The following is a 72,089-nucleotide window of genomic DNA, read 5'->3' on the forward strand; positions in this document are numbered from 1 at the left end:
AATGCGCCTTTTATGGGCCCAAATATCCAAATCTGGACCAATCTGGGCCAAATTGAAGAAGAATGTCGAAGTGCCTTACGCGGTTCACTGTCCCAAATTTCAGCAAAATCGAATAATAAATGTAATTGTATGGGCCTAAGACCCCAAATCGGCGAATCGGTCTATATGTCAGCTATATCCAAAACTGGACCGATCTGTGTTAAATTGAAGAAGGATATCGAAGAGCCTTACGCGGTTCACTGCCCCAAATTTCAGCAAAATCGAATAATAATTGTAATGTTATGGGCCTAAGACCCCAAATCGGCGAATCGGTCTATATGTCAGCTTTATCCAAATCTGGACCGATCTGTGTTAAATTGAAGAAAGATGTCGCAGAACCTAATACAGCTCACTGTGTTAAATTTCTGCAAAATCTAGTTATAAATGTGTTTTTATTGTCGAGAGATCGGTAGGTATAGCAGCTATATCCAAATATAGCCTGATCTTAGCCATCCTTTGTACGAATGTCGAAGGGTCTTACGCTATTCATTTTGCCTGAGTTCAGCAAGATTGGTTTATAAATTCGCCTTTTATGGACCTAAAACTTTAAATTCTTAAATCGGCATATATGGCAGCTATACCCAAACCTGGATGTATATGGGCCGTATTGAACAGGGGTGTCGAGGAGCCTCGCACATCTAGCTATACCAAATTTCTGCAAAGTTCGCCTATTATAGATCCAAGACCTTAAATCTAGAGATCGGTCTATACCAAAGGCCTGCGTAAAAATATTAATTGATGACTGTTTTTTCTGAACTCGTGAACACTGAACCCACATTATGTTGTATTTTAAGACTACTGAAGAGCGAGACACTGAAGATAGCGCAAAACGAAGAAGTTGGTGTTGATAAGATAATCTTGAAAACCAACCACCATTCAGTAAATGGGAGTATTTTTATCTCGAATTCATAGCCACTGCAGTGAGTAATGAGAAATGACTCCCAGTATATGAAAAAGTCTCGCTGTCATTTTCAATATATGAAATGATCACACAAATCGTTTGCAAATCAAGCAAACCGTTTGCTTTCTCATATAAAAATACTAGGCGTGTGTGTTTGTGTGTGTTTACCCCATGCTCTTGCCAAATCAACCACGTTCCTTTCGTACGAATTTCGCACTACGAAAGCAGATGACAAGAAAAATAGTACTTTATCAGAAGCAAAATGTACCCGAAATCTGAATCAATTTTTTTACCCTCCACCATAGGATGGGGGGTATACTAATTTCGTCATTCTGTTTGCAACTACTCAAAATATTCGTCTAAGGCTCATAAAGTATATATATTCTTGATCATCATTTTGAGTCGATCTAGCCATGTCCTTCCGTCTGCTCGTCGAAGGCACGACATATAAACCGATCTTGGGTCTTGACTTCTTGGGTCTCTAGAGGGCGCAATTCTGGCCCGATTTGACTGAAGTTTTGCACGTGGTGTTTTGGTATCACTTCAAACAACTGCGCTTAGTATGGCGCAAATCGGTTCATAACCGATCTGGGATCTTGATTTCTTGAGCCTCTAGAGGGCGCAATTCTCATCCGATTTGGCTGAAATTATGCATGCAATGTTTTGTTATGACTTCCAATAAATGTGCTTAGTATGGCGCAAATCGGTTCATAACCTGTTATAGCTGCCATATAAACCGATCTGGGATCTTGATTTCTTGAGCCTCTAGAGGGCGCAATTCTCATCCGATTTGACTGTAACTTTGCACATGGTGTTTTGGTGTCACTTCCACTTCCACTGTGCCAAGTAGGGTTTAAATCGGATAATAAACTGATATAGCTGCCATATAAACCCATCTGGGATCTTGACTTCTTGAACCTCTAGAGGGCGCAGTTATTATCCGATTTGGATGAAATTTTAAACATCGGCTTCTCCCATGACTTTCAACATACATGTTAAGTATGGTCTGAATCGATCTGAACGTTGATACCAAAACACAAAGTGCAAAATTTCAGTCAAATTGGTCGAGAATTGCGCCCTCCAAAAGCTCAAGAAGTCAAGACGCAAGATCGGTTTATATGGCAGCTATATCAAAACATGGACCGATATGGCCCATTTACAACTCCAACCGACCTACACTAATAAAAAGTAATTGTGCAAAAATTCAAGCGTCTAGCTTTGCTCCTTCAGAAGTTAGCGTGCTTTCGACAGACAGACGGACGGCCGGACATGGCTAGATCGACATAAAATGTCATGACGATCAAGAATATATATACTTTGTGGGGTCTTAGACGCATATTTCGAGTTGTTACAAATAGAATGACGAAGTTAGTATATCCCCATCCCCATGGAGGGTATAAAAATGACCTCTTTCCCTATTGCAGAAAATCTTGTATTAAATTAATCTAAGTGACGTAATATGCGTTGCAGTGATTGAGGTGGCCTATCTGTGTGATGAAAATAATTATATGGGGCTTCATTGGATATTTCAAAAGTGCAAATGAAGGCAATGTCATTGAATGTGCTCAAAGAAATCTAGAAAGCTCTCGCGTACTTCAACAACCTTTTCGTATTCGGACGAGACAACCTGACAATGTAGTTCCAGCAAAGCAACATCCCACCCAACCTCTCGCCGAGTCAGTGGGTCGGCACGATAGGCGTTTTTTCGGTCGACGTATTTTGTCGTGTCTGCGTGTGTACGTGATGTGGCGAACCACAATTTTCCTTTAATTATTACATAATGAGCGCGGCAATGATACTTCGCCAACGACGCAGCATTGAATCAAATTGAATTTATATTTCATTTTCATTTTGCGTTTGCATTTCCTTCACATGGAAGCAGCACCGGCGGCAAGCGGCACAGCGTCGTGATAGTGTAGCAAGCAAGAAAATGTCAAAAATTGTTGGGTGGGAAAACGTTGGGTTAAATCTTTAATAAGAAAATCCTTTTTTGTAAAAATTAAACTGCATGTGACAAGGCTCATGTTACTTTCGTGGTATAAACAAACCCATGGTGAAAAAGACCTGCTGTGTTCTTTTCAACTCGTAAAGTTTTTGTCTCTTCAATGAAACTTAAAAAAAAATCACCGCAGTAATGTGCGTTTTGACATTGCACAACTCAGCTGAAGAGACTTTTCATTAAAAATATCTGTGCACATAATTATTATATTTTTGGGGAATTGCTCCAGGCTAACAAACATAACGAAATTTTTCTTTAAATGCTATAAAACATATTTAACTATTGGGTTGCCCAGTAAAAGTAATTGCGGATTTTTTAAAAGAAAGTAAATGAATTTTTAATTAAACTTAGAATGAACTTTAATCAAATATACTTTTTTTACACTTTTTTTCTAAAACAAGCAAAAAGTTGCAGCTGATAGCTGACAGAAGAAAGAATGCAATTACAGAGTCACAAGCTGAGAAAAAAATTGTCAACGCCGACTATATGAAAAATCCGCAATTACTTTTTGGGCAACCCAATACTTTCTACACATTTTGGCAAGGATAAAGCCATGGTCTATGATAAGATTTCTTGAACAACCTGCTTGAAAAATAACAAGTAAAAAGGCGTTAAGTTCGGCCGGGCCGAACTTTGGATACCCACCACCTCGGGTATATATGTAAACCACCTTTTATCAAAATTCGGTGAAAATTGCATACCTTATGCCCCATAGCAGCTATATAAATACATGTTCCGATTTAGACCAAATACTAATAAGTAAAAGTTATTGTTCAATTGTATATAAGAAAATATTGGCCTTTTTAGAAGTTATATCTAAAAATAAACCGATCTGAACTATAAACGACACGGATGTCGAAGAGCATAATATAAATCAGTGTGTCAAATTTCAGTGCAATCGGAGTAAAAATGTGCCTTTTATGGGGCCAAGACTTTAAATAAAGAGATCGGTCTATATGGCAGCTATATGCAAATCTTGATCGATCTAACACTTTGTCCCAAATTTCGGCAACATCGGACAATAAATGCGTTTTTTATTGGCTCCAAAACCTAAAACCGAGAGATCGGTCTATGTGGCAGCTATATCCAAATCTGGACCGATCTAAGCTCACTGTCCCAAATTTCCGCAAAATCGGATAATAAATGTGGCTTTTGTGGGCCTAAGACCCTAAATTGGAGGATCGGTCTATATGGCAGCTATATCCAAATCTAAACCGATCTGAGCCATATTGACGGACGATGTCGAAGGGCCTAAGACAACTCACTGCCCCAAATTTCAGCAAAATCGGATAATAAATGTGGCTTTTATGGGCCTAAGACCCTATATCGGAGGATAGGTCTATATGGATGCTATATCCAAATCTGGACCGATCTTAGCCAAGTTGACGGAGAATGTTGAAGGGCCTAACACAACTCACTGTCCCAAATTTCCGCAAAATCGGATAATAAATGTGGCTTTTATGGGCCTATGACCCTAAATTGGAGGATCGGTCTATATGGCAGCTATATCCAAATCCGGACCGATCTAAGCCATATTGACGGAGGATGTCGAAGGGCCTAAGCCAACTCACTGTCCCAAATTTCAGCAAAATCGGATAATAAATGTGGCTTTTATGGGCCTAGACCCTATATTGGAGGATCGGTCTATATGACAGCTATATCCAAATCTGAACCGATCTGAGCCAAATTAACGAATAATATCGAAGAACCTAACGCTACTCACTGTCCCAAATTTCAGCAAAATCGGATAATAAATGTGAATTTTATTGGTCTAAGACCCTAAATCGGTGGATCGGTCTATATGGGGGCTATATCAAGATATAGTCCCATATAGTCCATCTTCGAACTTAACCTGCGTATGGACAAAAAAAGAATCTGTGCAAAGTTTTAGCTCAATATCTCTATTTTTGAAGACTGTAGCGTGATTTCAAGAGACAGACGGACAGACGGACGGACATGTCTAGATCGTCTAAGATTTTTACGCTGATCAAGAATATATGTACCTTATAGGGTCGGAAATGGATATTTCGATGTTTTGCAAACGAAATGACAAAATGAATATGCCCCCCTCCTTCGGTGGTGGGTATAACAAGTAAAATGTTTATATGTTTGGATAAGAATCTCTTGTTTTAGTTGCTCAAGAAGTCAAATCGAGAGATTCGTTAATATGGGTGTAGCTCCCTTATTATTGAATCTGATTATTAGCCGAATTTGATCATACTTAGCGTGTATATAGGATGATATCGGAACAAACACTATGCTCAAAATACTTCATTAAGTCTTATACCAATAATACGAGGTGTTACAAATGTAACTAAGTAAGTATACACTAACATGTGGGTGGGTATACTAATCTTGCGAACCACTGTTAGACAATCAAAAAGGAAAATTTCGCAAAAAATATCCTACCCCAGTTTTGGCTGAGACTAACGAAGCAGCTTTTGTTTCGAGTTTACTGCTCGAAAAGTCAAGACTCAAGGAAATGGCAACAATGGACGAGAGCGTTGGTTTTATTCCCAACGTGGCAGCTGCTGATGGCAGACTCATTGTTTGTTGGTTGCTGATTTTGCTTGCCTTTGTTCTTGTTGTTCTGTGCCTCAAATTGGGTGTCAATATTGCTGTTGCTGTAGCAATATTTTAGTTCAAAGTTTACCAATAATGATGTTGTTCTTGACAACATTTGCAGCATTTACAAGAGCAATAGTTGCCTTCTGTTTAGCCGATGCTGATGCAGCGAATTAAGTTGCTTCATTTGCTATTTATTTGCGAGATGGATTCTTTGAATCGCATTAATCATACGAAGGAAATTTATGACTGTTTTTCAATTTTTTTTTCTTTTTGAAGGTTAGAAAGTCAAATAAATTCTTAGATAATAATCAATAAATTTTTTTGCAAAAGTTTACCAATATTCATGTTGAAAAAGTTTTTTTTTTTACCAAAACAAGCGAGAGTTTAACAAGGTCAGATATGCAAGGTATAATGAATGAATTTCTTTGCAACTTGACTTGATATAAATCATTTTAGTTTAAATTGAAAGTGTAGGAGAGACAGACCTTATTTGTTGTATGTCATACACCAATACTGTCATGCTCTTACTCATACTGGAGGAAGTATTGCTTTCAAGCCAAATTATAAAGCTTAATGATTCAATTGTTTCAATGTTACTCATTACTTACCGCAATGGTAGGTGCGTTGTTCTTACATTGAGATTTCAAATAAAGAGTAATTTTTTAAGAGCTATAGGTAAGTTTTCAAAAAAAAAAAAAAAAAAAAAAAATAAAATAAACATAAAATTCAGAAAAAAGTATGAAATCTTAATTTGAATCTATAGTAGGATCCATATAAATAAAAGTTTGAAGATTATTTCATGCAAATGTTGACCGAACCTGCGCCTCAAATGGTTTTGACATACTCTTTCCAACATTTCGGCCGGTATCTCACGAATAAATGCTTCAATATTGTCTTCCAATGCGTCAATTGAATCAGACTTGCCTGTATAGATTTGAGCTTTAACTCGCCTCTCAATAAGTCCATTGCTACGCGTGCTGTGTAGCATTTGGCACCGTCTTGTTGAAACCACATGTCATGCAAGTCAAGCTCTTGCATTTTGGGCAAAAAAAAGTTGGATATAATCTCACGATAGCGCTCACAATTCACAGTTACGTTACGATTCGCATCATCTTTGAAGAAGTACGGTCCAATGATGCCACCAGCCCATAAACCGCATCAAACTGTGGGTTTTTATACCTTACTCAACCACTGTGGTACAGGGTATTATGGATTTGTGCGTTTATTTGCAACGCTAAGAAGGAGAAGAGATAGACCCATTGATAAGTATACCGATCGACTCAGAATCACTTTCAGATTCGATTTAGCCATGTCCGTCTGTCCGTCTGAGAGTCCATGTATTCTTGTAATTAAAGTGCAGGTCGTATTTGTTGTCCGATTGTCACGAAATTTTCCACATGTCACTTATTTGGCCCAAGGACAAACGCTATTGATTTTGAGGATCGGTCTATATATCTTTCATCCGGTATGGCTTTTTAAGGCTGTAGAAGCCACAATTTGCATCCGATCTTAACAAAATTTGGCATTGGGTATTTTATTTAAGGTTTACATATGAGCACAAAATTTCCATAAATATCGGATCAGACTTAGATATAGCTCTCATATATATCTTTCATCCGATATGGAATTTAAGGCTGTAGAAGCCACAGTTTTAATCCGATCTTTAAAATATTTTGCGCGAGTTGTCTTATTTGAAGTCTTATATGTGTGAAAAATTTTGTGAAAATCGGTCCATATTTAGATATAGCTCCCATATATATCTTTCATCCGATATGGCCGTTTAAGGCTGTAGAAGCCACAATTTTTTACCGATCTTTGGGGTGGGGTGTTTCATTTGACGTCTCCATATGCGTGCAAAATTTCATAAAAATCGGTCCAGATTTAGATATAGCTTCCATATATATCGTCCGATTTGCACTTAAATGGCCGTTGTAGCTACAATTTTCAAACCGATCTGCACAAAATTTGGCACAGACTATTTGATTACTGATCTTAACATATCTGGAAAATTTTATCAAAATCGATTGAGATTAAGATGTAGCTCCCATATATATCTTTCATCCGATTTGAACTATTAAGGCTGTAGAAGCCACAATTTTGGTCCGATCTTCACCAAATCTGGGGTGGAGTCGTTTTTGTAAAGTCTCAAAGTATGTGCAAAATTTCATAAAAATCAGTTCAGATTTAGATATAGCTCCCATATATATCTTTCAACGTCTTATGCAACGATTTTGCATAAGACGTTTAAATTGACGTTCCAATACGTGCGCAAAATTTCATTAAAATCCGTCCTAATTTACTACATGCACGAGGTGGTGTAGGGTATTATATAGTCGGCGAAGCCCGACTTTTGCCTTTGCTTGCTGGTTCTGGATCCATTGGTGGTCCTTGCTGATCTTGACTCCAAAATCAACAATACCGCCTATTTACTTACCCATTGAGCCAAAAATGAGAAAAAATTAGCACTACTGAACGGGCGATGAGCTTTCTTATTAGAGCACGTATTTTGATAAAGAAGATAAATTTCTGTAAAATGATTCATGGTTAAGTTATAGAGCAAACAGGAGATGTTTGTTAAAAAATCATCCTTTACATACATGAACCATAACCGCAACATATCCAAATATGATTCGATTTGATCCATAGGTAAGGTCGAATGGGTAGCCCACGATAGGTGAGAAAGGAAGAGAAGAGACAGAAAATGTGAGACCTCGGACGATATGCAGAGGGTATACAGGAGCAATGGGGAACCAGAGCAAAAAGTGAAACGCCCCTCCCTCACGCAAGCACATACAGGGTGGCTGATGAAAGCCGCTACCAAAAAAAAATGTAATAACTTTTTTTCTATTTAATAATAATAATTTAATAATTAATTTAATTAATTAATTAATTAATTTAATTAATAATAATTTAATAATTAATTTAATAATTTAATTTAACATGAATAAAAGAAAAATGTATTCCATACACCGAAAAAAAAATGTAGCAATATTCATCATTGTAGCAATATTCATCAGCCACCCTGTATGTGCCTTCGCTGTAGTGTCATCAAATCTCAGCAGACCTCCCAGAGGTACTTTCGCAAAATCGCCCAGATCGCAGAAGAACCGCCTCCCCAGAAAGAAAGGCCTGTGTCCCTGCAGTCCCAGCCATGAACATAGCAAGTGCTCGATAGTCTCCTCCTCATTCTTATCAAGACAACTCCTGCAGAAGTCATTGTGCCGTATTTTCATTCGCCACCATGCGACATTATGGCACAGTGTCCGTTTATGACCCATGATAAGGTACTCGCCGACCTCTATCGAAAGCCAGTAACTCCTTCGTCCTCCTCCGATCGATGACAGGCCACAGCATCTAGCAATCTGAAACCAACCGCCTAGTCCCATCTTGCTACCGACGCCGATTTGGCTATCTCTTTTACTGTGTTCGACAAATGTGCTGAATTTCATGCGAATTGACTACACCCAGAGTCGTACCAAATCGAGGTATGTGGCAGATTGTTTGGAGTCCCTGGATAGGCTCCGAACCTACGATATGACGCTGACATGAGTTGCAGGGGGAAAAGAATCCCTCGGGGCGAATCAAATTTGCAACTGTGGGTTATTTTAGGCCTCCCGACATCTGACGTAAATATGTTTCAGATCGGACTATATTTAGATATAGCTGCCATATAGACCGATCTCCCGATAGAGGGTCTGAAGGCCATAAAAGCTTTATCTTTTATCCGATTTCGCAGAAATTGGGAATAGTGTGCAGTTTTTAGCCTCCCAACATCCGACCCAAATATGGTACAGATCGAACTATATTTAGACACAGCTGTCATATAGACCGATCTGCCGTTAAGGGTCTGAAGCCCATAAAAGTTTTATTATTAACCGATTTCCTTGACATTTGAAACAATGAGTAGGTTAAGACCTCCCAACATCTGACCTAAATATGGGTTAGATCGAATAGATATAGATATAGCTGCCATATATACCGATCTGACGATAATAGGACTGAAGCCCATAAAACTTTAGTTATTACATGATTTCGCTGAATTTTTAAACAGTGAGTTTTTCTAAGCCTTACGTTATCCGACCTTCATATGGTTCAGATCGGTTTATAACTGGATATATCTGCTAAAGAGACCAATATTTTTTCTACAAAATTGAATCTTATAGACTCAGAAACGGCTGAACCGATTTTCTTGAAATTTTCACAGATGGTTCATAATGACCCCGTGGTGAAAATAGGGTACTAAATATTTTGATATCTAATTTTCTGAAACGCCAGATCTCGGAGATGGGTGGTGCGATTTAAGCGAAATTTTGTGTGCTCCTATATAGTACCCTAAAAATAAAAATTTGGTATCCAAATTTTGGATGGGGTAACTAGGGGGGCTGTCCCACCCTAAAACCTACCAAACATATATTTTGACCAATCACGACAATATGGGACTCAAATGAAAGGTATTCAGGATGAGAAAACGTATCTGATATCCAATTGTCGGACCAAGTGTTGGGGGACCACCTCAAGCCCCAAAACACCCCTAAATCGGACATATTTGTCGACCATGGCAATATGGGATTCAATTGAAAGGTATTTGGGAGTAGAATACGAATCTGATATTCAAATGTGGGTCCACGTTTCTAGGTTCAACCCCTTCCCCAAAACACCCCCCAAACTGGACTCATCTATTGACCATGGGAATATGGGGCTTCAATAAAAGGTTTTTGAATGCAGAAAACGAATCTGAATCTGGGGGGTAGAGCAAGAATTGATACCCATTTTTGCAACCAATTTTCTGGGGTCTACCCCTTTTCCAAAATACTCCACAAACAGAAATTTTTTAGTGAACATCGCAATATGGGGCTCAAATAAAGGTATTTGGGAGTAGAATACGAAATTGATATCCAAATGTAGGACCATGTATTTCTGGCATCACCCCTTTCCCAAAACACCCCCCCAAAGGGAAAAAAATTTTCGACCATGCCAATATGTGGCTCAAATGAAAGGTATTTGAGATTAGAAAACGAATTTGATAACCTATTTTGGGGCCATGTGTTTGGGGGACTCATCTTGTAAACTTCTCTTAAGCCAATGGCAATATGGGGTTTAAATAAATGGTATTTGAGAGAAGAGCACGATGCTGATATTTTTTCAGGGCAAAGTATCAATTCAGATTCAGTTATAGTTCCCATATATAAGTAGCTCCCGATTGTTAGTTTCAAAGCCATCGCATTTATCAACTGATGTTTTCAATATTTAGCACTACCATTTTTTTTAAACTCCCAAAAATATGTTCGGTTTTTGGTCGTCCGTCCTTAGTTGTTTTTTGATATTTTAAATATTTAAATATAAACCGAGTTCATTGCAATTAATATTTATCAGAATAATAGTGGTGGGGTACCTATGAATAAGCCTTGTGGAATTTGACCGCTTTTCAATTTTTTTATATTTAATATTTGTACTATTTTAATAGAAAATATTTAAGCTTTAAACAAATGGAGATGGTTTCAATGTATCCTTTGTATATTTACCAATTTAAAATAAGTTTAAGTAATCAATGGGGATTATTTGTTTTCATTCACCTTAATCGCCTTTAAATCGGAGTGGACTATTATCATTTAAACATACACAACGAATTTTGTTTAATTGGTTTGTATGTCGGCATGCAAATAAGTTATGTCTGTCATACATATGAGTGTGCAACATTATTTTGGTATTTATTTAATTTTTTGTTTTTTTACTTTTATTCGAATGTTTTCATGTTAATTTTGGCATATATTTGTAAAATGATTTTTTGTTCTGTTGTTGTGGTAGCTTGTTACCGAAAATGTATCACTTCTCTTTGTGATTGCTATCTGATGCATAATTTTCAATTTTCGTTACATGGAAACTCATTCAAAATAAAATCGTTTTGTTATAATTAAAATTTCAAATTGACTGAGCACAGATCAGAATCGGAAAGAGAGTGTGATAAAATTTATGGTATTCCTTTTTATGGCAAAACTCTGCTATAAAAGAACATGCATGTGCACATGAGTTTCGGCGTGTGTGTGTGTGCGAGTGTATGTTTTCATATATCCTTGCACAATTTATTATAGAAATCAAACAGACACGCATATAACAAGAGCCCCCCCACCCCACTCTCCACCTCCTAAAACTGCCTCGACCACATACGCATGCAGCGCACAGAAACCCAATGGAACGGGCTGTTGTTTGGATGATAGATCTTTATCAGGCATTGCCCGTTGCCATAGAAATATGCCGTTGCTACTGCCACTTTCAGCTCAGTTCAGTTTGGCGTGTATGCGGTTCAGTTGACATTGTTGTGCTGTCGCATTTTTGAGGAGCAAACGACTTCGCCGCATTGGCAACTTCATTTGTGGCAGGACCACCAATGCTGTGGTGGAGCGATGTCACAGCAACAGCAACGACCTCTGAAGCTTTCAATGGAATTCTAAAATATGCCGCACTACAGCCAAATTACTGGTACATCGCTTCTTTATTGTGGAGACAATGCTATCAAGAAATCTGCCACCACGAACATGATTCCCCAAAACATATTTTAATATCTTTTTGGTAACATGACGTGGCCCTACTACACACTTCCAACGAATAATTCCTTGGGGTGTTTATTTTTTTTATGAAATACATACGTTTACACATATATGGGCTATTGGACTTTTTCTTCTAGGGTTTCAGTCGCTGTAATGGCTTCTTTTCGCTTTTGTCTTACATCATTTCTTATTAAGGGTCATCACAGCTAATGCGTATATCACTGCATTCCTATTACCGAGAACTGTGTTCATTTATATTTTATAGCAAAAAAATTTATTGCTTTTCTGCAACTTGATTGTGCAATCTGTAGAGTAAATCTTGATAACGTGTTTATTAAGTACGAACGTATTAAGTATGACAATAGGCTGTTATAATCCACAAATATCATGGTGTATAAATGGTATAGATTTATGCCTTGCGAATTTCAACACTGCTGGAAGGTCATTTAAACTTTAATTCAATGAAAAACAAGCTCTACACAGCTACCGGTCTACAACCAGTTACTATTTGGGTTCTAACTGAATGTTGTTTCGGCAGCGAAATCGAATCGGGAAACCATGAACTTCTAAGAGCTAGTTGCCTGCCTAAGGTGAATCTGAGGTCATTGGTTGAACTATGAACTCCGAGAAACAGCAAAAATGTTTGTTGTAACGCAAAAATGTTTGCTAAAAATGGGACATCCGTAATTATACCCTACACCACTACTGAGGTACAGGGTATTATAACTTAGTGAATTAGTTTGTAACACCCAAAAGGAAGAGAGAGAGACCCAATGATAAGTATACCAATCGATCCAGATTCAATTTCTGATTCGATTTAGCTATGTCCGTCTTTTTGTCTGTCTGTCCGTCCGTCTGTCCATGTTAATTTGTATACAAAGTACAGGTCGCAATTTTCATTCGATCGTCTTCGAATTTGGTACAGGCCTGTTTTTCGGCCTAGAGACAAAGCATATTGAAATTGGAAAAAATCGGATCAGATTTGGATATAGCTCCCATATATCTCTTCGTCCGATTTGCAGTAATAAAGCAAAAAAAGGTCATTTGTTAACCGGTTCTCTCGAAATTTGGTAGAAATTTGGAAGGATTTTCTTATGACTATCAAAATTACTGGTGAATTTCATAGAAATCGGTTTAGATTTAGATGTAGCTCTTATTTATATATATCGCCCGAATTTCACTCCTAGAGCCATTGCAAGCGCATTTATTGACTAATCTTTCCAAAATTGTGTACAACACCTTCCTCGATGACTACCACAGTATATGAGAAGTTTACTCGAAATCGGATCAGAATTAGATACAGCTCCCATATATATGTTTTTCAGATTATAGACCTATTTGAATCATAATTGCCGTGGATGTGGACATTCTTGAAATTCTTACCGGAAGTCATTGTACAAAATTTCCACCAGATCGGATAATAATAGCGCCCTCTAGAGGCTGAAGAAGTCAAATCAGAAGGTCCGTTTATATGGGAACTATATCGGGTTATGAACCGATATGGACCATAATTGAAACATATGCTAAAAGTCACAGCCCAAGTTGACGTGCAACTACATTCAGCCAAACACCTTGAAATATTTTATTTCGACCCCACTAAGTGTGTATATTTTGGATATCCTAAGTTAATCTAACCACATCCGTCCATCCGTTCAACAGGTAGTCGAAATGAGGATAATCTTCGAACGAATGAAGCTATTCGCATGTAATTTTCTAAAGAAACTTCTTATTGATGGAGGTCGTTGGCTTTTCCATATATGTCAAATTGGTTCCTGATTGATTTCTATCTACAATAAAACTTTTTCCTAATTTTTATTCCTTTCGAAGGAATAAAACTGGCCGCTTGAAATTTTATACAAATGTTTCTTATAGGAGCAGGTCGGTTGGGATTGTAAATGGGCTATATAGGTCCATGTTTTGATATAGCTGCCATATAAAACGATCTTGATTTCTTGAGCCTCTAGAGGGCGCAATTTTAGTCCGATTTGACTGAAATTTTGCTCGTGGTGTTTTGGTTTCACTTCCAACAACTGTGCTAAGTATGGTTTAAGTCGGTTCATGTTTTGTTATAGCTGACATATAAACTGATCTGGGGTCTTGACTTCTTGAGCTACTAGAGGACGCAATTCTTATCCGATTTAGCTGAAATTTTGGAAATTGAGGTGTTTTGTTACGACTTTCAACAACTGTGCTAAGAAAGGTTTAAATCGGTCCATAACCTGATATAGCTGCCATATAAAACGGTCTGGGGTCTTGACTTCTTGAGCCTCTACTGGGAGCCATTCCTATCCGTTTTGGCTGAAATATTGCATGACGTGCTTTGTTATGATTTCCGAAAACTGTTTTAAGAATGGTTCAAATCGGTCCATAACCTGATATAGCTGCCATATAAACCCATCTGGGGTCTTGACTTCTTGAGACACTAGAGGACGCAGTTATTATCTGTTTTGGCTGAAATTTTGCATGAGGTGTTTTGCTATGACTGTCAACAACTGTGTTAAGAATAGTTCAAATCGGTCCATAACCTGATATAGCTGCCTTATAAACCGATCTAGGGTCTTGACTTCTTGAGCCCTAATGGACGCAATTATTATCCGATTTGGCTGAAATTTTCCGATCTGGAACTTTGACTTCTTGAGTCACTAGAGGGCGCAATTATTATCCAATTTGACTGAAATTTTGTACAGCGGCTTCTCTCATGACCTTTAACATACGTGTTGAAAATTGCAGGAATCGGTTTGTAGCCCCTATAAAGTGCGCAATTCTTACTAGATTTGGCTGAAATTTTACACAATGACTTCTACTATGATCACCAATATTCAGTTCAATTATGGTCCGAAATGAACCATAACTTGGTATTGTTCCAATAACATAGCAATTATTTTCTTTTATCCTTTGTTTGCCTAAAAAGAGATACAGTTGCCAAGAGCTCGACAAACGAGATCCATGGCGGAGGGTATAAAAGATTCGGCCCGGCCGAACTTAGCAAGCTTTTGCTTGTTAAACCCACCACCGAAGGATGGGGGTATATTCATTTTGTCATTCCGTTTGCAACACATCGAAATATCCATTTCCGACCCTATAAGTATATATATTCTTGATCAGCGTAAAAATCTAAGACGATCTAGCCATGTCCGTCCGTCTGTCCGCCTGTCTGTTGAAATCACGCTACAGGCTTTAAAAATAGAGATATTGAGCTGATATTTTGCACAGATTCTTTTTTGTCCATAAGCAGGTTAAGTTCGAAGATGGGATATATTGGACTATATCTTCATATAGCCCCAATATAGACCGATCCCCCGATTTAGGGTCTTAAGCCCATAAAAGCCACATTTAATAATCCGATTTTGCTGAAATTTGGGACAGAGCGTTATGTTAGTCCACCCGACATCCTTCGTCAATTTGGCCCAGATCGGTCCAGATTTCGATACAGCTGCCATATAGACTGATCCGCCAATTTAGGGTCTAAGGCCAACAAAGCCATATTTATAATCCGATTTTGCTGAAATTAGGGACAGAGAGTTATCTTAAGCCACTCGACATCCTTCCTCAATTTGGCCTAGATCGGTCCAGATTTCGATATAGCTGCCATGTAGATCGATCCGCCAATTTAGGGTTAGGACCTTCGACATCCTTCTTCAATTTGGCTCAGATCGGTCCAGATTTGAATATAGCTGCCATATAGACCGATCTCTAGATTTGAGGTTTTGGTTCATTAAAAGTGGCTTGATTTTCCGATGCCGCCAAAACTTCGGACAGTGAGTTGTGTTGGGCCCTTCGACGTTCTTTTCCATTTGTCTAAGATCGGTCCAGATTTGGATATAGTTGTCATATAGACCGATATCTCGGTTAAAGGTTTTGGGGGCCATAAAAGGCGTATTTATAATCCGGTTTCATCGAAATTTGTGTTGTGTTAGGCTCTTCGAGCTTTCTCTGCAACTTGACCCAAAGCGGTCCAGATTTGGATACAGCTGCCATATAGTCTTGGCCCCATAAAAGGCGCATTTATAATCCGATTTCACTGAAATTTGACACCGTGACTTATGTTAGGCTTTTCGACGTCCGTGTCGTATATGGTTCAGATCGGTTTATTGAACAATGATTTGTACTTCCTAGTATTTAGTTCAAATCGGAACATATATCGATATAGCTGCTATGGGGCGAAAGGTGTTTTAGATATATACCCGAGGTGGTGGGTATCCAAAGTTCAGCCCGGCCGAACTTAGCGCCTTTTTATTACTTGTTATACCCTCCACCATAAGATGGGGGGTATACTAATTTCGTCATTCTGTTTGTAACTACTCGAAATATTCGTAAAGTATATATATTCTTGATCGTCGTGACATTTTATGTCGATCTAGCCATGTCCGTCCGCCTGTCCGTCCGTCTGTCAGTCGAAAGCACGCTAACTTCTGAAGGAGTAAAGCTAGCCGCTTGAAATTTCGCACAAATACTTCTTATTAGCGTAGGTCGGTTGGTATTGTAAATGGGCCATATCGGTCCATGTTTTGATATAGCTGTCATATAAACCGATCTTGGGTCTTGACTTTTTGAGCCTCTAGAGGGCGCAATTCTTGTCCGATTGGAATGAAATGATGCGTTTTGTTATAATATCCAACAACTGTGCCAAGTATGGTTCAAATCGGTCCATAACCTCATATAGCTGCCATATAAACCGATCTTGGGTCTTGACTCCTTGAGCCTCTAGAGGTCGCAATTCTTATCCGATTTGAATGAATTTTGGCACGACGTGTTTTGTTATGATATCCAACATTTTTGCCAAGAATGGTTCAAATCGGTCTATAACCTGATACAGCTGTCATATAAACCGATCTTGGGTCTTGACTTCTTGAGCCTCTAGGGGGCGCAATTCTTGTCCGATTTGAATGAATTTTGGCACGACGTGTTTTGTTATGATATCCAACAACTGTGCGAAGTATAGTTCAAATCGGTTTATAACCTGATATAGCTGTCATATAAACCGATCTGGGATCTTGACTTCTTGAGCCTGCAGAGGTCGCAATTTTTATCCGATTTCCCTAAAATTTTGTAGGACGGATTCTCTCATGACCACCATCATACGTGTTTGTTATGGTCTGAATCGGTACAGCCTGGTACAGCTCCCATATAAATCGAACTCTCTATTTTACTTCTTGAGCCCCCAAAGGGCGCAATTCTTATTCGAATTGGATGACATTTTACACCGGTCTTCAATATATAATTTAATTGTGGGCCGTACCGGACCATATCTTGATATCGCTCTAATAGCAGAGCAAATCTTTCCTTATATCCTGTTTTGCCTAAGAAGAGATGCCAGGAAAAGAACTCGACAAATGCGATCCATGGTGGAGGGTATATAAGATTCGGCCCGGCCGAACTTAGCACGCTTTTACTTGTTTTTTTAATTTTTTACAGGTCTTTAGAACAACAGAATATGTTATTCTGTTATAAGACCAATTTGTTTACAAATGTCTGCTAATCCTCAAACTGTATCGATGCGTCAACAAGTACACAGAAAGATTGCAATAAATAGCATATTTTTCTTAAGTTCCCCACATTCATTCATCTTAAAAATGTTTGCACTTTGCCAAAGCCCCCCGTCAAACCAAGCCAATATGGGACAAGAAAAATATTTCGTTCGAATTTCTCAAGTTAACCTTTGATTTGCCAACGAATTGGCAACATTCCGACCCTGATGAAGTCAAGGCAGGCAGGCAGATGTATGTGTTTTGTGTGTGGTCGAAGTGGCTGAAGTGGTAGCTGAACTTTGTATCTCTCGTCGGCAATGATAAATGATATCGACTGTCAGCGGCATTCTTATCCTTCTCGTTTTGCCAATTATGTTGGCACCACAAATAAGCGAATAAATGCCAATGTCATTTATACCGCGAGCAGTGCGTCCTCCTTTGGTGTTGGGCTGTCTTCTGTCTGTTGTTGTCTTTAATAACAGATTTTCACACATGTAATAAATTGTGTATATATTGATTTTAACAACTTTGTAATTTTGGCTAAAAGTCGCTAGCACTGGCACTGGCACTGGCACTGGCACCAGCGGCAGCATTACGACCAGCTGGGGCTGTCAGACAGCAGGATATGTGTTGGCAGTGCAGCGGAGTGGTTGGGGGTGGAAGGGAAAACAGAGCAAGCAAAAGTAAGAAGAAGTGAAATGCAAGTTGAATATGGCCACAAATTGTATACATTTCCAAAAGTAAACATTTTAACAAGAACACCATGAATAAGAATAACATTTATTCACGTGGAAGCTTCATACGAAACTTGCTCCGCACGCTTCTGTTCACACGAAAGAGAAACAGAAACTCAAATTGAAACAACGCCAACAACATGAGAAGCAAAAGCATCTGCAGCAGCAGCAGCAACATCAACAGCAGCACCAGCACCAACTTCATCAACACCAGCAGCATAAATACATTCAATTCACTTAAGCAATCATGACATACAATGTGGGGGGATGGGCAGGATGCGGGGAATGGGGAAAAAGACAGACAAAGTTCTTGTCTTGTTGAGAGCCTCTCTATGGAATTGTTTCAGCATTGGCGCTACGAGTGTGGGGAGTTCAAGTCACAATTCTATGCGTATGCAAGGCAGGATGCAGGAAGCTGCCAAAGCAGGTGAGGGGAGTGGGAGTTGGAGTACAATCGGCATAGACGATTCAAATGTATGAACGACTAAATGAATGAATGAATGAAGCTGTAAGACATATCCCAACGAATAAGGCGAATACGAGCAGAACATTGTGGAAAACAAATACGAAAAAGTTTCTGCTGCCACAAAAAATTTTACGAGGCATTGCTGAATGTTATAACAATTTCTATATCTGGCTAACGTGTAACAAGCCCAATGACAGTGTTGAGTAAGACCATGCACTTTAGTACACTAATTGATACATCTTGAGGGGATAAATTACTTTTGTCAGCACATTACTATTATTTTTGCTCGATAGCTACAAAGCATTGATGGTTCACATAAATGACACTAATAACCATAGAATGTACCTAACAAGCTAACCATGGGGTATATTCACCACTTTAAGTTAGATTTATCAGCTTAATGCGCCATGTATTACTAGAGATTTGTAGTTTCGACTAAAAAATATAAAATCCTTACAGATGCTAGCGGTATTTGAAAAATCAGAATTGTTGTTTATATATGAAGACCGACTAGCTGACCGGGCCCGCTTCGCTTCGCCTTCTTTTATAATATATGGAATAAATTATCCTCTAAATAATTATTTTCGTAAAAGCTCTTTAACTTTTTGTGAAAAATCATGCTACGAAAACCCACCAAACACCCCCACGGTGGTGGTTGGCGGGTTGAGGGGGTGGTGTGGACCCCAAGAAACTTGGTCCCGAAAGTGGGTGTTAATTTTGTGCTCTACTCCCATATGAGTCCCATATTGTCATGGTCGGAAAATATGTTCGATTTAGGGGTGTGTGGGGAATGGGGTGTTCCCAAGACACCTGGCTCTGAAGAAATATCAGCATCGTGCTCTACTCTCAAATATGATTTATTTGAACTCTTGGCCACGAAATTGGATATCAAGACTCGTATTCTACTTCCAAATACATTTCATGTGAGCCAGACACTGCTATAGCCAGTAAATAAGTTCTGTTTGAGGGGTGATTTGGGGAAATGGTCGACCACCAGAAACATGGTCCCGAAAGTAGGTCGTGCTCTGCTCCCAAATACCTTTCATTTGAGCCCCATATTGCCATGATCGGTAAATATGTCCGATTTATGGGCTAAGTGTCTGTGTGATCTCACTGACACTTAGCCCTGAAAAAATATCAACATCGAGCTCTGCTCTCAAATTTCATTTATTTGAACCCCATATTGCCATTGGCCTCTAAATTGGATATCAAATTAGTTTTCCAATCTCAAATAACTTTCATTTAAACCGCTTATTGTAAAAGTCAGCAAATATGTCCGGTTTGGGTCTCTTTAAGACCGTCCTATTTTGGGGTGTAATTGGGGTGTGGTGACCCTTTAGACACTTTTTCCCGAATATTGATAGCAAATTTGTGCTTTGCTTTGCCAAAGATCTTTCATTTGAGACCCATATTGCCATGGTCAGTAAATTAGATATGTTTGGGGGAGTTTTGAAGAATGGATGGACCTGAAACTTGGTCCCACATTTGGATATCAGATTCGTATTCTACTCGCTTTGACTTGAGTCCCATATTGCCATGGTAGGTATATATGTCCGATTTAGGGGTGTTTGGAGGTTGGGTTGCTCCACCTAACACTTGGTCCGACTATTGGATATCAGATACGTTTTCTAAATTTAAATACCTTTGTGGGCGGCTTCCTAGGCACCTCAACCAAAATTCGGATACCAACTTTTTGTTTTTGGGTCACTATAATAAAAATAAAAAATTTCGCTTAAATCGCTCTACCCATCTCCGAGATTTGGCGTTTCTAACAATTAGGGTAAGTGGGAGGGCCAGCCCCCCTTCAGATATTATTAAATGAAGTGCGCTATTTTCACCATGGGATAATTATACCTCATCTGTGAAAATTTCAAGAAATTCGAATAAGCCTTTTTTGGGTCTATGGGGAACACACAAACAAACACAAATTAATTTTATATTTAGACTAGCTGAGTCAGGCCCGCATCGCTGCGCATTCATTTTCACCACGCGAAAAATATGTTTCTTAATCCTACTGTAAAATTTTCACATCATTTTAACTAATAAGATTTTTCTCCAAAATTCTTTTTTTTTAATCAATTTTTTGTATTTATATCTATTTTTTCTATGGTAAAGATTGGCGCTTAATCTACCTAAAACACTGTCTTGGGTGGGAAAGTGACAAAATTATACTGCAAACAACCGCAACGAAATTCATCCTCCCTCCACCATATCGGGCCATATCGGTTCACGTTTTGATATAGCTGCCATATAAACCGATCTGGGATCTTGTCTTCATGAGCCGCTAGAGGGCACAATTCTTATCCGATTTGGCTGCAATTTTGAAATTGTTTTATTGTGACTTCCAACAACTGTGCCGAGTATGATTTCAATCGGTCTACAGGGTGGCTGATGAATATTGCTACAATGATGAATATTGCTACATTTTTTTTTCGGTGTATGGAATACATTTTTCTTTTATTCATGTTAAATTAAATTATTAAATTAATTATTAAATTATTATTAATTAAATTAATTAATTAATTAATTAAATTAATTATTAAATTATTATTATTAAATAGAAAAAAAGTTATTACATTTTTTTTTGGTAGCGGCTTTCATCAGCCACCCTGTATAACCTGATATAGCTACCATATAAACCGATCTTGGGTCTTGACTTCTTGAGCTTCTAGAGGGAGCAATTCTTATCCGATTTGACTGAAATTTTGCACGTGTTGTTTTGGTATCACTTCTTGAGCCTCTAGAGGGCGCAATTCTCGTCCGATTTTGCACGTAATATTTAGACTTCCAACAACTGTGCCAAGTATGATTCAAATCGGTTAATAATTTGGTATAGCTGTCATATAAACCGATCTTGGATCTTGACTTCTTGAGCCAATAGAGCGCGCAATTCTCATCCGATTTGGTTGACATTTTGCATGAGGTGTTTTGTTATGACTTCCAATAACTATGCTAAGTATGGTGCAAATCAGTACATAACCTGATATAGCTGCCAGATAAACCTATTTGGGATCATGACTTTTTGAGCCTTTAGAGGGCGCAATTCTCATCCGATTTGGAAGAAATTTTGTACAACGGCTTCTCTCATGACCTTGAACATTCGTGTCTAATATGGTCTGAATCGATCAATAGCTTGATATAGCTCCCATATAAACCGATCTTCCGATTTTGCTTTTTGAGCCCCTATAAGGCGCAATTCTTATCCGAATGAACTGAAATATTACACAATGACTTCTGCAATGTTCAGCATTCATTTATGGCCCGAATCGGACTATAACTTTATATAGCTCCAATAGTATAACAGTTCTTATTCAATATTCTTTGTTTGTCTAAAAAGAGATACCGCGCATAGAACTCGAAAATGCGATTCATGGTGGGGGGTACATTAGATTCGGCCCGGCCGAACTTAGGACGCTCTTACTTGTTCTTTATTCAAAGGGCGGATAGGTTGTCATAACAAAGATAAATGTTGTATGAATTATTTCAACTACTCTGCCCTCTCCCTGTTCATTTTGGCTTGTCAAACATAGCGCCATCTATGGACTGTTTTCAATTGGATCAACTAAATCCAATTGAAAACAACCAGTAGATGGCGCTATTTTAAATATTATTGCTTCTTGCTTTCATTGGTTCATCATGTGGTGGTTGTCTATAAATGGCTATATGATAAATTGTCATCATTTAGTATTTCTTAAAATCAATCATTTTAAAAGATTTTGTCTAGATTTTGGGCGAGGTGGCGATAGTTCTTACTATTAAACCATGTAATTATTTTGATTAAAAATGTGTTGCCCAGCAGCACCTCGTTTGGTCTTGTTTATCGATAAGCTAAAAATGGCTGCAATCTTTACGTTAAGGTTTGCAAATCCTCCTATCACGATGAACGTCATTATGTTTGGGGTGTGGCGCAGTACATTTATTTGTATCCCCACACATTAATTAAATTACACAAATTGATCGACTGTTTTGGAGTGAGGTGGTCCGCTAGATATATGAACAGAATAACGATATCAGATTCGCAGTACACAACCTTATACCTTTAATTTAACCTCATATTGTCATGATTGGTGTATACAGCCGTTTGGTGAAGGGGGTCTATGTGAGGGTTGTGCGCCACTTGGGCAAAAAATTTAGTGACGCACTCTACTCAAAAAAATCGTTCATTTGATTCCCCATTGTTAAAATAAGCTGTTGGAGGCGATTTTAGGAGGTAAAGCATCACCTAGATTCTTGGGCACAAAGTTTAATGTCAAATTCGTAATCTGCTCTCAAATGCCTTTCATTTGAGTTTTATCAAGCTATGATTGAGTAATATTCCCTTTTGGGAGGTTTATCGGGGTTGGGCGACCCCTTAGCAGTCTGCTCTTGAATACCTTTCATTTGAGTCGTATATTGATATTTCTTATTCTACTCTTCAATATCTTTCTTTTGATACCCATATTGTCTTTATCGGTCCACTTTCGATTTTGTTTGGCGTTTTTGTGGTAATTCCAAATTATATATCCTATACCTGCTGACCATATTCGTAATCTTCTCTCGAATACCTTATACCCCATATTGTCATTATCGTCCAATAAACCTATTTTAGGAGTCAGAGCGGCCCCAATTGAACCCAATTTTTAATATAAAATTCGTACTATACTCTCAAATTCCATTCCGGTCCACTTTTATATTTTGGTGGTAAAATTTTATATAGCCTATAACTCCTTCCGGACCACTACCCACTCTCTGAGAAATTTCAAAGAAATCGGTTTAGCCGTTTTTGAGTCTATACGGAACAAAGCAATTTAAATTTTAATTTATACAATAAATATGTGGATATAGGATATGATTAGGATCATAGTACAGATCAGATCCACTATCTAAAGAAGCCTATAAAGGAAAGATCGGTTTATATAGAACGATTTCGACCTTTTACAACCCATTCCACCTACAAAATTTTAAATTATGTTTCGTAAGCTAACTTTCTTCCGGCAGACAGCAGAACAGCGCCTTTTACAAATCTGCATCCTAAAATGTACCATTTGGCATTGTCTATTAAAGAGTGTAGATTTTCCATCCCAGTGTGGTTGAATATTTGAGATGCAGAATGACTGGTGGAAGATTGCATTGGAAAATCGACAATGTCATGTTGGGGTATATGTAATGAGACACTTTTCATATTTACAATACCGGAAAAAGGAAACGCAACTACCTCAAGATACTCCAAAAGGCACTGGGAAACAATAAAAATAACTTTGTCATGCTAGCTGCTAACATCGAAGCAAAGAAAGCGAAGCCAATGTGGCCACAGAAAGAAGAAGAAGAAGAAAAAAGAATCAGGAATGTGTTTGTTCGTTCATTCGTTCGTTTACATTTGTTAAGCATTAACAATTAAAACTTTCATCAACATTCATGGCCGCAATCAATTTCAATTCTCGCAATTTTTCCAATGTCATCATCAGCAATTTTATGCAGCCACAGCCGCAACATCCGCAAATGCATCAAACTCGACGACGTTGGCGACGACATTGGGGATGACGACAAAGTTTTGCAGCTCGAATAATTTTGCCATTGTGTGTAACTCTGGCGTATAACATTTGGATTGACATTGCCTAGGAAATTATTTATTTCAAAGAAACTTTTGGTACCCTCCCCCCCACCCTCAACGCCACCCACGCTTCTTCATACCATCATCATCACACAATCGTGTACACTTCCAATTGTAGGCACTACAAATTCGCTTTGATTCAGCAAGCCCGGCGAATGGTTCCCTTTTGATATTAAAGAAATTGATTTAACGTTTATTAGGCAATTAGTAACTTGTTTGTGGGCAAACAAGCAACGTTCAAAATTGTGACATCAGTTCTTTTTGTATTTTATTGGTTCGTTTTGAATGAGTGTCTTCAGATTCTTAGAACGAATCATTAATTTTTATGAAAATATTCATCATACGCACGAAATTCAATGTTCAGTGACTCAGTGGTATTAACATTTTTTCAGAACTAATAAAAAAGTGTCCTTAAAAAACAAGGAGCCAATTTTGTCCATCTATGACGCTTAACGCCTGGGTTCGAAACCCGACAGGAACATTGAAACATGCTAGGTTAGTACATACCGAATCTAAGGAACCCACATCGATTATTCTACAAATGGACCATTATTAACTCAGTTTGCACTGACAAATTGTAAGACTTATTTTAAGGATTCGAGTCAAAGATTAGCAAATTTAATTTAAAGATGATAAATTTTCCAACTTTTTGAGAAAACGTTTCTTTTGGCCAAAGAAGTTTTCCTTTATCATTAACTTGATATTTAAATTTTATGTAAAGACATTTAAAGACAAAATACTAAAATGAAGATCAAAATATCGTTGAAAGTTAGGAAATTTTCTTTGGGAAAAGACAACAGTGTACCATAGTTAAACATGCATAATAGCCTTACAAATAGGATGGCCTTTATATGTCAATTTTTATACCCATCACCGTAAGATAGGTGGTACATTTATTTAGTCATTCCGTTTGCAACACATCGATATATCAATTTCCGACCCAACAAAGAATATATATTTCGGATCGTCGTAAAATTCTAAGACGATTTAATGATGTAGGTGTGTCTCCCCGTCTGTCCGTCCGTCTGTTGTAATCACTCTAGAACCTTCAAAAATTGAGATATTGAGCTGAAATTTGGCACAGATACGTTTTTTGATGTACGCTAAGTTCTTAAGTTCTTGAACGGGCCAAATAGGACCATATTTGGATATAGCTGCTATATAGACCGATTTTCCGATAAAGGGTCTAATGCCCATAAAAACTTTATTTTTCATCCGATTTTTCTGAAATTCGCAACAGTGAGTTATTTTAAGCCTCTTGACAACTGACGTAAATATGGATGAGATCGGTCCATATTTAGATATAGCTGCCATATAGACCGATTTTCAGATAAAGTATCTAAGGCCCATAATGAAATTTGGAACAATAAGTAGTTTTAGGCTTCCCGACAATTGACCCAAATATCGTTCAGATCGGACTATATTTAGATATAGCTACCATATAGACCGATCCCCCGATAAGGGGTCTGAAGAATATAAAAGCTTTATTTATTACCTGATTTCACTGAAATTTGCATCAGTGGGCTATTTTAAGCCTCTCGAAATCTGACCTAAATATGGATAAGATCGGATTATATTTAGATATAGCTGCCATGTAGACCGATCGCCCAATAAAGGGTCTGAAGGACATAAAAGCTTAAATTTTTATCCGATTTTCCTGCAATTTGGAATAGTGCGCAGTTTAAAGCTTCCCAATATCTAACCCAAATATGGTGAAGATCGGACTATACTTAAATATAGCTGCCATATAGACCGATCTCCCGATAAAGTGTCTGAAGCCCACAAAAGCTTTATTTATTACCCGATTTCGCTGAAATTTGGAACTGTGCGCAGTTTTAAGCCTCTCAGCATCCAACCTGAATATGGTACAAATCGGACTATATTTAGATACAGCTACCATATAGACCGATCTCCCGATAAAGGGTCTGAAGGCCATAAAAGCTTTAATTTTTAGCCGATTTCGCTGAAATTTAAAACAATGGGTTAATTTTAAGCCTCGTTACATCTGACCCAAATATGGTTCGGATCTGACTGTACTTAAATATAGCGGCCACATAGACCGATCCCCCGATAAGGGCTCTGAAGGCCATAAAAGCTTTATTTTTTGCCTGATTTCGCTGAAATTTGGAATAGTTCGCAGTTTTCGGCCTCTCAACATTCGACCCAAATATGGTACAGATCGGGCTATATTTAGATATAGCTGCCATATTGATCGATCTGCCGATAAAGGGTCTGAAGTCCATAAAAGCTTTATTTTTATCCGATTTCGCAGAAATTTGAAACAATGTGTAGATTTAGGCTACATACCATTATGATGTGTGAGAATTTGCCCCTTCTCCATTCCTGGTGGTAATTTTCTTCCTAAGGTTAATGTTCTCATTAAGGGAGGGATGGCACCTCAGAGAAGGGAGGGATTGCACCTCAGATGGATATTAAATTTGTGCTGCACTTCCAAATCCATTTAATTTGAGCCCCATATTGTCATGGCCGGTAAATATGAACCGTTTAGATTATTTTTGGGACTGGGCCGGCCACCGGCACTTTTTACTGAAAATAATATAAACATCGTTATTCATTCCTAATGGAAATGAAGTTCAGTTTAGGGGGTGCTTTAGGGCGTATTCTAAAACACTTGGCTCCAAAATTGGATGTCAAATGCGTTTTCCACTCTCAAATACCTTTCATTGAGTCCCATATTATCATAATGGGTCAAATATCCCATCTGACGTATCTTTAGGAGGAAAAGCAATACCTAGATTTGAACGCAAATTTTGTTTGCTGAGTACTTGAACCCAAATTTTAATACCATATTTGGTTCTGATGTCCAATACCTATCATTTGATACCCTCATTGTGCCCATCGGACCTCTTTCGGATATGGGTGACGTTTTCGGTGTAAATGGGAGAGGCCTCCACCCGATATCTAAAAATTATATAGCCTAAGTTTCCTTCCAGACAAACCTACAAAATATCTGAAAATTTTAAGAAAATTGGTTCAGCCAAGTATTATATAGCCATAATGGGTCTAATGGCGTTGTTGAGGGGTGGCATGACTCCATATACTTCAATCTGATTTTGTATGCCACATTGGAAATCTACTCCCGAATACCTTTCATTTGATCCCCATATTGAAATGAACGTCCAATATGTCTGTTAGGGAGAGTTTTTGGATTGGAGCGGACCGATGGATGCATAGACTCAAGTTTTAATACCAATACCATATTGGCATTCTACTCTCCAATACCTTTCATTTGATACCTACTTTGTCCCGATCGGTCCACTTTTGATTTTGGATTGTGTTTGTGGCATGAGGGGGAGGGTCCGTCCCCCCCTTGTGCCAAAACCTTGGCTTGGTTCCTAGAGGGTCCGCCCCCCCTATTGGTGGCCAAAACCTAGGCTTGGTTCCACGATATATGGGTTGCTTCGAGCTCACTATTTGTACAGCAAATCCATGGTTTATCGGGCGTCCCCTCCTTCGCTGTCCTTGCGGGTTCCACTCCAGCACATTTCTCGCTATATTATCGCGCGGTCGGCGTAGGATATGGCCCAACCAAGTCCATTTTCTCTTTCGGATTTTGTCGCATATTAACTCAAAAAAATATAGACAAAATCAATATCTATTTTATTTTTGCCAGTGATGCTTTTAAATAATATCGAAAGGTGAACGAAATAGTGTTTTGGTACTTTTAAATTATGCATTTTGAATTTAATTACGGTGAAATTTAAATCCAATAAATTAAAGCCATTCATGTGTGAGAAAATAATGCTTGAATATTATAACGTATTTTAAGTTTGGTGGCCAGCAGAATAGTCTGTTGTTGGTGGCGGTCATACTTTTTGCTCTTTGCCAAGTCAAAAGTTCGATGGCAGGTGGTGGTGAAGAGGCCATTGCCACCGTTCAAGCGGCAGGTCAGTAACTGAACTTCGTGTTGACATGAAATATTAGCTGTTGTTGTTTTCCCCCGATGTCCATTAAAATTATATTTACATATTCGCCAACTTGGCCAACTGATGGAGTGGCCATCGATATAAATATCCTTGTAATAGTGTGGAAATCACCTTTGGCATGTCGAGCTTAAAACACAAGCACACACGGCTTTCGGTCATGCAACGAGTGATGCGAGCCGGTCAGTAGTAGATATGTGGTATAACTTTGGAGTTACTTTGTTGTTTTACCAGAGCTGCAGCATTGTGATGGCTCAAGTCATTAAGAGTTAAAAACGCTTCCGCTGCATGCCCTTTACTAAAGTAGCTCCAGTTGGTGGATGGTTATGGTGCTGACGCTGATAATGAATGTGACGTACACACACACACACACTCACACAATGTTCAAAATGTGTGAGTGAGAGAGAGTGAATCTATAAATGGTTGGCAAGGAGAAAAGCAGCATGTTTTTGCCCATGTGTTGATCACAGCATAGTTTGCATTACTTTTGCAACTGTGGCATAATTGGCTTGCGTTTATGTCAATGGATAAAAGTTTGCTCTTTTTTTTTGTTATTTATTCAGTTTAAACAAAGGACTAACATACACAATTTGCACGTAAATAAAACACTTACCTTTATTTTTTTCATGTTAAGTATACAAACAAAATACAGTGCATCAAAGCCTCTAAAACAGAAAAAAAACGTGTGAACATTATAGGTTATCCCATCGGCAAATATGTACGAATATAAGGGGAATTTAAATGCTCCACACTGCTTACAATTTCCTTCACACGTATACATGGCGAAATTGTGGACAAGCTTAGATTTTTAGTTTTATCAGTTCAGCCGATGTGACTTTGTCCTACTTCTATCCGTCAGTCTGTTCGCCTACTCATAAATGCGCCAAATTATGTCAATTTATACCCACCACCGAAGAATGGGGTCAAGATGGGGCTATATTTGGATATAGCCGCCACAAGTACCGATCTACCGATTTAAGATCTTAGGACAATAAAATAACTTTCTCGACTTCGATGAAATTTGACACAATGGCACATATTAATTTTTATACCCTCTACCATAGGGAGGGGGTATACTTATTTCGTCATTCTGTTTGTAACTCCTCGAAATATTCGTCTCAGACCCCATAGAGTATATATTGTAGCTACCATATAAACCGATCTTGGGTCTTGACTTCTTGAGCCTCTAGAGGGCGCAATTCTTATCCGATTGGAATGAAATTTTGCACAACGTGTTTTGTTATGATATCCAACAACTGTGTCAAGTATGGCGCAAATCAGTACATAACCTGATATAGCTGCCATATGAACCGATCTTGGGTCTTGACTTCTCCAGCCTCTAGAGGGCGCAATTCCTATCCGATTAGAATGAAGCTTTTCACGACGTACTTTGTTATTACTTTCAACAACTGTGCTTAATTAGGTTTAAATCGGTCAATAACCTGATATAGCTGCCATATAAACCGATCTTGGGTCTAGACTTCTTCAGCCTCTAAAGGGCGCAATTCTTATCCGATTAGAATGAAGGTTTGCATGACTTGTTCTGTTATTACTTTCAACAATTGTGATATATATATAGCTGCTATATAAACCGATCTGGGGCCTTGACTTCTTGAGCCACTAGAGGGCACAATTATTATACGATTTAGCTGAAATTTTGCATGAGGTGTTTTGTTATGACTTTACAACTGGGCTAAGTATGGTTGAAATCGGTCCATACCCTGATATAGCCGTCATATAAACCTAAGTATGGTTGAAATCGGTCCATAAACTGATACAGCTGTCATATAAACCGATCTGGGGTGTTGAGCCTCTTGAGGGCGCAAGTCCTATCCGATTTGAAATTTGGCACGACGTGTTTCGTTTTGATTTTCAGCAACTGTGCTAAGTATGGTTTAAATCGGTTCATAACCTGATACAGGTGCCATATAAACCGATCTGGGATCTTGACTTCTTAAGCTTCTAGAGGGCGCAATTATTATCTGATTTGGGTGAAATTTTGTACAATGGCTTCTCTTATGCCTTCAACATACTTGTCAAATATGGTCTGAATCGGTCTATAGCCTCATACAGGTCCCCTATAAAACAATCTCCATATTTTACTTTTTTAATCCCTAAAGGGCGCAATTCTTATTCGATTTAGCTGAAATTTTACACAATGACTTCTACTATGGTCATTCCATTATGCTCCGAATCGGACCACAACTTGATATAACTCCAAAGGCATAGCAATTCTTTTGTTTTATCCTTTCCTTTACTCGACAAATGCGGTCCATGGTGGTAGGTACATAAGATTCGGCCGGGGAGAATTTAGCATGCTTTTATTATACCCACCACCGAAGGTTGGGGGTATATTCATTTTGTCATTCCGTTTGCAACACATCGAAATATCCATTTCCGAGCCTATAAAGTATATATATTCTTGATCAGCGTAAAAATCTAAGACGATCTAGACAAGTCCGTCCGCCAACCGTCTGTCTGTTGAAATCACGCTACAGTCTTTAAAAATAGAGATATTGAGCTGAAACAGCAGCAGCTTAAGTTCGAAGATGGGCTATATCGGACTATATCTTAATATAGCCCCCATATCGACCGATCGGCCTATTTGGGGTCTGGGCCCATAAAAGTCACATTTATTATCCGATTTGTTAACCAGATTTAGATATAGCTGTCATATAGACCGATTTCTCGGTTTTAGGTTTTGGGGCCATAAAAGGAGCATTTGTTGTCCGATTTCGCCGAAATTTGGGACAGTGCTTTATGTTAGGCTCTTCGTTATTTTTCTGCAACTTGGCCCAGATAGGTCTAGATTTGGATATAGCTGTTATGTAGACCGATATCTCGATTTAAAGTCTTGTCCCCATAAAAGGCGCATTTATAATCCGATTTCACTGAAATTTGAAACAGTGACTTATGTTAGGCTTTTCGACATCCGTGTCGTTTATGGCTCAGATCGGTTTATTTTTAGATATAGCTAGTATTTGTTCCAAATCGGAACATAGCTCGATATAACTGCCATGGGACATAAGGTATGCAATTTTGACCGGATTTTGATGAAAGGTGGTTTACATATATACCCGAGGTGGTGGGTATACAAAGTTCGGCCCGGCCGAACTTAACGCCTTTTTACTTGTTTAGTCTAGACGGGGACAAACATATTTACAATTCCACAAACAATCACTTATCTGAAATATATAATTCAATTTGTGTTTGTATGTTTGTTTGTTGTTTGATTGTTTGTCGGTTAGTTTGTTTGTTCCGTATAGAATCAAAAACGGCTGAACCGATTACCTTGAAATTTTCACAGTTCGTGTAAGTTGGTCCGGAAGGAAACACAGGCTACATAATTTTTTGATATCGTGAGGGGGTCGGACCCTCCCCTTACAACAAAAGTACTATCCAAAAATAAAATTGGACAAATCGGGAAAATATGGGATTCAAATGAAAGGTATTTGGGAGTAGATTACGAATATGGTCAAGAAGTAGGAGTAGACGGAAGGGCGCGGACCCTTCACCGTAACCCCAAAAACACAACCCAAAATCAAAAGTGGATCGATCGGGACAATATAGGATTCAAATGAATGGTATTGGAGAGTAGAATACGAATATGGTATCAAAATTGAAGTCTAAATACCCATCGGGATGCCTCAACCCCAAAACTCCCCCAAACAGACATATTGGACGTTCATCCCAATATGTGGCTCAAATGAAAGGTATTCGGGTGTAGATTTTGAATCTGGCATACAAAATCAGATCGAAGTATAGAGGGTCACGCCACCCCTCAAAAACGCCATTACACCCATTATGACTATAAGATACCTGGCTGAACCGATTTTCTTAACATTTCCATAGATTGTGTGCGTTTGTCTGGGAGGAAACATAGGCTTTATAATTTTTAGATATCAGATGGAGGCGGACCCTCCCCCTTACCCCAAAAACGCCACTCATATCCGAAAGTGGTCCGATGGGCACAATAAAGGTATCAAATGAAAGGTATTGGAGACCATTGGGTCCAAGTACCCGAATTTGATATCCAATTTTGGAGCCAAGAGTTATGGTGTACGCCCTAAAGCACCCCCTAAACTAAACTTCATTTCCGTTGGGAGTAAAAAAGGAATTTGATATCTATTTTGAGTGCAAAGTGCCAGTGCCCGCCCCAGGAACTAAACACACTCCAAACGGTTCTTATTTACCAGTCATGGCAATATGGAGCTCAAATTAAAGGGATTAAAGGGAAGTCCAGCACGAATTTAATATCCCTATTTGAGTCGAAATGTCTGAGGTGCCATCCCTCCCCTAATGAGAACATTACCACCAAGAAACGAGAAAGGACAAATACTCACAATGAGTGCTTTTCGATACAAGTTTTAACTCAATGATAAGGAACCTTTTTTTTATAGGAGAGTCCGAAAGGCGTCCCGCAGTGCGACTCCTTTTTGGGGAAACTTTTTTAAATGATCATGCATGGCATTGTACCTCTCAAATGACGCTAACATTAAGAGATGATAGACACCGCTTTGCCCGATGTTCTCGCCAGGATTCGAACGCGTTCAGCGTCATAGGTTAAAATGGCACGAATTAGATATCCGCATTCAGGGCGAAGTGTCCTCACCCTAAAGAGATATTAGAGAGTTAAAGAAGACGCAGCGGGCCTATTTTGGCTAGTTCATATATATATGTATATACTAGCTAAAGGCCCGCTTAGCTGCGCCTTCATTACCACGCGAAAAATATGATTCTTAATAACTATGCATCATATATAATTCTTCAGTACCTTTTGTGATTCATCTCCTTCTGGCACTTGTACAAATTTTAGTGTTAGGTTAGCACTCTTCATAAAAATATCAATCACTTGTTCCCCACATTTTCATGATCGGTCATATTTTAGATCGCTACCAAATTACTCATATTCGTATCTTTCATTTGAACCCCATATTGTCTTGATTGGCTTATATTCCTATTTGAGGAGGGGTTACGAGATTTTGAGCGGCACCCATTTTTTGGATCTAATTTTCAATGTCATACTCGCAATTCTACTCCCGAATACTTTTCATTTAAGTCCCACATTGACATGATTGTCCAATATGCCTATTTGGGGTGGTTTTGGGCTTGTGACGGCCCATAGGAACCTGGACCCAATTTTTCAAATCATATTCGTACTCTACTCCCGCATACATTGTCCCCATCGGTTCACTTTTTATTTTGGGTGGTACTATCGGGGCAGTTTTGGGCTTGGGCTAGCACCTATGCACCTAAACCCAATTCTTAATAGCATATTCGTATTCTACTCCAGAATACCTTTCATTTGGGCTCCAAATTGCCCCTATCAAATTTGCAAATTTGCAAATTTCGCCCATGAACATTCCACTAAGGAACAGGGGCAAACTTCTCACTTATCAATGAGTGCAGTCCAATTCAAGTTTAAGCTCAATGATGAGGGGCCTCCTTTTTATGGCCGAGTCTGGCGTACCGCAGTACGACACCTCTTTGGAGATAAGTTGCCAGCATTAGGAGGGGTCTACCCAGGATTCGAACCCAGGCGTTCAGCGTCACATGCTAACCTCTGCGCTACGGTGGCCTCCGGTCCATTTTATTTTTGTCCCTATCGGTCCATTTTATTTTTGGGTCGTACTTCTCGTGTAAAAGAGAGGGTCGGCCTTCCTTCCGATATCAAAAAATTATATAGCCTTTTGTTCCTTCCAGACTACTCTCCACAATTTGTGAACATTTCTAGATATTCGGTTCAGCCGTTTTTGACTCTATGAGGAACATACAAACAATTTCCTGTCCAGCAAAACACCCAGGTGTTAAATGGAACATTCTCTCTTCCCAAGGAGACAGGTACCACTGAGGCTAAATTGAATCTCCTGTTTAAAAGTACATTTTTCGCCATAGACGGATTAACGCCTAGACGACTTTCGGTAGTTCACTACGCTGTCGTATGCAGGGACTCCTGAAGTACACATATCTCTAAGCGTGCCGATAAGTCGAACATTCTCTCCTCCCAAGAAGAGTGGTGCCACTGAGTTTAAATAGAATTACCTGCTAAAAAGTACAACTCTCGCCATAGATGGATGTATGCCGAGACCACTTTCGGTAGCCCAAAACGCTTTCGTACGTAGGTATTCCTGAAGTGTGTATCCTGAAGGGTGACAGGAAACTTTCCCTTAGCCGCAGCAGCTTACGGCATCTGCATGTGCGACCACGTTTGTAGCTTTTTCTTCCAGAGATAATAATATTGGGTTGCCCAAAAAGTAATTGCGGATTTTTTAAAAGAATGTAAATGCATTTTTAATAAAACTTAGAATGAACTTTAATCAAATATACTTTTTTTACACTTTTTTTCTGAAGCTAGCTAAAAGTAACAGCTGATAACTGACAGAAGAAAGAATGCAATTACAAGCTGTGAAAAAATTTGTCAACGCCGACTATATGAAAAATCTGCAATTACTTTTTGGGCAACCCAATATATTGTTAATGACTACAGTCCAAGTATAGGAGACAGTACACCTTCTGAAGGAGTCCCTCTGCTAATTCATTTAAAGCATCTTTTTGAAGGTAAGCCATTAATAAATTTTCTTACGGTAGTATCGATGCTTAGAGACGTTAGCTCCTTAATTATTGCCATTGGTTTTATATTGGTGAAAGCATTCTCCATGTCAAGAAATGCAACCTTTGTGTGTTCGTTGACAACGGGAGAACCTTCTACGTAGCCGATTAGGTCGGAAGAGAGTTTCAGTGACCTTGCCCTTTCTATATGAATGCTGATGTGAAAAAGGCAATCTCCAGGGATCTTTGCCCTAGGAGATGTTTCTATCAACCTTTAATCTACAGCATAAAGGTTGATAGACTAATTGGACGGAAATCTTTCGTATGGAAAGCTAATGCAAGCAGATTATAAATATCTCCTTAAGCCATCTCCATTCTATCATACACAACTTGTAATTCAACTGGTGATAGATCATCATGATCTGGCTACTAAAAGCAGTCGAAACCTTTTATCGCCGTAAGGATTTTGGACTTAGACACGTTGAGGTGTTGCAAACAGAATGCTTAGATCTGTATAACCCCCACTCTATGGTGCTAATTAAACAAAGGGTCATTACATTTTGATTTTCTCCCCTTTAAACCTGACGACACTGTGGTGGATGAGGGGAGATATGTGAACTAGTTGTTGTAATGATTTTATTGTCACTTTTTGCTGGTATTTGCATTTTTTCCTATGGTGAAAGAACCTGAGTTGGGGTTATGAGCAGAGTTATGCTTGCCTTCGTTCCTCCCATGAATTTCTGTACGTATGCCTGGGTGGTGTGCGTCTGTTTGCGAGAGTTTATGACATCAATATAAATTACTTAATTTTTTTTTTTGCCTTTGGTTAAATTGCTGTTGTGCACATGAAACGCTCATACTTCGCTGCCCTCTGTGTAAGTATAAATGTCAGTTGACAATTTTTTAACAACTTTATTTCATTTAAAACTGCACGTTCATATATTAGTCTGTGAATGTAAGCGAGCATGTTTTGTACCTCGCACGAAATTCTGTTATTTTCCTAGCTCTCCACCCATGTTTTTTTTTAATTCATAATAATATCGCATGAAACTTTGTCTGTCTGCGCGATTGTTGAAGTGTATGAGATTTTTATTAGCATTTTCATAGTGCAAACTCAACTCAAACTTGAAACTCCTCTGGTATCGTACGTGGTGGAAACAAGTCGTCAGATTACATGCTCTCGGCAACTTTAATAGACTCATATTTTTTTCTCCAACGAGAGCACCCAGCAAACAAGAGCAACAAATGGGGATTCCTTAAACTTCACAATGAATAATTTTTCAATTTAGTCAAAAATTCAACATTAAGTTTCTTTTTTATTACAAGGGAATACGGTGGCAATAATAAATATTGTTAACATGAAGATACTATTTCAATAATTTGTTTTACACTTAGATTTGATGTTTATGACAAATTTCAATTATTTCAATGATATACAATAGAAAATACACAAAAACATCCTTTAGTTTTCAACTAATATGAACAGAAAAAAATTCCAATAAATTACTAACTACCCACATATGAACGGCTTTTATAAGCTCAAGAAGTTCAAAAGAAACAACGGTTTATATAATAACTCTAAGATAAACCGATTTCATTATTAAGAAGCTCAAGAAAAACAAAGTCTGCAGTCTGTGGGTCTTCAACATCGAAATGTGATCTAATCGGAATCATATTCGCAATAGTTGAAGAGATGGATAATGTGAGCAACTGTTCCTCATTTCACGCCTTATATGAGAACAAGTAAAAAGGCGTTCAGTTCGGCCGGGCCGAGCTTTGGATACCCGCCACCTCGGGCATATATGTAAACCACCTTTCATCAAAATCCAGTGAAAATGCAGTTATATCGAAATATGATCCGATTCGGACCAAATACTAATAAGTACAAGTCATTGTCTTGTAACTTTTTCTTTTTAGTAGCTTTATGGATGCAACCTGGATGTCGAAAAGCCTTACATAAGTCAATGTGTTAAATTTCAGTTAAATGCGCTTTTTCTGGCCCCAAAACCTAAAACCGAGAGATCGGTCTATATGGCAGCTATATCCAAATCTTAACCGATCTGTGCCATAATGCAGAACTACGTCAAGGGGTTTAACCTGACTCAATGCCCCAAACTTCGGCGACATTGGACAATAAATGCGCCTTTTATGGGCAAAATATTTTAAATCGAGAGATCGGTCTATATTGCAGCTATATCGAAATCTGATCCGATCTGGACCAAATTCACAAAGGATGTCGAGGAGCCTAACGTAACTCACTGTCCCAAATTTCAGCAAAATCGAATAATAAATTTGGCTTTTATGGGCCTATGACCCTAAATCGGAGATCGGTCTATATGGTAGCTATATCCAAATCCGGACCGATCTGGGCCATATTAAGGATGTCGAGGAGTCTAACACAACGCACTGTCCCAAGTTTCAGCATAATCGGATAATAAATGTGGCTTTTATGGGCCTAAGACCCAAAATCGGAGGATCGGTCTATACTGCAGCTATATCCAAATCTGAACCGATTTAGGCCAAATTGACGAAGAATGTCGAAGAGCCTAACACAACTCACTGTCCCAAATTTCAGCATAATCGGGCCAAAAACCCCAAATCGGCGGATCGCTCTATATGGGGGCTATATCAAGATATAGTCCGATATAGCTCCTCTTCGAACTGTACTTGCTTATGCACAAAAGAAGACTCTGTGCAAAATTTCAGCTCAATATCTCTAGTTTTGAAGACTGTAGCGTGATTTCAACAGACAGACGGACGGACATGTCTAGATCGTCTTAGATTTTTACGCTGATCAAGAATATATGCGAGGACTGGTATATAAATTTGTGACCTAATAACGAAAATGCAAATTTCTGTCATCAAAAATGACTTTATTGCTTTTCAAAGTATCCTCCAGCATGATTTATACACTTTTGCATGCGCTCAAACCAATTGTCGAAGCACTTTTTCTACCCCGATTGAGATACCACCAAAACATGGTTATTGAACGGTTCATCAGCATTATCTGGCGACAAAAACCATTGACCACGCATTTTTATGTTAATATGCGGGAATAAAAAGAAATCATTGGGTGCAAAGTCAGTGCTATATGGCGGATAATCTATCAGTTCGAGGATTTGGCTGGTCAAATAGGCACTAAACTTCAATCCTTATTAACTGAGTTTGTATTTAAATTATTTTTGATTCTGGGAAGTTAAAGCTGGGGATCGGTTTATATGGGAGCTATATCTGTTTATAAACCGATTCGGATCATACTTAACACGGATGTTGGAAGTCATAAGTCAAGTCCAAGTTCCAAGTTTCAGCCAAATCGGATGAAAATTGAGGCTTCTAAAGGCTCAAGAAGTCAAATCTGGGTTTCGGTTTATATGGGGGCTATATCTGTTTATAGACCGATTCGGATCATACTTGGCATAGATATTAGAAGTCAAACCTCAAGTCATTGTTTCAAATGTTAGCCAAATCGGAAGAAAATTGAGGCTTCTTTGGGCTCAAGAAGTCAAATCGGGTGATCGGTTTATATGGCGGCTATATCTGTTTACAGACTGATTCGGATCATACTTGGCAATGATATTGCCCATAAGCAGGTTAAGTTCGAAGATGGGCTATATCGGACTTCTTGATTTAGTCCGTAATAAGCCCCTAAAAGCCACATTTATTATCCGATTTTGCTGAAATTCGGGACAGTTAGTTGTGTTAGACCCACCGACATCCTTTGTGAATTTGGCCCAGATCGCTCCAGATTTGGATATAAATGTCATATAGACCGATCCTCCGATTTAGGATCTTGGGCCCATAAAATCCGCATTTATTAACCGAATTTGCTGAAATTTGGGACAGTGAGTTGCCGTAGGCCCTTCGACATATTTCTTCAATTTGGAGCTGATCGTATCAGATTTCGATATAGCTGCCATATAGACCGGTTCTCCAATTTAGCATCTTAGGCCCATAAAAGCCACATGTATTATCCGATTTTGCTGTAATTTGGGACAGTGATTTGTGCTAAGCTCTTCGACATATTTCTTCAATTTGGCCCAGATAGGTTCAGATTTGGATATAGCTGCCATATAGACCGATCCGCCGATTTATTGTCTTAGGCCCATAAAAGACACATTTATTATCTGATTTTGCTGAAATTTGGGATAGCGGGTTATGTTAGGCCCTTTGACACCCTTCTTCAATTTGGCTTAGATCGGTCCAGATTTGGATATAGCTGCCATATAGACCGATCTCTCGATTAAAGGTTTTGGGACCATAAAAGGCGCATTTATTGTCTGATATCGCCGAAATTTGGGACAGTGAGTTGTATTAGAGCCTTCGACATCCTTCTTCATTTTTTTTTTTAAATTCAGTGGCTAACTTAACACGTTCGACTTACGTTCAACTTACTATCATGATTTCGACAGGCGGACGGACGGACATGGCTAGATCGGCGCAGAATGTCGGCCAATCCAGAATATATACCCTTTATGGGGTCGCAGATCAATATTTCGAGGTATTACAAACGGAATGACTTGATTAGTATACCCCCATCCTATGATGGTGGTGGATATAAAAATACCCCTGCGCCAACTTTGAAGACTATAGGTGAAAATTGCAATGTCTACTCTGTACACATATTAACGTGGAAAGACAGACAGACGGACAAAGTCAAATCGAAGCAGTATGTGGTTCTGAGCCGATCCGTACTATACTTATCAATGGGTCCTTTTGGGCGTTACAAACAAATGATCAAACTTGTAATACCCTGTACCACATTAGTGGTAAAGGAGTTTAAAATAATACGATGTCTTTTTTGTGTCCCAATGTGAAAACTTAATTAGATCTTCCTCGATATACCCCCAAAAAATTTAAAACATTTTCCTATACATAACAAACATGGAGATTAGACGAATTCTTTGCTGGGTCATTATTTATTGATACACACATGCATCTGCCTGGTTACCTGGCTGGTGGAGAACCCATGGTTGGTTGGAAATCTAAGAGATTTATAGTTATCCATTGTCCTTCGCATTTACCTTCCTAACCATTATGGGGAACATTTCATCTGTGTTGATTGATTGACAACGTTTCTTTGATTGATGGCATTGATGACGACCAACTTAATTTTCATGTCCCGATTCATTTGTGTCCATCAATGGAACTCTAAGCGGGCATTGCATCCTAGCTCGCTCCACCGAATCTCTTTTGCTGGGTAAACATTAGTTATAGTGGAACGTGGGCGTTGGTATGACAGTCGCTTCGCCCACTTAAATTAAACTAACAAATTGTCGCGACGTGTCGAAAGACAGGAAAAAAATGTATGGTAAAAACTACTGGGGTTTTTGTTGTCTTTTTTTTCAAATTTTTTCAGTGTGTGCCCGAAATATAATTAAAACTTTATTTGCTTACGCTCACTTTGTTATCTGTGAACACAAACACATTCACCAACAAACTCACACATACAGTCACATAGAGATGAACCAAGCGCATATTTTCTACTAAATTCAAAGGAGATAAAAACGTATATTCGTAGAAAAAGGAAAAAAAAAAACAAGAAACTACTGATATGCTGGAATCTCAGCAATGAAACCCAACAAACAAAATAATGAAAAAACTGTTGGGATTTTCGAAGTACTTTCAAATTTTCTTTGACGACTCTTTCAGTGATGTTTTTAAAGGCTGCGATGGTATAAACAATTTTGGTTTTTCTATTTCTCATTCCCTTTTGTCTTAAAGAAGCACATGTGCAAAGTTTTGCTGGGTGATTAAGTCCAATTAGCTTTTGTCATAAGTAAATTTTTGAATGCTTTTTTATTTGCTGTTAAACTAGAAATAACTGAAGCTAATATTTGCTTCTCCATTGCAACGATTTGTGTACTTCTTATGCACTTGTTGTATTGAAATGAGAACGTTTGCATTTTAAAGTTATCAAACACTGACACAAAAAACATTTGAAACTTTAAGAGCAGACTTACTTGCTATCGTTAATGAATTAAACTCTAGCTGGATAGAGAGAAAAAGAACAAATGAGAGCGTGCTAAGTTCGGCCGGGCCGAATCTTATATACCCTCCACCATGGGTCGCATTTGTTGAGTTCTACGCGCAGTATCTCTTTTTAGGCAAACAAAGAATATTGAATAAGAACTGTTGTGCTATTGAAGCTATATCAAGTTATAGCCCGATTCGGACCATAAATGAATGATCAGCATTGTAGAAGTCATTGTGTAATATTTCAGTTCATTCGGATAAGAATTGCGCCTTCTAGGGGCTCAAGATGCAAAATCGGGAGGTCGGTTTATATGGGAGCTGTATCAAGCTATTGATCGATTTATACCATATTAGACACGTATGTTGAAGGTCATAAGAGCCCTCTAGAGGCTTAATAAGTCAAGATCCCTGATCGGTTTATATGGCAGCTATATCAGTTTATGTGCCGATTTGCGCCATACTTTGCGTAGATATTGCAAATCATAATAAAACACCTCACGCAAAATTTCAACCAAATCGGATGAGTTTTGCGCGCTCTAGGGGTTTAAAAATCAAGATCCAAGATCGGTTTATATGAGCCGATTTGAATCATACTAAACACAGTTGTTGGAAGTGACACCAAAACACTATGTGCAAAATTTCAGTCAAATCGGACGAAAATTGCGCCCTCTAGAGGCTCCAGAATCCATACTTAGAGCAGATGTTGGAAGTGATACCAAAACACCACTTGCAAAATTTCAGTCAAATCGGATGAGAATTGCGCCCTCTAGACGCTCAAGAAGTCAAGACCCAAGATCGGTTTATATGGCAGCTATATCAAAACGTGGACCGATATGGCCCATTTACAATCCCAACAGACCTACACTAATTACAAGTATTTGTGCAAAATTTGAAGCGGCCAGCTTTACTCGTTCGAAAGTTAGCATGCTTTCGACAGACCGACGGACATAGCGGCAGAAAACTCCAAATTTGAAAATAGCTCCCATATAAACCGATCTCCCGATTTTACTTTTTGAGAAGCTAGAAGCCTCAATATTTGTCCGATTTGAAGGCCATAATTTTATTCTACATACCAAACTTCTGTCAAACCAGCAAAAATTAAAGCTTCTAGGAACCGAACATGAATGATCGGGAGACCGGTTTACATTGGAGCTATAACAGATTATAGACTGATTTGGTCCGTATTTGTCACAGGTGTTGGAAATCGTAACAGAACACCGCATGCAAAATTTCAGCCTAATCGGACAAAAATTGCGCTTATATGAGAGCTATATCAGGTCATAAACCAATTTGGACCCTACTACGCAGAGTTGTTGGAAGTCATAACAGAACACTACATGCTCAATTTCATCCAAATCGGACAAATATTTCCAACGTATAATTTAATTGTGGTCCAAACCGGACCATATCTTGATATCGCTCTAATAGCAGAGCAAATCTTTTCTTTTATCTATTTTTTTGCCTAAGAAGAGATGCCGGGATATGAACTCGACAAATGGGATCCATGGTGGAGGGTATATAAGATTCGGCCCGGCCGAACTTAGCACTTACTTGTTGGGTTTAGGTGGCATTTAGACCGATATCCCGATATGAGGTCTGGAGCCCAATTTTTCACTCGATATCGACAAAGTAGTGTTAATTTTTAGTACCCTCAAATCTAATCGGTTAATAATGTCTCCGTATTTGCTCTGTAGGAGCCAATGTTTGCAAGTATCTGTATACATACCAATGCCCCGAAAAACCTTAGTAGCTTAGTCTTTTCCTATAATTCTGTAGAAATTAAATATGTTTGTAAACAGATCCTGCTCTTAAGCTTCCTATCATGTGTTAAGCTTGCAATGTCGCTCTGATTCTATAACAGCAACTATAGGCAAATAAGTGATTGCTTTGACATTTTCAAACCATTTTAATATCTCAAATGTCTGCTTCCCAAAATAACTTCAATAGTGGGATTTTGTAGTTAAATGTACAAACAGTGATTTCGAACATGCCTTCTCAAATGCATTCTCAATGTGATTGAAACTTTTGTTGCCTGAATGGCTTAAACCGACACCATCGATAGGCTTTCGCTAAACGCACAGGCATACACACGCACATATTGCCAGAATTATATGCCTGCAACCATTATGAAAGCTGATTAGTTTCCTTTATTTCGTCCCCTTTGTGTGAGTGTCTATTGCTGTGGCTATGGCTGTGCTGGTGTTGATGGAGATGGGCAATTTCATTTATCTCACCATGTGTCCAATGTAATCAAATCCCACGTCAATCCTCCAATAATCGAATCGTCAAATGAATTAAATTGAGAACATGGCAAATTTGTTGGCCATCCTCGAATAGTTGCAACTTTTCCACAAATCTCGGTGTGAGACAAGCGTATAAATATGAAGAACGACAACGACGACGACATAAAACACCCAGAAAGCCAGGATGAATGGCATTATCGAAAAGGAATGGCCACGGGGCAACCGCAGAGCTCTGTTAGCCAGTATGTCGCTCTTTGTGCAAATACGAATAATAATCATAATAATAGTAATAATCATAGTAGTGGCCTTATAAAAAAGCGAACAACGAAGTAAAAAAGGCGACAAACAACCAGCAACGCAAGGGAGCAGGGAGAAATCTTGAATTTCCTGCAAATGTTAACGATATCAAATCAGTGATAATGTTTCAGGAAACATTCGATAAGGAAAAGTAATGCTGCATTTTCAATGTGGCTCCGATGGCGAATGGCGCAAATTAAGGACATCTTGAGTTGGCTATGGGTGGGCCAAGCCCATTTGGTAGCCCAATCATCTTCCCCCATCCCAAGGGCCTGTGAGGTGGAGGCGTTGCGTCAGCGCGGGGCCACAGACACGACAGTTGGTCATCATCAATTTGCAATTGATGTAGTGATTCGCTTTTTTATGGCATTTATTTTATATATCTTTTGCTTATTTCATTTTTCATCGAAGCGCTTCGTTGCTTGCCTTGTGCATCTGCTGCTTGATGAGGGCTAGCAAATGCAAAGCGAGTCCCTGGAAATGTACACCACAATCAATGGGACGTGGAACCAGTGGCCGGTATAAAATAATGAATTTATTGACTAATAAAAGTGGAGCTTGTCCACATAAAAAAAATGTGAACAAGCATTGAAAAGCAATTGGACAGGGAGGAAGCAGGGTTGCGATGACTAAGTGGACGGATGCCACAGACTGAGGCGGTGGATTAGGACACGGGGGCTAAGAACATTATTGAATTAATTAAAACGGCGTTAATAAACTAATTTTTCAGTCGCTTCTTGTCCCTACCAATGCGGTGAGTGTGTGTGTGTGTGTGTGCGCTGCTGAGTGGGAGCTTTAATGCGAGTGCGACTGGCATCGACATCAACATCGATCGATGAGCCCTGTCAGGATTTTCTATATCCTTGAAACACAATGAACGGTGAATGGATTTGTATGGCAGCATGTCAGTCAGGTTTTCAATTTGTAAAACTTTTAATTATATTTTTCATGGCCCTCGGCCATGTCTTGTTTGGATGTTGATGGAAAGCGTTTTGTCCCCCGCCCTTTTACCTCCTTCTGCCGCACCGCCCTGTGGCCCTGTCTCTCTCTGGCACGCTGCTTGTTTTTGTTTTTTGGTAATCTCTAATATTTTGTAAGTGAAATCCTTTAATTTCTTTTACCACAAAATGTTAATTTAATTAAAACGCGGGCAGGCGAACAAACAAACGCACTCAAAACATGAAATTGAATTGGCACAAACAAAAGAGTTGGCGCTTTGTTCGCCTTGCTTAGGTGAAGAGCCAGAGCCGTGACGTCGAGTGCCGGGGACAGACGACACAAAGCAGCACAACAAAACAAAACGAAACAAAACAGCATTGCGTTGACACGACCATGACGATGATGGTGCTGTTGATGATGCGAGCGAGTGGGAAAAAGGATTGTTGTTCTTCCGTTTGAAAAGATTTTAACAAGAACACCACCACCACCACCAACCACTTCCACTTCAAAACGAATCGAAGAGCCGCTTTCCGTTTTCCTGTGTGCCACAAGCGGCAATCATTTACACGGCTCATAATTGGTCGAGGAAACCGGACCGGACAAGTTTTCCGGTTAAATTTTAGTTGCAGTCTTTAGTCGGTAAACAAAACGTTTAAATATTCAATACAACATTTCCAGATATGTCGGCACAGTGGCAATGATCAGCACTAAAATTTTGCGAACCGGAAAGTGGATGAAATTAAATAAAAAGAAATTAAGCTTCTGGGGACTTAAAAAGTCAAATTAGTGCATCTTTTAAGTGGGTGGAGATTGGTTAAGAGAAACCTTGTAAAAAGAAAAAGCGTGCTATCTTCGGCCGGGAACCCATCACCATGAATTTTGCTACAAGTTTAGAGAAAATTAACTTTGTTGAAGGGCATAATTGTGCAAAAATTAAAGCTTCTAGGGGCGGTTGAAAACCAATCGGGAGATCGTCTGTTATGATTTTATTGATATCACATGGTTGGAGATCATAACAAAGCACTATATGCAATATTTCATCCAAGTCGGAAAACAAAACAAGTAAAAAGGCATTAAGTTCGGCTAGGCCGAACTTTGGATACCCACCACCTCGGGTATATATGTAAACTCCATTTCGTCGCAATCCGGTGAAAATTGAATAACTTAAGAACCCGAATTCGGCACGGACATTGAGTGGTCTAATATATAAGTCGCTATTCAATTTTGTAGAACAAAATACTGGTCTTTTTGGCAGATATATCCAAAAGGCGTTAAATTCCGAACTTTCGATACCCACCACCTCAGATATATATGTAAACCTCCATTCGTCAGAATCCGGTGAAAAATGCATAATTTGTGCCTCCATAGCAGCTTTATCGAAATATTGTGCGATTTGCACTAAATTTGATACGGATATTGAGTTGTCTATTAAGTACAAGTCATTGTTCAGTTTTGTAGAACCAAATATTGGTCTTTTTGGTTGCCATATTCAAATATAGACCGATCTGAACCATACACGATACGGATGTCGAAAAGCCTAATATAAGTCAATGTGTCAAATTTCAGCAAAGTCGGATTTTAAATGTGCCTTTTATGGGGCCAAGACTTTAAATCGAGATATGGGATTACATGGCAGCTATATCAAAATCCTAACCGATCTCGGCCAAATTAAAGAGGGCTGACGAATCGTCTAACAAAGCTCACTGTCCCAAATGCCGGCGAAATCGGACAATAAATATGCCTTTTATGGGCCCAAAACCATAAATCGAGAGATCGGTCTATATGGCAGCTATATCCAAATCTGTCCCAAATTTCAGCAAAATCGGACATTAAATGTGGCTTTTATGGGCCCGAAACCTTCAATCAAGGGATCGGTCTATATGGCAGCTATATCCAAATCTGGACCGATCCGGCCCAAATTGAAGAAGGATTTCGAAGGGTCAAACACAACTCACTGTCCTGAATTTCAGCAAAATCCGATAGTAAATTTATCTTTTATGGGGTTAAGACCCTAAATCGGCGGATCGTTCTATATGGCAGCTATATCCAAATCTGAACCGATCTGGACCAAATTAACGAAGGATGTTGAAGGATAATACATTTGGCTTTTATGGGCCTAAAACCCTAAATCGGCGGATCGGTCTATATGGGGGCTATATCAAGATATAGTCCGATAAAGCTCATCTTCGAACTTAACTTGCTTATGAACAAAAAAGGAATCGGTGCAAAACTTCATCTCAACATCTCTATTTTTAAAGGCTTTAGCGTGATTTCAACAGACAGAAGGACGGACATGGCTAGATTTTCTTAGATATTTACGCTGATCAGGTATATATATAGTTTTTTGGGTCGCAAATGGATATTTCGATCTGTTACAAACGGAATGACAAAATGAATATACCCCCATCTTTCGGTGGTGGGTATAAAAATTGTGGATAACTTTGTCCTAATCTGAATCGGTTAACCTTCTTTTTGTACCACTGTGCTTTGTAAGGCAGACATGCTCAAATGCCCAAAACTAGTCCGGAAGTTAAACCAAAGCCAATGAGTTTGGTGAACGACGAAGAAACTTTCGCCCCTTTGTTTCAATACAAAGCTCAAATGGATTGAAGATTTCTCCTACTACGCTGGAAGTTAACAAAGCTTACCAGCGTATTTTAAAGCTCGGATTTCCTTTGTTTCACAATACCAGCAACAGTTCGCAAAACACAACAAAGCAAAAGTAATTTATTACAACACTTAAGGTACTCCATCAGCCTCGGTTCTGTAGTCAACATCGCCATTCTTGTGAGTGTCAAAGAGCTAGCAATTTATATACCCGACTTACTATGCATGAAAGTATGTCTGTGTGATTGTAAGGTCCTTTGGCAGCAGCTACGATGCAGCATCTCCTTGGTGTGAAACAATCATTTGCAAATAATTATAGACAAAGACAATTTCAGAGGCTACCCTCACTACGCCAACGCCTAGCCCTTGTATGAACATATTTGGTTTTTGCTTCTACAACGAATATTCTTTGCAAATAAAGCTCTTTCATGGTTCTACCTTCGTCGAACTCTATCTCATCATTGCTGGTGTACATTGGGATTTGTTATTGCAGCTCTATCCGCTTTGTGGGCTTCACTTTTTGGGCTACAGTCAAAGTTAAAGACAAAACGGATAAATCACATTCGCCCCTTGGTGCGTTGAACGGTCGGTGCTGGAATCCTCCTTTTTGCTTTGCTTGCATTAGAAATTGCTTAACAAATGGAATAATTAAATGACTATTATTATGCAAATACATACAGGCTGCGTTACCGCCACCCCACCAATCGGCCTCCCTGCTTGCCAGCAACAATGCTCCATTTAAATGCTAAAACTGTTTTTCGAGAGATGTCCAAATACAACTCAAACAACTGACCACTCTGACAGAAATTCCAATGAAATGCATGCGAATTACAAAGGACAGATACACCTCTGTAGACTTGCATAAACTCAAACCTGTTTGCAGCGGTGAGCTTTATAAAGGGTTTGTCAATATGTAAGTTAATGGCCCACCAAGTTGATATAATTTGCTCCCAATTTATATTAATTCTGTCCATGCTCTGCCATACAAAGCATGAGAGCAGTGCAAATACTGAGTGTTGATTTCAATGGCGGATTCCAGGGGCTCAAGAAGTAAAATCGGAAGATCGGTTCATATGGGAGCTATATCATTTTAAAAACCGATTTAGACCGTATTTGGTACATTTGTTGAAAGCCATGACAGAACACTATGTGCAAAATTTAAGAAAAATTGGATGAAAATCCAGGGGCTCAAGAGGAAAAATCAGTAGATCGGTTTTTAAGGGAGCCCTATCAGGTTATAGACCGATTCGGACCGCACTTAACATGGTTGTTGAAAGCCACAACAGAACACTACCTAAAAAATGTCAGCCAAATCGGACAAAAATTGTGGCTTCCAGGAGCTCAAGAAGTCAAATCGGGAGATCAGCAATATAGATCGATCTCCATACTTAAGGTCTTGATGCAATAAATTGGTCATTTGCACTCATTTTCGATGAAATTTGGCACAGTGGATCCCTACCCATTTCTGAGAAGTATGGTCCAGATCGGATCAAATTTGGATATAGCTGCCCTATAGACCACCCGCCCGATCTTCCGATATAGGATATTAAGGCTATAAAAGATCCATTTATTATCCGATTGCGACGAAAATTGGCACAGTGATTGGTAACCAGAAGGTTAGGTTTATATACAGAGAATACGAAATCATAAAACATTTTTTGGAAATTGATATTTTACCAAATTATCTAAAAATCTATAAATACCCAAATATATACAAAAAAAGGTATTTATTGGTTATTTACCCAATAAATTCTCCAGCTTTGGATATTTACCCGGTAGAAACCCGTCTCTAAACATTATTTAATATTTTTATTATAGAGGTCATACAAACAGATCCTAAACATAGCAAAGTTGCATAATCCAGATACCAAGCGGAAAACTTGACTTTTTATAAAAGTTTTACTTTTACGTGAAATGCAATGTTGCCATTGCTAGCACTATGTTTCTGGAGGCCTACCTGTAAATATGTGAATATGCAAATGCCATTGATATTTCTCGGTGTGTTGGAAAAAGTGTGAAATTAGAATTATTTGCATTTCAATTAAAATATGTTTTTTGTCTGTTAGCTCACGAGGAATTATTCACAAAAGAAGGTCATTGCATTTTACGCCAATGTAGCCTAAGAAGAGCCGATTAAAAGTCAATAGAGTATTAAATTCCCATAGGCAAATGGCATATACAATATTTATAGATTGTTATAAAATTGTGCATGATTTGTTTGTGTCCCAAAAATTAAACTTGAGTTCAATATTAAATTTGATTGTGTACCAAAACAATATTTGGATTTATTTTCTAAAGCGATGATGGAATGAATAGATTTATTATCAAATCGTAAAACGTAAATGGGGTTTCCAATAAGAAGTGTTATTTGGGTATTGAAAGAAAAAGAGGAAGGTCGCCTGTTAAAAATTAAACAAAACATCAGCCAAAGGGCCACCATGACCACGCTTACTGGACCATACCCTTTTCATGAAACTTTTCATAACAAATCGCCAAATGGGTGCCTAAAATCCTAGATAGCCTCACGAATTCTATCTTTAGGATCTTGAATTGACGCTGGGCTGTTGGCGTATATATTATCTTTCACCTGGCACCAAAAAAAACGGCAAGATCTCGAATTGCAAATGGGCCATATCGGTGAAGATTTGAATATAGCTCCCATATAAACCGATCTCCCGATTTGACTTCTTGAGCACCTGGAAGCCGCAATTTTTGTCCTATATGACTGAAATTTTGCAGATAGTGTTCTGTTATGACTTTCTAAGAACGGTTCAAATCGTTCTATAACCAGAAATAGCTTCTATATAAACCGATCTCCCGATTTGATTTCTTGAGCGCGTGGAAGCTTCAATTTTCATCCGAGTTGGCTGAAATTTTGCACATAGTGTTAAGTTATGAGTATCAACAACTGTGCCAATAACGGTCCAAATCGGTCTATAATCAGGTGAAGCTCCCATATTTTAGCAGAATCCATGGTAATGGGTTCTCAAGATTCGTCCCGACCGAACTTAGCACGCTTTTACTTGTTAAACCCACCACCGAAGGATGGGGGTATATTCATTTTGTCATTCCGTTTGCAACACATCGAAATATCCATTTCCGACCCTATAAAGTATATATATTCTTGCTTAGCGTAAAAATTTAAGACGATCTAGACATGTCCGTCCGTCTGTTCGTCTGTCTGTTGAAATCACGCTACAGTCTTTAAAAATAGAGATATTGAGCTGAAATTTTGCACAGATTCTTTTTTTGTCCATAAGCAGGTTAAGTTCGAAGATGGGCTATATCGGACTATATCTTGATATATCATAGACCGATCCGCCGATTTAGGGTCTTAGGCCCATAAAAGCCACATTTATTCCGATTTTGTTGAAATTTGGGACAGTGAGTTGTGTGAGGCCCTTCGACATGCTTCGTCAATTTAGCTCAGATCGGTCCAGATTTGGACATAGCTGCCATACACACCGATCCTCAGATTTAGGGTCTTAGGCCCATAAAAGCCACATTTATTATCCGATTTCGCTGAAATTTAGGACAGTGAGTTGTCTAAGGCCCTTCGACTTTCTTCGTTAAACTGGCCCAGATCGGTTCAGATTTGGATATAGCTGCCATATAGACCGATCCTCCGGTTAATGGTCTTAGGCCCACAAAAGCCACATTTATTTTCCGATTTTGATGAGATTCGGGACAGTGAATTGTGTAAGGCCTGTAGACATCCTTCGTTAATTTGGCCCATACAGATCGATCCTCCGATTTATGGTGTAAGGCCCATAAAAGCCACATTCATTATCCTATTTTGCTGAAATTTGGGACAGTGAGTTGTGTTAGCCCCTTTGACATATTTCTTTAATTTGGTCCAGATCGGTACTGATTTAGATATAGCTGTCATATAGACCGATTTCTTGATTTATGGTTTTGGGCCCATAAAATGCTCAACTATTGTATGATGTCGCCGAAATTTGGAACAGTGAGTTAAGTTAAGCCCCTTGACATACTTCTGCAATATCGCACAGATCGGTCCAGATTTGGATATAGCTGCCATATAGACCGATATCTAGGTTTTAGGTTTTGGGGCGATAAAAGACACATTTATTGTCCAATGTCGCTGAAATTTGACACAGTGAGTTTGATTAGGCTCTTCGACGTCCTTCTTCAATTTTGTCCTGATCGGTCCAGATTTGCTTATAGCTGCCATATAGACCGATCTCTCGATTTAAGGCTTAGGGCCCATAAAAGAGGCATTTATTGTCCGATTTCGCCGAAATTTGGGACAGTGCTTTGTGTTAGGCTTTTCGACATGTTTATGCAACTTGGCCCAAATCGGTCCAGATTTGGATATAGCTGCCATATAGACTGATATCTCAATTTAAAGTCCCATAAAAGGCGCATTTATAATCCGATTTCACTGAAATTTGACACGGTGACTTATGTTCGGCTTTTCGACATCGTGTCGTATATAGTTCAGATCGGTATGAGGTATATGAGTATAAGGTATGAAATTTTCACCGAATTTTGATGAAAGTTGGGTTACATATATACCCGAGGTGGTGGGTATCCAAAGTTCGGTCCGGCCGAACTTAAAGCCTCTTTTACTTGTTTTCTCTTATTCTCTCCACTAATACTTCCACCTATAGGTTTTCATTCATGCCCATAAAGAATGCAAAAAAAAAAACAAGAGCGTGCTAAGTTCGGCCCAAGTCGATTCTTAAATACCCTCCACCATTGGTCGCATCTGTCGAATTCTTTGCACAGTATCTCTTTTTAGGCAAACAAACAATAATGAATAAGGGCGGAGGAGGCGGACGAGGATGAGCTATATTAAGTTATACTCCGATTCGCTGCTAAAGAAGCTAAATCGGGAGATTGGTTTATATTTATATGGGTGCTGTATCAAGCTATAGATCGATTCAGACCATATTGCACACGTATTTTAAAGGCCATGGGAGAAGCCGTTGTACAAAATTTTAGCCAAATCGGATGGTAATTGCGACCACTAGAGGCTCAAGAGGTCAAGATAACAGATCGGTTTATATGGCAGCTAATTCAGGTTATAAACCGATTTGTTTGAAATCATAACAAAACATCTCATGCATAATTTCAGCCAAATCGGATGAGAATTGCGCCCTCTAGCGGCTCAAGAAGTCAAGATTCAAGATGGAAGTGATACCAAAACACTATGTGCAAAATTTCAGTCAAATCGGACGAGAATTGCGCCCTCTAGAGGCTCAAGAAATCAAGACCCAAGATCGGTTTATATGGCAGCTATATCAAAACATGGACCGGTTTGTTTGTTACAGTCCCAACCGACCTACGCTAATAAGAAGTATTTGTGCAAAATTTCAAGCGGCTAGCTTTACTTCTTCGAAAGTTCGATAGACAGACGGACGGACGGACAGATGGACCAGATCGACTGGCTAGATCGACTTAAAATGATATGACGATCAAGAATATATATACTTTATGGTGTCTCAGACCCATATTTCGAGGTATTACAAACAGAATGACGAATTTTGTATACCCCCATCCTATGGTGAAGGGTATAAGAAGATGTTGATTGGTTACATTAAAACATACGGGATCCACCACATGATGTAAGCAAAAATACTGCACCCTCTTTTCTTTACTTATTTAACTCTCCGCCAACTATTTCATTCATTAAGTGCATAGTGAGGCGAAACAATTATTAACTTTGACTCCTTTTAATGTTTACTTGAATATTTGAATAAGTGCATTGCCAAAGCCGTTGGCAATATATTAAACCGCAAACGTCATTGACCATAGCAAAGGCTTAAGCTACTGACTGATCTTCATGCCAAAGAATACCAAGTAGGAGCATACGCATCGCACCATCACACACCAATACTGACCTTTTCAGCATATTCTTTCTGCCACCCATACCAGTCACCTCTAGCACTCTCCCCACTAATACTACCACCTATGGGTTTGCATTCTCACAAGTAACGTATGCTTAAGTAAACAAGCAACAAGAATTTGCTGCTTCTTTATAAAAAATTAATTCCTCATTTTCATGAATTTTCTTTTCGGAAAATTAATTTTTATATATATTCCGCACATCTCTTGAAAATTAGCATTAACCTGATTGAAGAAAAATACAGCAGCAGAAGCCGTACTATTTAAGACCGAAGGCGACATGCTGATGATGCGTATGACGATTAAAACTTCAGCATACTGAACACAAGAAAGGAAACAAGACAGTAAGTGCCGATTACTGTCGAAGATAAGATTTTACATACAAAATACTCTAGAGCGTGCTGTGTGAAAGGCTAAATTCAAAAGTCAATACGACAATAAAGCGCTATCAATGCGGCTAATAAATCCAGAACAGGCCAGAGATTCATATTGCCCCAAATCGTAGGAAGGACCTGAGAAGGACCGGCCGACTACCATCTTTGGTTAGTTACAAAGACTCTTTAAAATATATTTTTATCTATGTTTCAGTATAGAGAGTTTGGGGACACTCTCTGTAACATGACACTAGTTCATAATATCAGACTACACTCTCAAGCAGCTATTATTAGAGACCTATGCCGTCCGATTGGTATAAAACAAAACAAACATACACACAAGCAAAGATATTAATTTAGATACTAGAGGGCATGATTGTAAATACGGCAATAAATGTTCGAAATAACCAATGGTTAATCTCTTCCTTAATTATGCCTTCGCTAATTTGACGAAATTAAATCAATTTTTTATGATGGCAACCTATTTGGCTTCATTACATACCAGTAAGGTTTTGTCAAACCACCGCCATCTTCGAAAAGTTGAAAACAAATATAATTTGTTGAAAAACTTTTTAGGATGTAGCAAAGCACAGAGGGTCTTTTTTATACCCTACATCAACACTGCGGTGCAGGATATCATTACTTAGTGCATATCTTTGTAACAATCAGAGGGAAGAGAGCTGGACCCATTGATAAGTATGCCGATCGACTCAGAATCACTTTCTGATTCGATTTAGCTGTGTCCGACGGTCTGTCTGTTCATGTGAATTTATGTACAAAGTACAGAGCCTTTGCCAATGTATTTCTTAACAGATTTTCTTTGAATTTTGCACAATGTCTTCTTCTATGATTTTAACTATGTCTGCCACTTTGATTACAATCTGTTCAGATTTATAAATAGCTCCCATAAATAATTTCGTCCGATTTTGACTACTACTGCAATAATTTGGTCATTTACTAACCGATCCTTACAAAATTTGGCACTAAGGTTTCCCTGGTAATTTTTACTTTTAGGGCCTTTGCTTAACTATTTATCAATCAATCTTCTCAAAATTTGACTCCTCTATGACTATGATTTTGGTCGAAATATCAAATTTAGGCAAATTTTAGTTCCGACGACTAAGCCTGTGTACCCAAGGTGGTGTAGAGTATCAAAAGGTCGGATTTGCCCGACACTAGCCCGTCCTTACTTGTTTTTAAATATTATCGTGTTTTTAAATCTTACCTTTCCAATTTCGTTAGATTGAAGGATGCCTTTTATTTAACTTTCTTCTATTTGCCGAACCCAAAAACAAAATTCTTTGTATTTTGGTAAAAGCTGATGTCTTAGGACGATATTCTGGGAATTCGCACATCTTCTGTCGTTTTTCTATGTGGGCCTAGGAATTCTTTGATGAAATTTTACTAATTGTATTTATTTTTTTTTCGTTTTGTTTTTGGATCCTTTAGATGTTTAAAATAGCAGTTATTATCCTCTTGATTAAGTAAAGCCAAATTGTACAGTGAAGTTGTTGGTGCAGTGCACTTCAATTCCCCCAATACCGCTCGAGCATGAAAGGTGAGTTCAAATAACTGATGATTCGGGGACAACACTCAGGGTTGTTGTCTATATTGTTTTCTTTATTTGTCTACAAAATGAACACATTTTGCCATCTTGTCATTGCCAGAGACGCGTGTCTCCCGTTAATTCACTTTTTTTTGGGAAGGAAATCTTTTTAAAACCTGGTGTATTTTTTCTCGTTTTGGTTGCACGCATTTTTTTTTCGTTTTCTCTTATTTTCTTTAAGTAATTTGAATAAAGGCATTCCATGAGGTTCAAGTTGGCAATCATCATCGTCGATGACACACAAAGGCGGCCCACGTGTACGGTGTACATTAAACTCCAATTTATAAGGCTCCACAAAGAAGACCCCACAAACGAGAAACTCAAAACTTAGCAACTGTTGGCGTGGAAGGGGGCCATAGGTGGTGGAGTTCAGCTTTCAGCTGGAGTGAGCCGGATGATGACAAAGGAAAATAAAATAAATATTTGGTTTGCCAAATAATGTATCTTTGGCAGAGGCCGGCCATTCGAGCCCATCTGATATGGATGTCGTACATGTCGTTAATACCGCTGATGTTTTCCTCAATTCCCTCTGATTGGTACCAGGGGGAGGGGGGAGGGGTATCGTGGTGTAGTACTGATGGTGTTCCCGTATAAAAAATAAATGCCGCTTCATTTAAGGACAGCTTGCAGCATTTGCCATTTGCCATGTTTAAGGCATATTGTAAATAAATATCACACACATAAAATACAAAGTAAACTGCACCAATGACGATTGAAACATGACAATTATTATGTTTCGCCCCCAGGGAGAATAAATAAAGCGTCGCATAAAAAGTAAGAAGGAAATAACGCACACACACACACACCCATGTACACTCACAAAACACGGAAATAAAACAGAAAACAACACTTCAAGTTCGATGGCCGAACTTCCAAGTATTTATTAATGTAGTGAAACAGTTGCTGAGCTCGTTCAAAATTATTGCCCCTGTCCGAAAATCTATATTGGCCAATATTTATAAACATTTGACAGGTTTTATATTATGGCTGTGTCACAGTGTTTCCAGCTCGTTACAAGTGGGATTGGTGGTATAGAAATAATTGAGAACAACAACACTGTAAACTCAATGAGCAAAGTAAAATAAATCAGTAAGATAAACCAAAGTAAAATTAAAGCCGGTTTAAAGTCTGGCAAAGTCAACCCTACACCAACTTGGGTATACAGGCTTTGTCGTCAAAACTAAAATTTACTTAAATTGAAAAATTTTGAACAACGGTTCATATTGTAAAAGCCATAGAGAAAAGCGCAGTGCAAAATTTTGAGAAAATCGGTTGATAAAGCGTTTGCAAAGGCTCCGAAATCGGGCGACACATATACATGGCTGGTGTATCTAAATCTAAACCAATTTCTTGGGAATTCGCCAGTGATCAGAAGAGTCATAAGAGAAACCTGAGTTCCAATTTTCATGAGAATAACAAATTAGAAAAAGTTTTCAATATTAGCTAAAATCTAAAGATCAAACACAAATATGGGAGCTATATGCAAATCTGAATCGATTGCTCCGAAAAATCCGTACATATTGTAATAGTCGTAAAAGAAAGCGAGGTACAAAATTAGGAGAAGATCGGATCGGTTGCACTTTCAAGTAGCATGCAAGTGAAAATCGGGCGATGCATACATATGAGAGTTACATATAAATCAGGGCTAAGGAGTCGACGGCCGCCTAGGTTTGGAGGCCGAAATCGGACTCAAGCGTCGAAAAACAGTTGCCCTTCTCTTAAATACCAATGAAAATTGACGTTACAAGAGAGCTCATACAACTACTAGCAACTTGCATTTGTCTCTTTAGTTCGCTTCTTATACCCTACCCCGCCACTGTGATACTGGGTAAAGAAATTTGCTTTCTATGGCGTGGAGAATCTAAATCGTCAGATCGGTCTATATAACAGCTATATCCAAATATAGTCTGATCGGAACTATATTCTGTTCCTACATCGGGAGAATTTATATAACTCAGTGATTGATATGGGCCATAATCGATTTGGAGGGCTTACTAAAACTCACTATACCAAATTTCAGCAGATCAGTTTGAATGGCAGCTATTTATATCTAACTTTGATCTGAACCATATTCGGGTCAGGTAACGAAGGTCTTAGTATAGCTCCCTGTTTAAAATTTTAGCGAATTCAGACAATAAATGCGGCTTTTATGCGTTTAATACCTTTAATCGGTAGATGGTTATATATGACAACTACATCTATATATAGTCCGATTTCGCTAGTTTAAGAATTTTAACTGTCTATGGAGAATCTGTGCTAACTTTTATCTCAGTTTTTCAATTTTTGAATGCGATAGCGTGATTACAATATATAGGCACATAGGCGGACAGACAAAAGGACATCGTTCAATGAATATACCATCTATCCTATGGAGGTGGGTATAAAAATTTTCTATATCGCTAATGGACTATATAACAAAAGGATTAGGTGTAATCTGTTTATACTTGACTTGAAGACGAATCATACAATATTAATATATATCAAATATCTGCATGACTGACTGATTGTTGACTGTCTGATTGCTGATTGACTAACTTAACCGACTGTTTGGCTAACTGACTGACTGATCATCGCCCAGCCCAAAGGGGTAAAGCTAGAATCAAGGAATTTTGCACGAATATTGGTCTTGGAGCATAGGCACGGGATAAGGCTGGATTTGATGATATTCGTACGTTTAGGTACTAACAAGTAAGAAGGCGTTAAGTTCGGCTGGGCCGAACTTTGGATACCCACCACCTCGGGTATATATGTAAACCACCTTTTGCCATAATCCGGTGAAAAATGCATAATTTATGCCACCATAGCAGTTTAATGGAAATATGTTCCGATTTGGACCAAATACTTATAAGTACAAGTCATTGTTCAATTGTGTAAAAAAAATATTGGTCTTTTCAGAAAATCTTAACACAACTCACTGTTCCAAATTTCGGCGAAATCGGACAATAAATGTGCCTTTTATGGCCCCAAAACCTTAAATCGAGAGATCCGTCTATATGGCAGCTATATCCAAATCAAGACCGATATGAGCCAAATTGAAGAAAAATGTCGAAGGGCCTTACACAAATCACTGTCCCAAATTTCGGCGACATCGGACAATAAATGCGCCTTTTATGGCCCCAGAACTTTAAATGGGAGATCGGTCTATATGGCAGCTATATCCAAACCTGGACCGATCTGGGCCAAATTGAAGAATGATGTCAAAGGAGCCTAACACAACTCACTGTCCCAAATTTCTGCAAACTGTGAGTGCTGTTCGATTCAAGTTTTAGCTCAATTATGAGCGGCCTCCGTTTTATAACCGAGTCCGAACGGCATGCCGCAGTGCGACACCTCTATGGAAGGAAGTTTTTACATGACATGCAAATGCAAATTTTGCCCATGAACATTCCACTAAGGAATAGGAGCAAACTGCCTCGTCCTGCCGTGACCATCATAAAAAATTTTCAGCAGTGGTTTTCCCCTCCTAATGCTGGCAACATTTGTGAGGTACTATGCCATGTAAGACTTCTCTCCAAGAGGTGTCGCACTGCTGCACGCCGTTCCGATTCGGCTATAAAAAGGAGGCCCCTTATCATTGAGCTAAAACTTGAATCGGACTGCACTCATTGATATGTGAGAAGTTTTCCCCTGTTTTACATGGCATTGTAACTTATAAATGTTGCCAGCATTAGGAGGAGATTACCACAGCTGAAAATTTTTCTGATGTTCTCGGCAGAATTCGAACCTAAGCATTTAGCATCTAGGCGGACATGCTAACCTCTGCGCTATGGTGGCCTCCCATTCCGTTGGTAACACATCGAAATATTTGCACGTAAAGTTTGCTATGACTTCCAACAGCCATATCAAGGTTTCTAATCAGATATAGCTCCCACATAAACCTTTCGCCAATTTGACTTCTGGAGCCTCTAGGCGTAGGTAGTATTTGTCTATGACTACTTATAGTAATGACAAGTATGGTCCATCTGTAGCTGTAGCTGCATCTCTTATTTATTTGAAAAGCTCATTCAAAGAACGTGTCAATGCAAGCCATGGTGGAGGAACGCGCTTTCATTTGTTTCTTATCTCGTGATAGCTGTGCACTTTTATTTTCCTTCCTTCACAGTTTTTCCACTAAGAAGTCAAATTTAATTCCAGCTTCGTTAAGGTTTTAAGAGAACTCACTTCTCGCTCGCTTGGAAATATTGAAGAAAAGGAGCTTTAATCATTTGTATTTATAATGACGTTAACAGTTTTTTTTTGGGACTCGCCCCTAAATTAAATCGTAACTTGTAATTATGCAAGCGTGTGAACCAAAACCGCCTTCAAAACCCGGACAGCGTGATGAGGCGTGCCTTTAGTCAAACACTGTGTTTTCACCAAAAAAGCCTCCTCTCCATCCCTAACGTAATCATTTTAGAAAGTTGTTTTTGCTCCTCTTTTGTGTGCGTTTCGTTTTTGTTTTTTTTTTTTGCCCATCACACTTTTGTTCTCGAATCTGGAGTTAAATGCATTAGCAGGACAATTTTCTTCCCTTCTTCAAAGTTTGGTGTTTGTTTTCGTTTTCCACTTGGTGTTCTCAATGATGTTTTAGTTGTTGTTGTTGTTGTTGTTGTTGCTGGTGTACTTGTTGTTCTGCTTCCGCTTCTTAAACTTTGAATTGCAGACATTTGAAGTAATTCAAAAAAAAAAAAAAAACACAGAGTCTGTCTTTTCTTCTGGTGGCACACAGTCATCCAACACCAGCACTAACTGCCATGGAAGACTCTGTTACTACTAATTTTATGTTGGACTCCCCTCATCAGTTAGCCCCTAACCGTTCCTAGCGTTCGCCCACAGTGGGTGTTGGATGTGCTTTGATTGTGGACACTTGTATCTGCTGCTCCATCTGCGGCGGGGTTCCTGCGTCTGAATTCATTCAATCTGAAACAAATAAAAGATGTCGAAAGTTAAACAGCGATTTATGGCACCTCAACACTTGGACGCACTTGAACTCGGCGCATAAAATTCAAGACGAACACCAGAGTACATTATTTAAATATTATCGGAGAGACGTGCGGCCAGGAGCACGCATACACAAAAGGCGGCTAGGTGATTTGTGTGGCAAGGAAGGCGGCAGCTACCAGCTATGCCACTGACGATTCATATGGCGAGCGAGTGCCCCAACAGTGGCAAAGCAGTGGCGTGCCAGAATTGCAAAATGAATGACTGAAGTTTAGCAAAGTTTAACGACATTAAATTGCGTTTTTGTTTCTAGGAATGAAATTTTGCTGTAGTGCCAAATTATTTTACAGACTTTGGAAGTAAGCAACTGAGAGAAAGAGAGAGAGAGAGAGGGAGCGGGGAATTTTTTTGTTATAATTTTATGAAATCGTTTAGATAACAAGTCAAAGTCAGTCGAATGACTTCCCTCCAATGGGTGAAAGTTGGGGGTAGAGGGAAGACTTTATTAAAGTCATATCTCGTTAGATTTTAATTATCATCAGCAATGAAATGTTTTACGCATTTCACGGTTATATTACTCTGCAATGGTAGCAACTCATATTGAAATTATAAATGCGTTGCCTATCAACTGGCTTTTGTTTTCTCTTTTGTGCCCAACCAAAATTGGGAATCTGTTGAAATTTTGTTTTTACTTACATTTGCACCGAATGTCTGAAGCCCTAAAGGGTATGACGGCTTTATATGAATACAATACGAGTTCTGAAGTGGAATATGTGATACAGCTGTCATTTAATTGGAATTGCAGTCTTATTTTGCCCATGGACATTCCACTATGGAACAGGGGAAAATTTCTCACATATCAATGAGTGCAGTCCGATTCAAGTTTAAGCTCAATGATAAGGGGCCTCCCTTTTATAGCCGAGTCCAAACGGCGTGGCGCAGTGCGACACCTCTTTCGAGAGAAGTCTTACATGGCATAGTACCTCACAAATGTTACCAGCATTGGGAGGGGAAAACCACCGCTGAAAATATTTTCTGATGGTCTCGCCAGGATTCGAACCCAGGTGTTCAGCGTCATAGGCGGACATGCCAACCTCTGCGCTACGGTGGCCTCCTATAAATGTAGGTATTATATATAGCCTGAATTTGGTCCGGGGAAAGGTGAAGGTGATTTTTAATACCAGAAATATTGTGCAGCCAAGATCATCGTTCAATCCTTCTTCGCTAAACTTTGGAAAGAATTATTGAGTCGTTTGAATACCCTCCAGATGCCAGCAGGCCTACTTTAGCCTCTACATCAGCCTCTACATGGCGTCGTTCATGACTTGGAGAGTACACCCGAAAATATGGAATTAAATTTTGCTCACCTGCAAAGCAGTAGACCCCTTCAAGTCTAGATTAGACCACATAGTTTTGGAATGCTCACAGCCCCCTCTTTGTGACCATCCATATCGTTCGTTGTCCTTCGGACCTGGTCCTGAAAACTTAGCTTACATATAGCTAGAGCCATACCCACAGATTCCAGTATCTCTGAAATGTGTAGGGTGGTTTCTAGTCTCGCAAGTTTATCCGCTTTACAATTGCCTGGGATATCTCTGTGGCCCGGCACCCAGAACAGGTGAATTTAGAACTGTTCAGCCAACTCTCTCTCTCTCAACATCTGTGACAGTCGAGAGTCGAGGTTGCCTGGCTGTCTGAGAAGATATTTATGCCAATCGTCGTAATGACTTTATATCTTAGGCATTACACGACTTCCTTACTTGCAAGGATCTCTGCTTGATACACACTGCAGTGGTCGGGTAACCTTGTCGGTATGACCAGATCTAGATCTTTCGGGTATACCTCAAAGCCCACCTGGTAGTTTAGTTTGAAAGAATTTGTATAGTAGTCTATGTAACTTCTGACCAGGGATATCGTAGTTCCGATCGATTCTATCAGAAATAGTGGTACGGTAATTTTTATCAAAAACGGCTCAGGTAGGATGTAATCCACACTGCCTGGAACATCTAACTGATATTACATTTTAGAATTAATATACAAAAAAGTCCTAACAATTAGTTTCGATAAGGAAGACTAGTCACCACCTCTGGCCTATGTTGCTTATTGACCCAAATAATGGAGTTTGTTGTTGTTATGATGTTTTCACTAACTTTTTGCAATTTTATGGGCTTGTTTGTTTGAAGGCAAACAACAACAACATGGATAAATCTTAAATGTTGCAAAACCAAAGATAAAATGAAAGTATCCTCCATCCAGTAATGACATGCTTCATGCAGCTTTCAAATATATGTATGTCTGTGTGTCGCTGTAGGTTTTAATGCGATTATATACACATGTGTGTGTGCGTAGGCAAAAAAGTTAAAAAAAAATGCAGGCATTTAAGAATTCCTTGAAGGCAACTGGGAGCAGACGAAGGAGAAATATTTCAAACCGACGGAGGATTTTTTTAGAGAAGTATGGGAAGGCAGTCTGGTGTTTTTTGTAACTCAAATAAAACAAGAATATCTCAAAATAAACGTCAAAGTCTGGTTGCCAAGGCGGCACAACATGGACTATGCACAGCAAAATACCACCTTATCCGAAATTGGAGTGCAAACAGCAACAACAATGTAGGCCCTACATCTCGCCATGGATATGGCAAAATAGGGAGTGGCAGGAAAACGACACCGGCAAGCAGGCCGTCTTGTCATCCATTGAACCATCCATCCATCCACCTACCCATCCATCTACCCATCCAGCCTTCCATCCAACCATCCATCATTCAGTTTTCAAAAACATCAAAAGTTGTTATTGGAAAACAAGTGGGGCACGAAGACTCTTGACTTGTTCTGTTTACAAAAGACTCCATGAACTTACATGATTGCTCTTGCCTTTCATTTCACTCGTCCTCGTATTTGCTTAAGGTGCCCATGTGTAAGTGCCCCCACATTAACTGTGAATGTTTGCAAGACGAATCTTTCTATGCGAAGGCAGCGACAGTGGCAGCATCAGCAGCAGGTCAATATGATACGAATTATTAACAACTTATGACTTCCCAAAAGTTGAGTAAATGCTTCAGCTCATTCATTTATTAACCTTCACAACTCCTTTTACAGATTGTTACTCCAGTTAAAAGGTCATTGCAAATTATCCACGAGTTATTGCTTTCTTCCACATGCAACTCGATTAAATTGACTTTGCTACCTGTTTCAGTGAAGGGTTGCAACAATCCTTAAATGTATGAAACGGAACCGCAAACAAAGCTTCCTTTGCAATTGTAAATGTTCTAGATGTCATATATTACCTGGAATACTCAGCATTTCCGAATTAATTAACATTCACCGTTTGTTTGTTTATGCAAAAAGTGTAAAAGGCCATTGAATTCATGGAAAAAAGTTATGGAAATGTATTTTAATGTTTTACAACAATTTATGAAAGCCGAAGCCAAATTATTATTTAGCGCTGTAGATGAAAAATGTGAAATTTTCACACTGAGTACCACTTGATCAGCTTCAAAGATTACCGTACAGACAACAATGAAATTTTTGCCCATGGAACAGGGGCTAATTTCTCACAAATCAATGAGTGCAAGTTTTGAGAAGTTTTTACATGGCATACTACCTTACAAATGTTGCCAGCATTAGGCAACACTGAAACATGTTTTTTCTGATGCTCTCGCCTGGATTCGAACCCCCAAGCCCCGCGTTCAGCGTCATAGGCAGACATACTAATCTTTCCGCTACTGTGGCCTCGCTGCTCATAAGGATATGATAAAATCTGAAAGGGCTGCATATCGAGAAGTGGCAGATATTGTCCCAGTCTGTAGATATGGACCCATAAAGCCTTCCAGCCATCTTCGGCCTGCCCATATAAAAATAATCTATGCTAAGTTCAAACTAACTATCTTCGTTTTTAAAGACGATAGCGCAATTACAAAAGACAGTTTTACGAAGATTAACAAGTAAAAAGACGTTAAGTTCGGCCGGGCCGAACTTTGGATACCCACCACCTCGAGTATATATGTAAACCACCTTTCATCCAAATCCGGTGAAAATTGCATACCTTATGTCCCATAGCAGCTGTATTGAAATATGTTCCGATTTGGACAAAATACTTATAGGCACAGTAGCTATATCTAAACATAAACCGATTTGACCATATACGAAACGGATGTCGAAAAGCCTTACCTAAGTCATTGTGTCAAATTTCAGTGAAATCAGATTATAAATGCGCCTTTTATAGGGCCAAGAATTTAAATCGATATATCGGTCTACATGGCAGCTATATCCAAATCTGAACCGATTTGGGCCAGGTTGCAGAAAAATGTCGAAAAGCCTAACACAAAGCACTTTCCCAAATTTCGCCGAAATCGGACAATAAATGCGCCTTTTATGGCCCCAAAACCTAAAACCGAGAGATCGGTTTATATGGCAGCTATATTCAAATTTGGACCGATCTGGGCCAAATTGAAGAACTATGAGTAAACGCCAAACACATTTCACTGTTCCAAATTTCGGCGAAATCGGACAATAAATGCGCCTTTTATAGACCCAAAATCTTAAATCGAGAGATCGGTCTATATGGCAGCTATATCCAAATCTGGACCGATCTGTGCCATATTGCAGAAGTATCTCAAGCGGATTAGCACAACTCACTTTCCCATATTTCGGTAACATCGGATAATAATTGCGCCTTTAATGGCGCCAAAACCTTGATATCCAAATCTGAAACGATCTAGGCCAAATTGACGAAGGATGTCGAGGGGCATAACTTATCTCACTGTCCCAAGTTTCGGCAACATCGGGCAATAATTGCGCCTTTTTTGGGCTCAAAACCTTAAATCGGCCGATCGGTCTATATGGCAGCTATATCCAAATCTGAACCGATCTGGGCCAAATTGACAAAGGATATTGAAGGGCCTAACGCAACTCAATGTCGCAAATTTCAGCAAAATCGGATAATAAATGTGGCTTTTATGGGCCTAAGACCCTAAATCGGAGGATCGGTCTATATGGCAGCAATATCCAAATCTGGACCGATCTGGCCCAAATTGACGAATGATATCGAACGGCCCAACACAACTCACCTTCTCAAATTTCAGCAAAATCGGATAATAAATGTGACTTTTATTGGCCTAAGACCCTAAATCGGAGAATTGGTCTATGTGGGGGTATATCAAGATATAGTCCGATATAGCCCATCTTCGAACTTAACCTGCTTGTGGACAAAAAAAGAATCTGTGCAAAGTTTCAGCTCAATAGCTCTATTTTTAAAGAATGTAGCGTGATTTCAACAGACAGACGGACAGACGGTCGGACATGTCTACATCGTCTTAGGTTTTTACGCTGATCAAGAATATATATACCTTATAGGGTCGGAAATGGATATTTCGATGTGTTGCAAATGGAATGACGAAATTAATATACCCCTGGACTAATGGAATGACAAATTAATATAAAATTTGGGTCTAATTACCCATCGGACCGCCCCAGCCCCAAAACTCCCCGAAACAGACATATTGGACGTTCATTTCAATATGGGGCTCAAATGAAAGGTATTCGGAAGTAGATTTCGAATCTGGTATACAAAATCAGATCGAAGTATAGGGGGTCACGCCACTCCTCAAAAACGACATTGGACTCCTTATGACTATATGATACTTGGCTGAATCGATTTTACCCAGTGGGTAGTAGAAAACGAGTTTGGTCTCCAATTTTATAGCAAAGTGTTTTGGGGTACGCCCTAAAACACACCCTAAACTGAACTTTATTTCCGTTGGGAATGAAGAACGAATGTGATATCTAATAACAAATTGCAGGTGGGCGCCCCATTCCGATTAAAGTTTAAACTCAATGGTAACGGACCTTTTGTTATAGACGAGTACGAAAGGCGTCCCGCTGTGCAACACCTCTTTGCAGAAAAAATTTTTAATTACCATGCATGGCATTGGACCTCTCAAATGTCGTCAACATTAGGTGGGGATAAACACCTCTTTGTCCGAAGTTCTCGCTAGGATTCGAATGCATTCGGCGTCATAGGCTACAATGGCGCGAATTCGATATCCGCATTTAGAGCGGAGAGTTAAAGAAGGCGATCCGCTGCGCCCGGTTTGGCCAGTATATTATAAAAGAAGGCGCACCGTAGCGGGCCCGGTTAAGCTAGTATCAAATATTTTTGAAGCTAGCAATGCCACATTCCTCAAATCCAATTTTAGTTCAACCCTTACCAACAGTTTTTAAATTATGCTTTATTCAGAGCTTGCTATTGTGAACTCAGGAAATCATAATTGTAAACATTCTAGTTACATATATAGTGAACTAAAATTCCAAATTTCTTTAAACAGTTTACTCAGTAATAACTTTCAGAAGAGGTATCGTCGACGATAATATGCGTTTACCCATGTTTGGTTAAGTGCTTGCTTATTACAAATGAATTAGTTTAAGTAAAATTACTAACACCACCTGAGTTTTTAACTTTTTCATCTATACTCATCAAAATTTAGTTTTATTTGCACAAAGTCAATTTTCTAACCCTTTGTAAATTTTTAACTAAATGTGAGTAAGACCATGAACTAAGGTGTAGTATCTAATCAGTTTGTATTTACAATAAGCATTTCTCGAAGTGTAACAGAAAACAATTTTTGGATTTTTTTAGAATTTTTAAAATAATGAATTTGCAAATTCATGCAAGTAAGACACCAGTCAAACATTGGTTTTGCAGTGTCTGCTGGCGCCTTAGTAGACCCCATACTTAAGCTCTGAGGAAGATCCAAATTTTCGAAATTTACTACCAACGTGAACAGTAAATTTAAAATAGCCCTAAAATTAAACGTGTCTGGAATGCGAAACAAGAAAACAAGGCTACAACTCAACCATGCATCAGACGCACATCTAAACGAGCAAAGACCAGAAATGACAACAAAGGGGGAAAACCCTAAAATAAAAGCAAAACCAAAGGCAAATGCAAAAATGATGGCAACAACTATTTAATTTACCAACATTTGGATGTATTTTTCATGAACCCGCTGCAGTGTGAGTGTGTGTGCGTATCGTAAGTTTATAGCCCTTTTGCAACTGCATGTAACCAACAGTCAGGGTTTCCGTTATCCCGACGAGTATTCGTTGTGCATTTGCCTTTGTATGGGTTGCATGTACATGAACATTATAATAAAATTTACAAATGTAAGATTTCTTCGAAGCACGTACATAGTGAGCTTATCTGTGCGTGTGTGTGTGCGTGTTAGTAAACCAAAACATGCCCGTGTTGATGTTGACGTATGCAAGAGGGTCAGCATGCAGCTGCATGCATGAGTCCATGTATCAGTGTGAGGTTTTATTACCTGTTTACGTATTGTGTTCTTCTTTTTTTTTTGTACACAGTCACACATTCAAACACTCGTACACTGGTCGCACCATACCTAATGGAAACCTTTTAGAATGCAATGTTGCTGTTGCTTGCAGTTGCTTTCGCTGTTGTTATTCTTGTTGGGCATTATTAATGCAATGCCAACCATGACGTCACTGTGTCAATCTGCACAATTAAAAGTAATTGCTATCAACATCAAATACCAACAAAGTCAGGCAAAAGTAAACTCAATTTTCGACCACTCAGTTAAGAGAATCTGTAAATGCGACAGGTCACACATCCTGCTCTGTTGGTTTTGGGGGAGTTCTGCAAAACACTTCAATACAAAATCTGCACATTGAATTAATTTTTGCTCTTTATAAGGCCACTCTCTCAAACTCTCCTTGTCTCTCGCTCTCGTCAGCCAGTTACTCTTACTCGCCTACTCTTTATGTGTCGATTGTGGAAAATTGAATGCAGCAAAGCGCATGTGTTCGAACTTCAATAATTTATTATACCGGCGACATTGAAGACAATAACAACAGTCGTCGTTTTGGTCGTTGTCATCACCAGTGGCAGCAGTAATACCATAGCCATGATTAAGAGGAAGATGAAGCAGAAGAACATGAACGAGCCTGACAAAAACAACATCGGTCGTGGTTGCCCAAAAACAAAGAATGCCACAAAAAGACGCAAAAGTATCCCTCACATACATCAGCAATAATTCTTGTAAACAGACACAATTTAAAAGCCAAAACCATCATTGCACTCAGCAAAACAAACACATCAACCAGAGGGAAATATTTTCCCAATGAGCAGCCACTCGTCCATTCATGCTACTGACGGACCGTAACCCCCACCCCCCCCCCCCAGCATATCGAAGGCACGGATTATTTTTCTTGCCATGCTTTTGCATTTCCAAATACACTTATCCGAACCGAGCAAGCAATAAAATAACACTCCCACTGACACCCACTGACGTCCATGGCCATATATCGCATCAAACATGAAAGTAACACCAAAGAGGCAAAAATGGAAACGCACCGCAGCAAATGGATTGGTTCGTTGGAAGGGTGCAAATGGTGGCGGTGGCGATGGCGGCGGCAGAATAAGTAATGAAACGACTGCAATTAAATTCATAAATATTCATTTTACCACCGAGTTCAATTTGAATTTTGTCCTTTCTCCGCTCTCGTAAGTTTAGACAAAATTTTTAATTAAATAAACTGAATACTAACTTTGTTTGGAAAACTTTTGCCAAACTTTGCAATGCTTCCAGAGCACACGTATCGTTCCTGTTTTGGTGTCTTTTTTTTTCTTCCTCTGGTTTTGTGTATGGTTCTCCTATTAAATTCCACAAAATTTGTTGTATTCGTTTATTCACATATTCCAGCATACAGATAACTCGGTGAAGGGGAGGAGGGAGGGTACGCATTTACCAGCAACCATTTTAAAGCAAAACCCATGTTTGTTTGTTTCTCAGTGTGTACGTGTACGCGTGTGTGTGGTTGTCACTGTTTACACATCCATGCAAAGGTGTATGTATGTGTCCGTCAGTCCGTTCATATACAGTATATAATGTCATATCGATGAGGATACTGATGACGATGACGACGTTCAGCACCACGACCACGTTGACGATGATGATGATGTTTATCTTTGCTTTATTTATTGCGTTGATGGACACACCTTAGCGATGTTGCCGATGTTATCGTTAAGCAGTCAGGTGGTTTTTTTGTGTGTGTTTGTATTCGCAGGCATTGCTACATTTAATGTTTGAATTTTGTGCACGAACATACGTATGTATACGTATGTACATATGTCTGTACGTATGTACGAATTACATGAATATTGGCATTTAAATGACCGCTTCCATTGAAATCGAATTGTAATGTGCACACAGTGCCCGTATGGTGCAGTGAATGAATGCATTGCAAAATAAATTTGAAGCTCATAATACTGCAAGGGGGTGCGTATGAGTTTCACAAATGTATTCAACGACATACCACTCATACGCTCCCAAGTACTAACATTGAAATGATCAAAACCTTGGTTCAATAGAGTCTTCATTTACTTAAAACAAACAGGGACATTGCGAAAATTCTCATTCTTAGGTAAAAAAATACAATCTAAAGACCCACTTTCAACATTAATGTGAGAAAATTTAAAGCCCTTGTTCGTATAAATTTTTATACCCTACAACAAAAATGTGGAACATTTGTGCATTTGTTTTGCAATGCTTAGATGTAGAGAGCTGCATCTATTGATAAGTTTACCGATCGGCTTGTACTATGAGTTTGAAAGCTATTCGAAACACTATTTTGATTAAAAATCGATTAAAAATGTCTCCTTAAATTACAAAATACGAGGCTAGGCTAGCGAAAAATCAGGTTTTTCATTGGGCCGGGAAGCATTTTTCAACGAATAAATACATTTTGGAAACCGAACCACAAGTGAACGTTTCGCAGAGCAAACAAAACTTGATAGAGAAGGGCCCAAGGATGGGGTCTGGACTCTCTAGGGAACTGAAATTTTGCATATCGCCAAGCAACTCTGCTCTATACATTTAAAATTTCATAAAAATATCTCAATTCATTCAAAAATGGCAGACTAATTTTTACTTCCTAGTTCTTAATTGTCACTTAGAATGTTTAGGAAAAAAGTCAAGTTGTCCCCATAGCACTGTGATCGAACTTGTGTTCTAAGAACGGCCAAAAATACATAAAAGCCGTATTTATTACCCGACTTCGATGAAATTGGAATCAATGACTTGAACTATGCATACCGATGTCCGAGCCGTAATATGGTCCAAATCGGAATATACTTCGATATAGCTTCCATATAGGGCGTTCTGCTGATTTTGAGTCCTAATTCTAATTGCGAATTTATTACCCGATTTTGCTGAAATTTGGAACTGTGAGTTGCAGGAGGCTCCCCAATATTCGAATTGAAGATGGTACATATAAGACCATATTTGGTTAAAGTTCTCACATAGACCCATTTGGCCTTTTGAGCTCCTATAGGACGTAGCTTTTTAACGATTTAGGAGCATTTTAATGCACAGTGTTTTGATATGATCTCTAGAATACATGGAAAGTATGATCTAAAACGGCCTATAAACTAATATTGCTCCCATCCAGAGATCAAACCTCTAAAACACCACAAAACAGAAGTTATTTACCAAACATGACAATGTAGGGCTCAATTAAAAGGCGTTAGAGAGCCAAAGAAAGCGCAATGGAGCTTTCTCGTTTCAGGTAGTACCACAAGCATGCCACGAAACCAATGCCAGGGGCAAAATAGAAAACTTACAAAAACCTATAGACGTACTTTTAGCCCTTTGGTCATAACTTCGAAGGTTGCAGAAAATTGCATCTGAAATTTTATATGTATCATCTTGAACATTGACATTGGAGTAAAATATCAAAGGGGAGTACAAGGGGGAACATTACTAAAACCTTACTTGAAACTCAGTAATACTAGTGAGATATCATAACAAAACATACAAATATAACACCAATTATAAACAAGTAAAAAGGCGTTAAGTTCGGCCGGGCCGAACTTTGGATACCAACCAACTTGGGTATATATACACTCGGGCCAAGTTGCAGAAAAATGTCAAAGAGCCTAACACAACTCACTGTCACAAATTTCGGACAGTAAATGCGCCTTTTATGGGCCCAAAACCTTAAATCGAGATATCGGTTTGTATGGCAGCTATATGCAAAACTTTATCGATCTAGGCCAAATTGCAGAAATATGTCGAAGGGCTTAACTTAACTCACTGTCCCGAATTTCGGCTACATCGGATAATAAATGCCATTTTTATGGGCCCAAAACCTTAAATAGAGAGATCGGTCTACTTAGCAGCTAAATATATCCAAATCCGGACCAATCTGTGCCATATTGCAGAAATATGTCGAGGGGCTTAAGTTAACTCACTGTCTCAAATTTCGGCGACATCGGACTATAAATGCGCCTTCTATAGGCCTAAAAACCATTCATCAAGAGATCGGTCTATATGGAAGCTATATCCAAATCTGGACCGATCTTGGCCAAATTGAAGAAGCATGGCAAAGGGTCTAGCACAACTCTCTTTCGCAAATTTTGACAAAATCGGACAATAAATGCGCCTATTGTGAGCGCAAGACCTTAAATCAAGATATCGGTCTACATGGCAGCTATATCCAAATCTGGACCTATCTGGACCAAATTGAAGCAGAATGTCGACTGGCATAACACAACTCACTGTCCCAAATTTCAGCAAAATTGGATAATAAATGTGGCTTTTATGGGCTTAAGACCCTTAATCGGCGAATCGGTCTATATGGGGGCTATATCAAGATATAGTCCGATATAGCCCATCTTCGAACTTAGGGATAAACAAAGAATCTGTGTAAAGTTTCAGCTCAATACCTTAATTGTTAAAGAATGTTGCGTGATTTAAACAGACAAACGGATGGACATGGCTAGATCGTCTTCGATTTTTGCGCTGATCAAGAATATATATGGTTTACTAGCTGGACAGGGGCAGCTCCGCTGCGCCTTCCTTAACTCTTTTATCTATTTAGGGTGGGGACACTTCGCCCTGAATGTGGATATCGTGCTACTGCAGCCAATGTCCGCCTCTGATGCTGAACGCCTACGTTCGAATCCTGTCTGAACTTCGGACAAAATTTAAAGAGGTGATTATTCCCTCTTAATGCTAGCGAAATTTGCGAGGTAACATACCATGCATGGTCATGTAAAAAATGCTCCCCAAAGAGGTGTCTCATAGCGGCACACCGTACGGGCTCGGCTATAGAAAAAGTCCCTTATCGTTGATGAACTCAACTTGAATCGGACAACACTCATTGATGTTTGACAAATTTGCCCCTGCTCGGTTCCTGAGCAAATTTTTACTCTACTCCCAAATGACTTTCTTTTGAGCCCCATATTACTGTATTGTCAAATATTTCACGTTTAGGGGGAATTTGGGAAATGGTCACTTGGCCATCAAATAAATATAAAATTCGTGCTCTACTTTCAGAAACATTTCGCATGAGTCCCATAATGGCATGATTGTTAAAAAAGTTGTGTTTGAAGGTGGGGTGGACCCCATGGTCTTTGTCCCGAAAATGAATATAAATTTCC

This window comes from Stomoxys calcitrans, chromosome 4 (assembly GCF_963082655.1).
Source record: "Stomoxys calcitrans chromosome 4, idStoCalc2.1, whole genome shotgun sequence".
NCBI lineage: Eukaryota > Metazoa > Arthropoda > Insecta > Diptera > Muscidae > Stomoxys > Stomoxys calcitrans.